General features: G+C 35.8%; 2 protein-coding genes and 1 pseudogene across 2 annotated transcripts; all 3 read left to right on the top strand.

Moving 5' to 3' along the window:
* The first annotated feature begins 40959 nt into the window (after positions 1-40959).
* LOC112029728 (germin-like protein subfamily 1 member 16) lies at positions 40960-42036 on the top strand. The gene is made up of 2 exons (XM_024062418.2): positions 40960-41163; positions 41359-42036. Exons 1-2 carry the CDS (start codon positions 40971-40973, stop codon positions 41898-41900), a joined length of 735 nt encoding a protein of 244 aa, XP_023918186.1. The 5' UTR covers positions 40960-40970; the 3' UTR covers positions 41901-42036.
* A 14049-nt stretch (positions 42037-56085) lies between these two features.
* Positions 56086-57177, top strand: LOC112029730 (germin-like protein subfamily 1 member 16). The gene is made up of 2 exons (XM_065768965.1): positions 56086-56299; positions 56512-57177. The coding sequence occupies exons 1-2, from the start codon at positions 56176-56178 to the stop codon at positions 57051-57053; spliced, it is 666 nt and encodes a 221-aa protein (XP_065625037.1). The 5' UTR covers positions 56086-56175; the 3' UTR covers positions 57054-57177.
* A 12011-nt stretch (positions 57178-69188) lies between these two features.
* Positions 69189-70045, top strand: LOC112029731 (germin-like protein subfamily 1 member 7; annotated as a pseudogene).
* The last annotated feature ends 2044 nt before the right edge of the window (positions 70046-72089 follow it).

Below are 72089 nucleotides of genomic sequence, written 5' to 3'. Positions count from 1 at the left end.
AATCCACAAGCACCCTTTGCCCATTAAAATAGTCATAGTTTTTTTTATCCAAGATGGCGATATATGGATATATATATATAAACCCACAAAGCAATATTTTCCCTTTCACACGATGACAAAGCAATTGATAAAGTCCAAGCCTATTAGATACAATATCAAAGCTCTTGACATGCAGCCATATTTGACCATCCCTTATCTAATATAATAACAATTCTAGGAGCCCTTTTTCTATTAGTGTAATCATAGAAACCGTACCTAAAATCTTTACTCACAGCCACAATGAAGAGAAGTGAAGTTCAGTAGTCTGATGCAGCTGAAGCAAAAAGAAAGTCTCATAAGTATATGCGAGGTAAAAGACTAGGGTTTTCAAGGCCCATATATTTACTTATGCCACTTCACTTGGGGTTCATATTCCAATTGTATTTATTTTATTTTTTAATATCCTAGGCCTAAACCAATTTAATCCATTTAATTGCAGGCCTCCTTTATAGTTTACATATAATAATTAAATAGGTGTTAAAATTTTGGGGTGTTACAATATCTGTGTATACATGTTTAGGCTTTCTTTTCTCACAATCCTAAACATATATAAGGATTATCTTAAGGGCCGTCATAGCTGATGAAAGTGGATGCAACTTAATGCAAAAGCTTTTCACAAGCATATTGTGATCGGAGACATATGCCCTAGTTCATCTTTCTTTTGAAGAAGCTGCTGCGTTTGTACGCCATAGGGTTTTGTAACCAAGGAGTTTCGTGATCTTCATCATGTTGATGAATTGAAAAACTTTGCAGCCAACACCCTTCTCAAGTTGGTGGTTAGTCACATACTTGGATCCGTGCATCGATTGGTTAGTCACGTACTAGGAGTTGTGCATTGAAAAGGAGAGATTGTCACTACAGAACAAGTCTGATTGGATATTGGGATAAGGGTTCAACTGTAAGTTGGTATAAGGTACTGGGATTCCTTTACTTGTAATCGCTTGTTATGATAATAGTAGATTCTCGAGAGTGGTGACCTTAAAATCACTCGATGGGATTTTGCCTTGAAAGTTTTCCTTATTCGTAATCAAATCATTGTGTCAACTTTATTTTCAGCTACATATTAACTTATTTGGTGATTTGTTTGTGCTACCATGCGTATTGCAAGTTAATTGAATTAATTAATTAACTTGGCTAATTAACTGGTTAATTTATCACAAGGGGTCAATACATTTTTGATCTATCAAGTGGTATCAAAGCAGACACACTTTAATTAGGGCTAATCTTTGTTGTGTAATCCATTGACCCCTTATTGTCATGGATAAAGGACAATCATTGATTATACCTCCTTTATTTGATGGCACTAACTATGCATACTAGAAAGTACACATGAGAGCTTTCTTGCAATCATTAGATGAAAAAGTGTGGCAAGCTGTGGAGATAGGCTAAGCCAAGCTAAAGGAAGCACCGGCCAATTGGGATGATGTTAAGATCGAGGCGGCTAACTTTAACAGCAGGGCATTGAATGCTTTATTTAGTGCAGTCATGAATAAGGTGTTTAAGAAGAAATCCTCTACCGAAACTGCCAAGGAAGCATAGACCATCCTCCAGAAAACCTACGAAGGAACCAAGGCTGTGAAGAATTCTAAGCCTTACTACAAGTTTTGAAGAGATCAAGATGGAGGAGGATGAGCCGTTCGATGAGTTACATGCTAAGCTCAAGGACATAGTGAACTCAACCTTTAATCTTAGGGAAACCATTCTTGAACCCAAGATTGTTAGAAACGTGCTTAGATCTCTACCCAAGAGATTTCATGCCAAGATCACTGCAATTGAGGAATCAAAGGATATTGACAAAATTCCTTTGACAGAGCTGGTTGGCAATTTGTAGACCTTTAAGTTAGGTTTGATAAGGATTGGGAAATCGATTAAGGGAAAAAGCATGGCACTGAAGGCCAAAAGCAGTGATACTGATGAGTCCTCAGATGATGAAGATTCTAAAATGAAATCCTACATCACAAGGCAGTTCAAAAAGTTTATGAAGAATGCCAATGCTAAAGGATTTGACAAAGACCGTAAGCAGTCCAGCTTGTCTCAGTTCAAAAGCCAAGACAAGGGAAGAAGGATGCTAGGGATGGTGGTCAGTACACTGTTCCCTCAGAACCTAAGTGTTTTAGATGTCAAGGCTTTGGACACATGAAACAAGAGTGCCCTACGTATCTTAAGATCATTGGGAAAAGTAAGGCACTTGCTACTACCCTAAGCAATACTGAACCTGAGAATGATTCAGACAATGAGGATGATGGAATCCTAAATGCCTTTACTACCACTATAAATCCTACTAAGGGGATTGTTGAAGATGTGGATGAAAAAGAGGACTTGGTGGAGTCCAAGTTTGAAAAGATGGATGAATAATATGACATCCATACAGCCTATGCAAAATTATACAAGGTCTCAAAAAAGCATGAGAAGTTGTATAGGCTGGCCACCAAGAAGCTCAATGATGTGGAGCTTGAACAAGAAGAAATCTCCACGAAGTTTGATGAAGCCAATCAGACCATTGGAGCTCTGAGATTTGAGAATAATTTCTTGGCTGAGAAGACCAAGAAGCTTGAGGCAAAGCCGTTCCAAGTCAGAGCTCAGTTGGAGAGGACTTCAAGTGCAAAGCTTGACGACATGCTCAGCTTTCAGAAATCTACTTCTAATCGAACCGGTTTAGGGTATGATTTCTCTTCTCCTAGTATTGCTTCTACTAGTACTACTATTTTTGTTTCACCTACTAATAATGTTGAATTTGAGAACAATGATGTTAAAACTATTTTAGTTAATGAGAACATAGATAAGGGTAAATCTATCTTAGGAGCACCCCCGAAGCTTGATAAGAAAGAGACTAAAAACCCTAGGGATAAGAAGGGCAATACTTAAAAGTCTAAACAAAAGAAGCAGCATCTCTACCATCATTGTGGAGCAACTGGACATACTCGACCAAATTGCTATAAGTGGTTAGCCACTCAACAGAGTAACAATATGATCTCATCGGGAAACCAGAATCAATTTTCATCCTTTTTTGCTCTTCTTGGAGATTTACTCAAAGCCCTCACATTCCTTTCAAACTTGAACAATTTTAATTCTTCCCCCTCACCGCCGGATCAAGGGTTCCTCAAACAGAAAGGTTCTTCCAAGGTGTGGAAGAAAAAAGGCTCTAAGTGATTTAGTCACTCTCTCTCTCTCTCTCTCTCTCTCTCTCTCTCTCTCTCCCCTCTTTCTTAGTTTTGAGTATGCATTACTTGTGTATTTTACTTTCTTGTTAGAGAGACCCTCAGAGACCCGTTTAAAATCACACACACAGAGAAGGAAAGGGTTGCAGAACACAGACAGGCCACGTAATCCCCCCCGACCAATGAGCAAGGCACCAAACGACGCCGTTCCCCGTAAAAAGGGAGACGAATCGTCGGAGGGTGGGGTCTGCTGATATGGTTGGTTGATTGGGAAAAGCGGTGACTCTGCGTCTGTGTGAGTATTTAGCAGCCCTAACATGCTCTGCATTTTGGACGTGTCATACGGCACTTCCTATCAATTTTATGGGAATTCTTCCTCATCGGGGGAATTTTCCTTCTATCAAAAACATCAAAACCCCAACCCTAACCCTAACCCTAATTGAGAAGGTGAACCAAACAAAATAAGAGGAGCAGACAGAGATAGAGATATGAATATGAAAAAGAATGAGTGCAGCTTTATAGCAAAGAGGCGTAAACCCTAATTCTAACAATACCGCCGCACGAAGGTTAATGAAATTAATTTATTTACCAACAATGCCCTCACACAGATCTCATAATGACAAAATTGCCTCTCTTTTGTTTTTTTAACCCTGCCCCCAATTTCATTTTAAGTGAAAATGGGCTTCGAAATATTGAACATAGCAGTTTACTTTGCTTTTTAACCCTTTTTTGTGGGCCATTTTTTCTGGATTAGCTCCTACGGCCCAAAATAAAAACAAGGGACTTTTGGGCGGAAGAGGTGATGGGCAAAACAAGGTGCCCATTAACCCGCTATTACCAAAAGAAACACAAGCCCATTTAACTGAGCAACTACAATTTTCCTTTTTCTAGAGCAACCGGGCAACTACAAGCACTTTTCTTTTTCTTTTTTTAAAGAAAGAGTTTTAACTTATGCGTCCGCTTCTAATTAAAGTTTTTTATTATCAGACTAAGATACTAATTAATTTTTGGTATAAGTGAAGATTGAACCCTAGATTTCTTATACAACCATCAGAGATTTTACTAGTTGAGCTAACTGAAAACTACAACTACAAGCACATTAGATCCGTTCCCTAACACTTTTTTTTTTTTTTAATAAGAAAGGGTTGGTTTGGTAAGTGATTTCAAACAACAGATTTCAATATTTAAACACTAAAAACTATGGGCCTAAAAAAAAAATGCGTGTTTAGTAAGGTTGTTTAACTAAGAGTGTTTAAGTCACAATTCTCAATTTATGGGGTTTAAACACTGTATTTTGATAACACATTTAGGAAAGTTTTTAGTTTTTGAGTAACATTGCTCAATGGCACTGTTATAGATATTTTAAAACTCATGAGACCCACTGACAAGACAACACACATTATTTTTTTCTCCTTCATGGCTTTTTTACTTTTCTTTTCTTTTCTTCTTCTCCCTCTTGCATGAACCCTATTGCTGGCTAGTCATCTTCTTCCTCTCCATTTTCTTGTATTCTACTATTTTCTATTTTGGTGTTTGCTATGGTGCTGTCGTGCTAGTCTTCTTCTTCCAAATCAAACAAATCCCATTTGAATTTTGATACTTCCCAAGAAATTCTGATAGATTTAAAGGAATTCTAAGGAGTCAGTGGGCTGGAATGTCTCCGGATGTTCTTGATCTAGTAAGATGAGTCCTGAGAAAACAAAGAAAGTCAGTAGAGAAGACCGGTTGTGGCCGGCCTTTGATTCTCCGATGGTAAAGTTAGAAAACTGGAGGATAGGAAAACTGTGTTTTTATGTTTCTCAAGTTCTTTCCGAAGAAAGAAAAGAAAAGAAGAAGATCCTCCTACCTTTGCAGAGACAGGCCTTTATATAGCAGTAGAAATCAGTTACCTTTACCAATCGTTGTAGAGTTTGGAGGATTCAGTGTATAACTTCCATAACTGCCACAAGGGTTACCTCTTCAGAAACTGTGTTGAGACTTAAGCGATGCAGCTTTTGGCTGAAAGGGTGCTTAGTCCGTCTGTGAATTGACCTCGTCCGTCATTAATGATGGACGAGGTCTAGCTCTCTATTACCCATCTCGTCCGTCATTACTGAAGGACGAGATATGCAGCCCGCTCTTTTTTTGAGGAAATTCTCTTTACGTTGTTATACAAATTATTTTCTTTCATTTCAATAGGTGAAGTGTTCAATTTTAGAAATAAAGTCTACTTTTTTTTCTACATATTATTTTAAATATTAAATTTATAATATGGTATAATCTCCTAAGAATTTTTAAGAAATATGCAATTCCATCTCATGTATCTATATTAGTAAACAAAACCCAATCAATAGTTCGAAGTTATTCCTACAGTATGAAAAATTATAAATATGATAATCTATTTTAAAAGAATGAAAATTTTGAATATTATATTTGAAATTTAAATAGTTTAGTTATACAGGAAAAAAAATTAAGAAATTATAATGCACAATAACATAATTTAGCAAAATATAGACTGCCTAAAAAATGAATAATATCAATAAAAAAATCCAAATAATAAAATGATGAAATTTTTTGGGATAGATAAATAAAAAATAATTTTAGAAATTTTTTAATTTTTAAAGAAAAAATTATTTCCCACAAAATTTAAAGAACAAATTATATATTATACCATAAATACAAAATAATTATCAATTCTCACACATTGTGCAAGTTTGCGACTAATAACTGATAATAACTGAAACAACCATCCCTAAAAGTCCCTCCTCTAAAATTCTAATATTTTGGCCCTCTCTATCTCTCAAACTCTCAAGTTATCTGCACTGATCAGTCTGTCCTTTATTTCCCAAACACTTTCTCCCTCTCAAAGGCTTTTGTAGGGATATATCAATGGCTAACAAAGATCAAGAAATCCTTGATCTTGACCTTGCTAGAGTTTCAGAATTGTGTCTTTCCACAGAAACATTGGACATAAAAGACTATAGTAAGAGGTTTAATGACTTGCTGAAGCTTTTCCTTCAAGAAGAAGATGATGTGAAGTATATCAGTGATATCAATCTTGGAGACTACGAAAATTTCAACCCAGGACCGAGCAGTGATGACAGTAACGAAACTGAAGAATTAACGAAAGATGAAGATGTGAGAAAGCGGTTCTCTGGGAAGGTGACGGAAGCCTTTGGAAACTCATCTGATGATGAAGGTGATGAATATACTGCAAATACTGAAGACATTTCTACCAATGTTGAAAGATTGGAACAAGATTTACGCGGAATGATAGCTGCAAGTATTGGTGAAGCATTCAAGAAGGAAGAAGCTGGTGCGGATTTTGAACAAAAGATGCAAACACTGATGCGTGAATGTAAAGAAAGATTCAAGAATGATAGAGATGATGGAAAGAAGAGTTTGATGGGGTACATAGAAGAGTGTGACATCGAAGTATCTGATAAAGAATTCAGGGTTCTGAGTGTGATAAAGGCTCATGCTTTTAAAGTTGGGATTAATCTGTCTCGACTGCTTGTTGATTTAGTGTTTATGATGTCAGGGAAAGAAGAATTTGAAGCAAAGATTGAAAGGTTCAACTCTGCACTCGAATGGATCTGTACTGAAGATGAGAATTCCATTGTGATTAAGAACATTGTCATTCTACTGGATCTGGCCAAAACGAATGTACCAATGAATGGAAAGTGGGCTGGTTTGGAACAAACAGAAATAGATGGGAGTGATCAGAAGGAAAGCTCAAACAAAAGAAGCCAAATTGATGACCTATTTGATCAACTCCTCAAGAAAGTTCTGCATCTGCTCCTTGATCAATTCCTAGAGCTAGCTCTGCATTTGGAATGTATTATGAGTCATCCACATCTTCCCAAAGAACTAAATGTGGCTCAGTCAGCCCTTGAATGTGGTCTCGAGCAATCTAAGAAGAAGCTGAATGATATATGGAAGGATATTAATAAATTGAAGGTAATTTTTTCATTCAAACTAGAGCATACAGATGTGAAGGAAACTCAGGATGTAATGGAGTATATGATAGTTGAACTATGGAATTAATCAGAATCTTCATACAAGCTCGAGTTAAAGGTTTGAGGCTCAATAACATTGCTCTTGTAGTGTCCAATGCTCTCATGCAAAGGTTAGGAAGGTGAAAAGGTTAAACATAGATTCATAGATTAGATATAAATTTCTGTTTTGTTTCCTGATTTGATACTACTTGGTTAGTTCTGTTGGTACTATTACAAACTGCTTGTTAGTTGTTTGGGGCAGAGATTTGAACTCCAAATTGTAGTTGTCAAAAATGAATTGAATTGTAAACTTTTGCCAAATAAACATGTATTTGATAATGGTAGATAGTTGATGATGAATTTGAATTCTGGTTTGCTCCCCCTTTATAATACTGTGTGCTTAAAAGTCCACAATTTAGTTGAAAGATTAAGGCTGCGTTTGAATCGGGTGAAAAGCATTTTCCGGAAATGCTTTTCAGTATTTTCGGGTGTTTGGTTGCGCACGGAAATGCCATTTTTCGGAAATTAATTTCCGTTGACCAATGGTCAAGGGTGAAAATCATTTCAGCTTCCATTTTCACTTCAAATACAATTTTCCGGAAAAGAGAAACAGAGCACGAAGAGAGAGAGAGAGAGAGAGAGAGAGAGAGAGAGAGAGAGAGAGAGGGAAGGAAGAAACGGAGAGCCCAGATCGAAACGGAGAGCCCAGCTCACCGGCGAACCCATCTTCACATCGCCACGACCCACCGATGTTCGAACTAGAGCCGGCGACCCACGAACCCAACCCAAACCGTTCGACCCAGACCCAGGCGTTCGACCAAGACGTTCGATCCATCGCCTTCGACCTTCGACCGACGACCCAGACCTTCGACCCAGACCTTCGACGACCCAGATGTCGTCGTCGACCCATCGCCGAGACCAGACCCAGACCCATCTCAGTTTTGTTTTTTAAACTCGCCGGAATCAATTTGTTACTGTTGTTGTTGTTGTTGTGTTGCCGGAATCAATTTTTTTTTTTTGTTGTTGTTGTTGCTGTGTTGTTGTTGTTGCTATTGTTGTTGTTGTTGTGTCGCCGGAATCTTTTTTTTTTTTTGTTGTTGTTGTTGCTGTGTTGTTGTGTTGCTGCTGTTGTTGTTGTTTGTTGCCGGAATCAATTTTTTTTTTTGTTGTTGTTGTTGTGTGTTGTTGTTGCTGTTGTTGTTGTTGTTTGTTGCCGGAATCAATTTTTTTTTTTTTTTGTTGTTGTGGTGGCCGGAATCAATTTTTTGTTGTTGTTGTTGTGTTGTTTTGCGGAAAATAGCATTTTCCTAACGGAACCAAACACATGAAATTATTTTCCATAACAATTTTCATAATACAACCAAACACTTAAAAATATTTTCCTTTTTCGGAAAATAGCATTTCCGGAAAATAGGTATTTTCCGGAAAATATTTTACGGGAACCAAAGGACCCTAAGTGAACTTTTGTAAAAGGTTCTTGGATTCTTTTTGAGGACTGAATTTAAATGGGAAGATTATGCCTAAATTTGGGGACTAAAGCTTATCAACAAATGTATACCACCTATGTCATTTTCAAAAATGTGAAAGAAGAAGAGAATTTGGATAATATTTTGTTAGTTCAATTGAAAAAATTATTGTGAAATGTCTTGGAGTTTGACAAAATATTTTACGTGCAAGGTCAATCTTGGAAAAAATTGGAATTCAAATTTTCTTCTCTTATGCTAAGTGGAACTCACTTTTTTTTTTAAATTTTGCTTCAAAAAGTGGAAATCACTATGAAGCTGTGTGCATGACCACAAAGTATCAAATTCAAAGTTGTGTCAGACTAAATTCTTGGTACAACTTGACCAAATGGTGTTAATAACCAGAAGGAAAAATTTATGCCACACCGTGAAACTACCCATTGAAAAGTAGCACTTCACATGGGCAATACAGTAAAACTTTTGCATCCAAATTCTTTGTAAGGAGCAGCATTGTACCTGATGAGTAAAATTATAGCACGCAAGGGCTCCGGATTCAGCCCGTTGGATTTGATCATAGAGTAGGTCCTATGGCTTAAGCTGACGGGGTAAATTATGAGGAAAGCCGAAGACCCAAAAGCTGACGGACAATGACTTGACAGGAAGGAAGCTTGTTCACCCAAGAGGTAACAATAACAAGAAGCTGACGCCATTATGGCTGAAGAGAATAAGGAAAGCTGACAGTCTTAGATGAAACCTTGGCTTGGTCACCACACATGAGTAAATAAGGAAATAGCTTGTATCCCACGCTTAATGCTAGTATCCTACAAGGAAAGGATTCTGCAATATACGCTCATTAGGATTCCACTTCTCNGTATCAAACAACGGGAGGATGAAACGCTAAGATCTTACATAGCCCGCTTTAAAAAGGAAGTGCTCTCAATTGACGAGGCTAACGACAAAATACTCGTAGCAACTTTTACGAATGGCCTGAAGAAGGGTAAATTCTTATTTTCACTATATAAGAATGACCCAAAAACTATGTTGGATGTGCTTTATGGGGCCACCAAGTACATGAATACCGAAGATGCTCTACTAGCTCGCAAAGAAAAACCCAAGGAGAGAAAGAGGCAGGAAAATACCTGGCAAGAAAGAGGACGGAAGATGGCAAGAACCGAAGAGCGAAGGGAGGATAGGGCGTTTAAACCCCCTACGGGGAGATTCACAAACTTCACCCCACTAACCACCCCAATCGACCAAGTCCTTATACAAATCAAGGACGATGGGGCATTAACTTTCCCTAGGAAGCTAAAGGGAGATCCCAACAAATGGTCTTAAGATAAATACTGTCGCTTCCACTGCGACCACGGACATGATACAGCTGACTGTTATGACTTGAAACAGCAAATTAAAGCCCTCATTAGGCAAGGGAAGTTCCAGAAGTTTGTTAGCAAGGAAAGGGCAAATCCGCTCTCTCAAGAGCAAGCCCCCCAACGAGACGAGCATCCGAGACAGCCCTTAGGAGACATAAGGATGATTGTAAGAGGCGTGGCTGCCAACAGCCTATCAAAAAGGGCTCGAAAGACTTCTCTTAGGATGGTCCAAAACGTTTAGCTCACTGGCGTTATTCCAAAGATGCCGCGAGTCAACAATTCCCTCATCAGCTTCTTGGAAGAAGATGCCCGACGCCTCCACCATCCGCATGACGATGCACTCATCATTAGCATCCAGGTAGGGGACTATAACATGTACCGGGTCTTAGTCGACAACAGGAGCTTTGCGAATATTCTCTACTACCCTGCATTCCAACAAATGTGAATCAGCAGAGAGCGACTAACCCGACCAACGCTCCACTCATCGGGTTCGGTGGAACTAAAGTGTACCCCTTAGGCGCGGTCATATTGCCAATTACTATTAGAGATTACCCCTAACAAATCACTAGGGACGTTACGTTCATGGTGGTTGATTGTTCCTCAACCTACAATGCCATTATAAGACGATCTACCCTTAACTCCTGGAAGACTGTAGTTTCGACCTATCACCTAATGATTAAATTCCCTACTGAGTACAAAGTAGGAGAATTGTGAGGGGACCAAATAACCGTGCGCAAGTGCTACATTGCAATGTTGGAAATGGACGACCAGTTGCAAACCATAAGCATAGAAGAACAACAAACATGGGCAGAACCCGTAGAGATACTCAAGGAGATACTCTTCGACAGCATCAAGATAGACAGGACCACCAGGCTCGGTACTCTTGTCAACCCAGCAATTCGCTCAGCACTCGTAACTTTCCTTATGGAAAATTAAAACATGTTTACTTGGAGCCATGAGGACATGCCAGGAATTGACCCTTCAGTCATGGGGCATAGGTTAAATGTGTCACCATCCTATCCACCTGTTTGGCAGAAGAAGCAGGTCATCGCCCAAGAGCGAGACCAAGCGATAGCAGAAGAAGTCGGTAAGCTACAAGAGGCAGGCTTCATTAGGGACGTATACTATCCCGACTGGTTAGCGAACGTTGTAATGGTCAAGAAAGCCAACGGGAAGTGGAGGATGTGCGTAGACTTTACCGACCTAAACAAAACTTACCCCAAAGACAGCTATCCCCTCCCACGGATCGACATTCTGGTAGACTCTACGGCCCAGCACAAACTGTTAAGCTTCATGGACGCTTTCTCTAGTTACAATCAAATTTGAATGCACGAAGCTGATCAGGAGAAAACTTTGTTCGTAACTAGTCAAGAACTCTTTTGTTATAAGGTGATGCCGTTCGACTTAAAAAATGCAAGTGCAACATAGCAAAGACTTATGAACAAGATGTTCGCACAGCAGATTGGGAGAAATGTCCAAGTCTACATTGACGATATACTGGTAAAAAGCCAAATGGGGGAGGATCACTTGGAAGACCTCAAGGAAATGTTCAATACTCTTCGCTCTTACAACATGAATCTTAATCCAGTAAAGTGCGCCTTCGAAGTGACAGCAGGAAAATTCCTAGGATTCATGGTGTCGCAGAGAGGCATCAAAGCCAACCCGAACAAGATCCGAGCCATAATGGAGATGGCACCACCAAATAATGTGAAAGAAGTACAAAGCCTTAATGGCAAAATAGCTGCGCTGAATAGATTTGTATAAAAGGCAATGGATAAATGCCTACCCTTCTTTCGCACACTAAAGAAATCTTTCGAGTGGACTGCCGAGTGTTAGCACACATTTAAGGAGCTGAAGGCTTATCTCTCTTCCCCGCCATTATTAAGTCCCTCGCAACCCGGTGATGAGCTTTTCCTCTATCTAGCTGTCTCCCCTGCTGCCGTCAGCACCGCCCTGGTCAGAGAAGAAGAAAGAGTGCAGAAGCTTGTTTATTACTCCAACTGGGCACTTTGCGATGCCGAAGAAAGATCCCTGTCCATGGAGAAAATCGCATTCGCACTAGTTACGACGGCATGCAAACTCAAGTTGTATTTTCAAGCCCACACGGTAATCATCCTAATCGACAAGCCCTTGCAACGGGCAATGAGCAACCCTGAAGCTGCTAGCAGATTGGCACTATGGGCCATAGAGTTGAGCAAGTTCGACATCCAGTGTCGCCCATGACCAGCCGTTAAAGGACAGATCGTCACAGATTTCATAGCGAAGTTCACAAATGGCAAGGATAAGGGGGCAGAAGAGTCTCCTCAGTGGAGCATACATGTTAATGGATCATCTAACAGACAGGTTGGGGGAGTCGGCATCGTGTTATTATCACCCGAGGGGGACACGGTTGAGTGTATGGTCCGCCTCGATTTCCCTACTACCAACAATGAAGCGAAGTACAAGGCTTCAATAGTAGGGCTTGATCTCACCAAGGCTATAGGAGCCTTAAATGTGGTCATTTATTGCGATTCTCAGGTCGTTGCCAACCAGATGAACGGGGACTACGAATGTAGGGGTGAAAGAATGAAGAGGAATCTGGACCAGGCAAAGAAGAGGGTAGACGAGCTGAAGGCCAAAATCATACAAATCCCCCGAGGAGAAAACGAGCAAGCAAACTGCTTGGCCAAAGCCGCCTTAGCCGAACATATGACCACTATGTATAATGCACTCTCCTTTGTTCAACTCTCTCCACTGATAGATTCCATCAATGTGCAGGAAATAGGCTTCGAAAGCAATTGGACCACGCCGTTAGTCTCTTACTTGAAAAATGGCGTACTGCCAAATGAGAAGGAAGCAGCTAGAAAGCTGAAGGCCCAAGCGGCGAGATTTGTCCTGATAAGAGACATCCTGTACAAAAGATGTTTCTCCCACCCGTACCTAAGATGCTTGGATCCTGAAGAAGCAGACTACGTCATGAGATAGGTACATAAGGGAATCTGCGAAAACCACTCAGGGTCGAGATCATTAGTGCACAAGCTATTGCGAACAAGGTACTTTTGGCCCACCATGAAGAAGGATGCCGAGACTTATATCAAGACCTGCAATAAGTGCCAGAGGTTCAGCAATATCATTAAGCAACCAACCGAGGAGTTAAGCCCAATAATAGCCCCATGGTTGTTTGCTCAATGGGGACTAGATATTATGGGACCATTCCCTACCGCGGTACGATAGCTGAAGTTCCTAGTAGTCGGCATCAACTACTTTACAAAATGGGTGAAAGCTGAAGCCTTGGCCACCATTATGGAGAAAAACGTATGGAGTTTTGTTTGGAAATGCATCATATGCAGGTTTGGCATCCCCAGGGTTTTGATCTCAGACAACGGGAAGCAATTTGACAACAACTCCTTCCACGACTTTTGTTCGCAGTTGGGGATACGAAACCACTACTCCTCCCCCGCCCACCCTCAGGCTAACAGATAGGTCAAAGTCACGAACTGATCCTTGCTCAAGATTCTCAAGACTCGGCTCAAGGGAGCAAAAGGTATATGGCCTGAAGAGCTGCCAAGCATACTTTAGGCGTACAGGATGACAACAAGGACACCCACAAGAGAGACACCATTCCGACTAACATATGGAAACGAAGCGGTCATCCCAGCCGAAGTCGGACTTATAAGCTACAAGGTGCATAACCATGACTAGAGCAGAAACGAAGAAGCTATACGTCTACAGCTCGATTTAATAGACGAAGTTAGGGCGACAGCGAAATAAAGGCTCGCACAATACCAGGACTGAATAACTAAGCACTACAATTCCTAGGCCAAACGCAGAGACTTCCAAGTTGGAGACCTCGTTTTAAGGAAAGTCAAGGGCGTAGCAAGAGACCCAACCCAAGGGAAGCTCGGCCCAAATTGGGAAGGGCCTTACCGAGTCACGTCGTGGCAGAGGAAAGGCACTTACCACCTAGAAACAATAGATGGACGGAAGCTGCCACATCCTTGGAATGCAAAACACTTACGAAAGTACTACCAGTAGAGATGACGACAACACCTCCTTTCATTCATAGTTTTACTCCTCAAACTTATCGTTTACTTTAGTTTTTGTTACAATAAGCCCAAAAGGCAAGTTTTTTTTTTTACTTTACTTTTTGCTACAATGAGCCCAAAGGGCAAGTTTTTTAAAGCTACTTTTTTATGAATGCATGACAATAAGAGGAGTTTATTCAGAAAGGCTAACATTTTCTATTTACAAGCTTGCAAAAAGCAAACAACACCAAATCCATAAAATTTAAAAAATTCTAAGTTAAAGAGTGGACAACCTTCAATCTACAAAAATGGGCGACTGTAAGCCCTTAAGACTGACGAGTCAATCCCAAGAGGATGGGCTAGAAACCAAGTCCAGATACAGATAAGCATCAATTTATCCCAAAGGGATGAAAAAATATCAACCACTTAGGCTAACGGTCTCATCAAGGTGACGAGATGGTAAAAAAGAATGGCTCCACTAAGTCCATAATATGGACAAGGCCATAAAATTAACGATCCTTGTGACGGACTCATCAAAAGAGATGGGTTCATGAAAGTGACGGTCTCAACAAAGTTGCTCCAATAAGTCCATAATGTGGACAAGGCCATAAGATTAACAGTCTGTGTGACGGACTCCTCAAAAGTGAAGGACTCAACAAAGTAAAGGTCTCAAAAAAGTGGGATTTTAATAAGGGATAAGTCCAGTGCAAGAAGCCGACGGACATAACATTCCCTTAAAACAAAACAAGCCCAACATTAACATGGACAACTTCAAGAATGAAGGAACGACTAAAAATCCCTTAAAGGGGACAATGGCTTTACTAAGCTAACGGCGTCATTAAAATGGACGGGTCCATAATCATTACCATTAAATTATAACCCAGAGCTAGGCTAACGACCTCAGCCTACGACTAGAAAATAAACTCAAAGTTTACAAAGTAAGAAAACAAAACACACGGACAAAATAGCCATACATAAATGATCAAAAGCAACGATTACTAGAGTATCACAAAAGTAGCTTACTTACAAATAAAAGCCCAGAAAACTGAGGGGCACTTAAAAAATATTGTTTGCAAATGGTACGAAATGTAACAACTACAAAAAGCAAAATTATGGCTGGGCAGAAGGAACATCACTCGAGGTCTTTTTGCTTTTTTGAGCAGAAGGGTCTTCTACGTCTAACTCCTCCACAGAAAGATTGGAGATAGTGACAGGAGGGTTTGTAGCAGGCTGGGCCAAAACAATGCCACTATCATTAGGAGAAGAGGCATCCTCGAAGTCGTCACCTTCAGTAATGACGGTGTCATTAGCAGGCTCGCTGGTGGGAGATCATCCATAATAATACCGAACAAATCCAACTCAGGAAAGGCTGATGCAACCTGCTTAAGGCAGTCATTAAACCCCGTGCCGTAGTATCCACCACAAGCATCAATAAAGGAATCTGATGCCTTAAATTTCAAGACCGCATCAGCACCAACCTGCTCCACCTGCTCACGAAAGGCCGTCAGTTCTTGCACTAACCCCTCCTTCCAACGACCCGCCTCCTCTAACTTCTGCTTCGTCTCTTTCAACTCGACGTTCAGAAGACGAATGGCCTCCTTGTACTAACCCTGCTTGTTCATCAAATTAACGTTGTGTTTCCTTACACGGTTGACGATGCCCTCCTTAGCCACACACCAGTCCTGAAGTGCTTTCAAACATACCAAGGCCTAAGAAGGGCAAAGCTGTCAGTCAATAAACACGAAAAAGATAAAAAAGAAAGGTAGCCAAGGAGAGACAGCTTACTCGTGTTAAGTAAAAAATCACTGACGCTCCCAGGTCCTCCGTCCCCAATTAAGCACAAGGATCCATATTCGTCGGTCTTATAAATGATTCCACCTTTTCGACAGCATAATCCTTGTGCATCAACAGGCAACGAGGCCCCTCAAGGACCAGACCAGAAGGAGTCATTACCCCCTTTACAGCCCCATGGACTGACTTAGGGGGTGACTTCTCTAGGGGCTCAACCCCAGGAGTGACGGCCACCTTCTTGAGTGGACAGACATCCTTCCCAACTATTTTCCTCTTTGACGAACCCTTAGTGACGGCCTTAGGGGCTGACGAAGATGTCAACTTTCCCTTGGCCCTTTTCTCCTCCTTCTAACGGGCAACAGCAGCCCTTATCCATTGCTTAGCGGCCTCCATTTCTGCAAACATAACAGACATGCATGAGAAATACTGGCGATAGGAACCAATGTGACAGAGTGGTAGAAAACTACTCATGACGGCGAGAAAATTCCTCTAGCTTGTGAGATTCAGGCATCAGTTCCTGATCCCCGTAGTATGCGTAAAGAGTGTCAAGAGTAATTAAATCTCGACACTTACGCTCCTCTAAGGGAATCTCTAGAACATGACGGATAAAATCCCTCTGTTCTTCAGTTCTAAGAGGGCGAGTGTTAGCTAAAAAGAAAAATAGGCTGACGTCGTTAAAACACCAAAAATAAATAAATAAATGTATGGAAAAGCTGACGGGGCTAAAAGTTGTCGGCTAAAACCTGAATCCCTAACGAAAGCCCAAGTATTATCAAAATAATCACGGGGCATCGTCTCCTATTCTTCCTGGCGACACACCCAGTCTGTTCCTTTAACAAAAAAGTACCTACTCTTCCAATCTCTATTTGAATCTAGCATCTCAGACACTAATCTCAAATCCCTCTCCCTAACGGCAAAATGATACATCCTCTTAGAAGAAGAAAGATGTTGGGGTTTATAGCAGTAGAAGAATTCATTTAAAGAAAGATGACGATGTCCTCCACTCAGACAACCCTACAAGACCTCAGCACTTATGAAAATCCTCCATGAATTTGGGGCAATCTGGCTAATGGATAAACCAAGAAAGTCAGCCAGCTGACGGTGCAAGGCCGTCAAGGGCAGTCTGAGCCCTGCAGCAAACATTGCATCATACATACCAACATCTGCAGTTCTCCCCGTATAGTATTTTTCATTTTCCTTGGGCAGACAGATAGGAATATGGTTTTGGGATTTGGAAACGGGTGTGCAACTCCTTAAAAACCTTATCACTCATTTTTGGTAAAAATTTATTGACAACCCATTCCTTAGGAAGGACAAAGGGACGACTACCTCTAGGACTTCCTGAAGTTCTCTCACACAACTCTTCATCACCTTCATCTCCGTCACTATCCCTCTCTCCTTCCACCTCAACTTCACCCTCCTCATCTACTACCTCCTCCTGACCTTCGTCTCCATGACTCCCTACCCCCTCGACAGGAGATTGAGCTGACGTCTCTCTCTCTGATGACCAGGAAAAGCTCCCGGACTCATGACTTGAACCAAATACCTCGTCATAGCCCGCTCCATCGCGAACCAACGACTAATCACTTGACGCGTCACTTGACATCTGACTACCTACAAGTGACGGATTTATTCTAAGCACCTAAAATGACAACCTCACTGTAAGAGAAATCAATTGAAATAAAGCATATAAAAAAAATAAAAATAATTAAAAAAATAATAATAATAATAACCTTACAAGTTTCTTAAAACGGGCAACGGTTCTAAGAGCGAAGACAGCAGCACAGGTGACGATGTAGGTGAATCGACAGAACAAGAGCAACAGATCTTCTCTCCAGGAACCAAAAAAAGTGAAATAGGAGAAATGAGGAAAAAAGGTGAGTTATATATAAAGGGGAAATGCACAGAAGACGAAACAACGCCCTCGTCTAGAAGCGGAGCCAAGCAGAATGTGCCACGTGTCCGAGCATTTAATACTGACTGCTTGAGGAATCGCCCTTAAATTATTTCCTCTCTCCTAGCCAAAGTGAAAGTTAGCAGTAAAAAATATAACTCCATAACCTATCAATTTAAACTAATGGAGATATGGAGTAGGGGCAACTAATGAGTAAAATTATAGCATGCAAGGCACTTCGGATTTAACCCGTCGGATTTAATCATAGAGTAGGTCCTACGGCTTAAGCTGACGAGGTAAATTATGAGGGAAGCCGAAGACCCAAAAAACTGATGGACAATGACTTGATAGGAAGGAAGCTTGTTCACCCAGGAGGTAACAACATCAAGAAGCTGACACCGTTATGGCTAAAGGGAATAAGGAAAGCTGACGATCCTGAAACTGACGGTCTTAGTGAAACCTTGGCTTGGTCACCACCCATGAGTAAATAAGGAAATAGCTTGTATCCCATGCTTAATGCTAGTATCCTACAAGGAAAGGATTCCGCAATATACACTCATTAGGATTCCTATAAGGAAAGGACTTCTAACCCAAGGAAGAGATGGTCAACCCTCTACTACTATAAAAGCCTCAATACCCTCATAAATCAAGGTACGCATAATTACACCCTTTCTAGCACTCTAGAGTTGTAAAAGGTTCTAACTTGACCTTTGGAGGGTATTTGGCCAGCACCACACCAGTGTTCTCTGTTTGCTCTCTTTGTACAGGTAGCGTTTTGAGTGTGCGAGTATTGTGTGACTCATTGGTGATATTTTCAGCATCATCAGTACCAAACCATGTTCTTCATTTAGCCTTAGTCAAAACACAATATTCACCAAATGTACACAGGAGAAATGAGAGAGAGGTTACTGGCTTAATGATGAATCATTACACTAATCACATTTATATTATTATATACCTCTCTTTCTTACATAACAAACTCTGATTATATAAATATATCTTTTATTTAATCTCTAACTAACAATAATATCTTGTAACTGATCTTGTAATCCTCTAAATGACCCACCGCTAGGAGCAAAACGTCACCGTTCTATCTTTGTGTAATCTTCTTTAATGTCTTTAACTATACGGCATCGTTTATGTAAGTGGCTTCACGTGCGTGTGGTTGCTAAACAGTAACAATGGCACGTGAGGTTTTTAGAGACCGCCCCAAGTTGAAAAAAAATCCAGCATCAATTTGAGTGTGAGACTAGAATGGCATTGGCAGGAAGTTTACAGAAGGCCCAAATCCCAGAGGTAAGATGGATCTGGGCTTGCTGGTGGATCTGTCAAGGCAGATGGGTGAAAAGATTTAATAGATCTAATGGTTGGGCTAATAGCTTAGCAGCTTAACTATGGGCAGTAAGGGATGGCCATGGCTTATGCATTCTACTCCAAATTCAATTTGTTGAAATTATAAATTGATGCCAGCTCCGTTGCTAGCTTGCTCACCACAAATGATTCCTTAAATACTGAATATGCACTTATTGTTGATGATTGCAAGACCCGGCTGAATCTAATCCCCCAATAGAATATCAACAACCACGGCTTTAGAGAAGCCTACTCTTGTCTTTGTGTTGATTCCCTTGCAAGGATAGTTGTCCACTTACAACGAAACTTTCTTATTTTAGATACTCCACCTGTGGAGTTAGCTTTTTTTTTTTATGTATGTCTTATTGATCTAGTGATGTCATAGAAGTAGCTTTTTTTTTTTATGTATGTCTTATTGATCTAGTGATGTCATAGAAGCTTAAAGAAAGCACACACGATACTTTTTTTTATGGACAAAAAATAAATTGTCAGCTCCTGGGCAGTAAATCTTGAATCCACGAGAGATTCCTTAGATCCACAAGGTGATAAACTAGAATTCACCAGAGAAAGAATTTGACAAAAAGTCTATATTTTTATTAATCTGAAAACTGAATTGCCTTTGGAGACTGCAATGCGTTTAAATAATAAAAAGAAAACCTAGGATGGCAAGAAACCCTAAGGCGGCTAGGAAACCCCTAAGGTGGCTACGTAAGTATATAAAACCCTAATTTGACTAAACAACATTAAAAGCACCTAAAACAAGGAAATAAATCACCTAAACCTAAAATAACAAAAAATTACATAATAATACTAAAATTAAATAATTATAAAATTTGAATTCTTGACTGTGTCCTACATCAAACCGCTTCACTTGAAACATACTCATCCTCGAGTTCATCTTCGAAATTTAAAATCTTTTGCTTCAAATAAACAAATACTTCGAATGCTTGAGCCTCTTGTTCTTCTTTCCATACTTGCAACTCATCAATGGAATAAACAAATCAACTTGAATTTCTTTTTCCTTAGTCTTCATGTGATTATAGAGATTTACCAAATAAGAACTAACAATTGAATCAAATCTATCAATCCCAATAAAATCAATAAATTTTGGTGCATCACTTACCACCAAAATAAAAGGATCCTGAGATTGACAATCATATAATTTGATTTTATTGAGATCCTTGAAACTTTCATCTTTAATTTCTTCTTCAATTGTCTCTACTATCTTGACTTCAAGATCTTTCTCTAAAATAGGTTCTTCAATAATCTCCTCCACAATCTTAACTTGAGATATTTCTTCTATAACCATATCTTCATTAAGTTCTTCAGAATTCTCTATAGTTTCTTCCTTGCCCTCTACATATTCTTCAAGAAAAGTATTTTTTTTTTTCAACATGCAATTCCTCCCTTATTAGTGGAATATATGGCTCTTCAAAATAATTCAAGTACAAACTTTTTGGCCAATAATAATCTTGTATAGTATACGACAAGATTTCTTCACAATCCAAAAGATAAAATTTGATAGCAAGCATCTTTTTCATCCTTGACCATGAATGAATTTTGTTTTTACCTTGTTGGATTCTATCAGATTGTACTCGTTCCCACCAACATAAGGCATACTTACTAAGTTTAAACAAAGCAAGTCCAACTTTTCTCTCATAACAAATATTCTTATAGTTAAATAAATCCTCCAAATCAAGTAACCAATCAAGAAAATCTTCTTTTAAAAAATAACCATTAAAACTTGCAATTCTCTTATAAGTCCTATATGAGATTTGCTTACCAATAGGTTGCCCATGAGTTACGTCTCCGCTACAATTATCCCTATAGTTTCCATTCTTCAACGGCGCCATCCTAGCATAGACATTTATGAGTGCTTGTTGTACGTCACATAATACTCGCTAAGTTATTCGTCATTGTTGTGGTGGTGGTTACTGTCTCGCCGGTTAGCAATCAGACCAAGGTAAGTTAAGGCTCTGACACCAATTGATGTGGGATGCAAAAACGTCAAGAAGTAGAACACGTCTACCTATAGAAAACAAGAAACAAAACATGTTTGCTTCTAAAAATAACCTCAAATCCACGAGGGTTCCTTGAATCCACAAGGGTCTTTGAATCCATAAGAAGAAAGGGTCTAGAATCTACCAGAGAATAGAAAGACAAAATTTTGAATTTTATTGATTGAATAATTGTTCAAAAAAGGTGTATAGACTTAGGGACCTATTTAAGGGCTCCATAAAATTTGATAGACAAAAAAATAGATTCTAAAATAACTTCTACTTAATACCTAAGCATAACAGAAACCAAATTTGACCTAAAAAGCACCTAAAAACAAGGAAATAATAACCCTAAACCTAAAATAATAAAAAATTACATAATAATACTAAAATTAAATAATTATAAAATTTGAATTCTTGACTGTGTCCTACATCATCTAGGATGTAACAGAATTTGTACCGATACTACCTCTATGGTAGGCTAATTTTCTTGTTTATATAATATCCCTATTACCAAATATATATATATATATATATATAGAGAGAGAGAGAGAGAGAGAGAGAGAGAGAGAGAGTGTGTTTTATCTACCTCAAATACATAAAGGATATACTATAGGTCATGCACTTGTTTCCCACTATTTTAGGAACTCGGTCAATTTCATTGTCCAATGTAAAAAATTTTACATGAAAATATTTTCTTATAATATTTTTAGGTGTTTGTTGTGACATGCAATTTCTTTTCAAGTACAAACCACCAAAATTGTTAGCTCAGCTACTGGAGTTGCAGAGGAGCAGATGACTAGACCACCTACATTAGTCACCAAAACAGTAGCTTACATGTTTTTATAAAATGATTTACCATTTTTTTTTTAAAATCGAAGGTTTCACTACAATTTACAGAGAAATTTATCAGTAATACAATTTACAAATGATTTTATGATTAACGGAAAACATTTTTAGATTTTATCAAATTTTACAATGAAATGAACAAATGTTTCCTTAAGACATTTTAGTTACACGAAACAATGATAGAGTCAATTATATTTAAGTGCTAAAGATTGGTGAGACCTTAGAGTACTACAAGCCTACTGGGCCTCCAGTCTAAGAATTATTTTTAAAGGGAAAAGTTAATGGATGTTCGAAGTGCATTAGTTTAAAAACTATTTTTAAAATTTTTTTTGTTGTTAAAATTAGAAGTACTATGAATGATTGAGATCAAAAGCAAAAGCACTTGTAATCCCAGTTTTTCCATTTGAATATGCCCTTAAAATGCATAGAAGTGTCAGCAACTACTCATATAGACACAATTCAACGAGATCAGCCCGGCGGAAAGGAAAGCGAACACTTCCAAGAATATTAGAAAAAAAAATTAATATCTTTTTTATAGAAAATATAAAAAGTTCTTTAAAAAATAAATTTTTTTCATAAAAAAAATTTCTAAAAATACTTTTTAAATCAATACCTTTAAAGTATCGGTTAACTTTTCTCATTATTTTTTTAACATTTTCTAGATTATTTTGTTGGAGTAGCACGGTTTAAGGGAGCCTGTCAATGAATATAGGATTATAGGAACTAGCTAGGGTCAACAATAATGCTTTGATTAACAAATCGATGCCAATTTATAGGTCATCACCATAACTTTATTCGAACTTCTTTATCAATGATTTTCATTATTGCATACATTGTGTTGTCGAGTCCAGATTGTACTACTTTCGTAACAAATAGAAACTTGTATATCTTATCTGGTCTCTACACGCAAATATGATATCATTTAATTCAATAATTATTGCAGTAGTTAAAAGTTTTAATAATCACAAAGCCTTTGTACTCTTGTACCGACGGCAAATTGTAAAATATTGGATTAATTAGTCTTAGATTCGGATCTTAATAAGTCACAAGAATCAATTTAAAAAAGAAAAGAAAAGAAAAGAGATTGGCCATTTGGTTATTGAAGAGGGAAGGAAGACTTAGCTGAATAGAGAAGAGAACCAAAGAATACGGAACTCACTTTTTTCAATTAAATTTGAGAGTGATATCTGGCTTATATTGTTTGTACTCTTGTACCAGCTTTATTGTTGAATGAGAGCTATCGGTATTTTTCAGTTATTTTAATGGAATATTGTAGGACTATCTGGCTTTTTGCCCTCAATTTTTTTTTTATTTAGCAATTTGCCCCTGTTTGCAAACTATATAGGAATATGCCCCTGTTTCGATACTCGATAATCTTAAAATCGAGTTTCTATGAAATACTCGATCCATAGAAAATCGAGTTATGCCTGATCAAACTTAAAAAAAAAAAAAAAAAAATCAGATTGTACTACTTTCGTAACAAATAGAAACTTGTATATCTTATCTGGTCTCTACACGCAAATATGATATCATTTAATTCAATAATTATTGCAGTAGTTAAAAGTTTTAATAATCACAAAGCCTTTGTACTCTTGTACCGACGGCAAATTGTAAAATATTGGATTAATTAGTCTTAGATTCGGATCTTAATAAGTCACAAGAATCAATTTAAAAAAGAAAAGAAAAGAAAAGAGATTGGCCATTTGGTTATTGAAGAGGGAAGGAAGACTTAGCTGAATAGAGAAGAGAACCAAAGAATACGGAACTCACTTTTTTCAATTAAATTTGAGAGTGATATCTGGCTTATATTGTTTGTACTCTTGTACCAGCTTTATTGTTGAATGAGAGCAATCGGTATTTTTCAGTTATTTTAATGGAATATTGTAATCCACCACCACCCATACAAAACCCACCAAGACACCACCACCTACACCACCACAACAACAACAAAATCAAAGATCAAAGAAAAAGAAAATCAGACTCAAAGGGCACTTGTGTGAAGGCACTAGATTGGTGGCATGCAATGTCTAATCCGACCTTAGTTGGTAGGAGGGAAAAAGAGAGAATGTAGATTAGCGAGTGGCGACGACAAGATCGAGTGGAGATGGGTTGGTCAAAGGTGGGTTTGAGAGACAAATTCTTGTATATTGGGTTCAGGTTTGGGTTTGAGAGAGACGAAGGAAAAGAGGTTGGAAATGGAAGAGAAGAGGAGATGAGGAAGAAGAGAGAAAAGAGAGGAAGCAAGGGAGAACTCACCGACACGTGGATGGAGATGGGCGACGTGATTTGGGTTTGGTCCGAAGCTTGAAGATGGGTCTCTTGGGTGTGTCTTTCTTCTAACGCTTTCTCTCTCTCCAAGTGTGTGAGTCCGAAAATAGAATGAAGGTAAAATGGATGTGTAAAATGTTTTACAAGTCAACTAGGGGTATTTTACGATTAAGGCTGCGTTTATTTTGGGTGTAAATGATTTCTAGAAAATATTTTACACCCAGTAGCGTGTTGGGTGCACATGTAAATAAAGTTTTCCGAAAAATCTTAAACTTTGACTGTAAAATAAGCCCTTTGACCCGAAAAATCATTTACAATTGTATTTTACCTTCAAATGATTTCCGGACTCAAACACCCAAAGAGAGAGAGAGAGAGAGAGAGAGAGAAAGAGCAAGAAGAGAGAGTAGAGAGAGTGAGCTAGATCGTACCAAATCACACCACCACCCCAACCCTAGATCGCACCGGTCTCGTCACACCCCAGCACCGCCGAGATCGCACCCTAGATCGCTGTTCTTGTTCAAACCCATCCTCGCCAGTGATGCCCAGAACCACCCCTCGACACATGGCCCCGCCGTTGCATGCAAGTCACTCTACCGACCCATCCCTTATCCTCGTCCTCCGCCGACCCATCCCTCATCCTCGTCCTTACCAATCCACCTCCATTGACCCATCCCTCGTTCGAACCAACCTATACCTTCAAATCAAGTTTTACAAATTGAAAAGTCACTGCCAATCATAGATCAGAGCCTTGTCACCTCGTTCTCACTACCACTGAAGCTCGTCGTCAACACCAAACACAGATCAGAGCCTGGACCCCGATTTCAACCTCTCTTGATCTACCATTCTCTTTCCCTTAATCTCTCACTCTTTCTTCCTCCTCCTCTCTATGTTGACCGACTTTGAAAGTTTAATGGTTTTATTTTGATTTTTTTTTTCTTGAAAAGTTTATATCTTGCAATTTTCTATTATAAATTTGTTTGGAAGCTGTGAAAATGTGAGAAACCAGTAGAAAATTTGTATTTTTCAAAATGTTACCAAACACTTAAAAATATTTTCTAATACAATTTTCAAAATGCAACCAAACACTAAAAAATATTTTATTTTCCCAAAAACATTTTCACCTGAAAAACATTTTACACTGAAACTAATGCAACCTAACTGAAAATTATTTTCAGTTTAACCAAATTTTCATGTGCACCCCCAAACATATCAAGGTGTAAAATAATTTTCTAATTCTATTTACACTCAAATGAAACACAGCCTTAGTTTCAAAATTATTTATTGAAAATTTTTCAAAACCTTTTTTTGGGACTCAAATACTTCAATTATCATTAAGTCTCCAAATTCCTTAGGCAACTCAAGGCTCCTTCCCCTATAACATCAAAAGAAAATAGAAAAAGCTTCTAGAGATAATGAGACTACTAAAATATACGCTCACACCCAAAAAAAAAAAATCATTCATAAAATCCCCTTTTCGGCAACTCAAGAACCCTAATTTTGTTGGAAAAAATCCCAAAATTTTAATTCCAAGAGAGGAAAAAAAAAAAGCCATTATAGGTAGCCATTTCATTTATACGGACCTTCCAAATCAAGACTAAAAAGAAAAACCCACCTCCTTTTTCTCATTGCAGGATATTATACTGCTGTCATTTTGCTAATTAATTCTACTTTAAAAAATAATAATAGTTTCCTAATTATGATTGTTTTAAAACTTAAAAAGTATTTGGAGATATAGTCATTCCCGCCACTAAAAACATAAGACTGTTTTTTTTTTTTTTTTTTTTTTTTTTAAGATAGGTAGATAGCAGAGGAGAAGAAGATGAGATTTGAATATAATTATGGAGTACTGCAAAAGATGTCATTATCACTAGACTATTACTTGAAGAAACACATTTCTTAAAGATTTTCACGTCTAATGAAAAAAATATATATATATTTCAAAAAAATCTATTAAAAATAATTATTTTCCAAATAAATTTTTTACAAAAAATATTATTAAATAAAAATGGCTAACACCCTGCACATAAATCTAAGAATATTCTTGTGTTTTCCATTGTTTTTGAAAATTAAAAAGATCTTACTATAAACAAAGTTTTTCTCTAGAAAGATTTTTATGAACAAAATTTTTCTCCAATCCGTTTTGGCATTTAGAATTCTCCGGTCATAAAATTATTAACATATTTTATTTAGATAAATTGCATGACTCATTAATTAGGTCATGCAATTAAAAAATTTCTTCATTTTTTACTTATAGTTCTCCATCAATTAGCTTCTAAAAAAATACTAAGCCAAATGAATTTTTGGGGTTAACAAACTAAAAAGAAAACAGTATCCTGTTTATAAAAATATAAAACCATGTTTAACTTTTGGGATTAACAAACTATTAAAAAAAAAGCAGTATTCTATCTATAAAAATATAAAACCATGTTTAATTTTATAAGAAAAATTATCCGGTGTCCTAATGATATTAGTTTAGAAAATATTTTGTAAACCTTTTTTGAGGAAAAAAAACTAAATTTTTTTATAGCTTTTTATATTTTTCATGAAAATTATGTCAAAATTTTCTTAAAATTATTTATTAACAATTGTTATAAAAACACCAATTTTAAATTTATTTAACTTATCTAAGACTATAAGTTTACAACAAATTTTTTATTCAGATTCATCCTATACGGTAGATTATAATTGATTCCCTAACACTTTTACCGTCAACCTATAAATAGCAATAGGTGTAAAATTGGTTTTACAGTTGTCAAAATTTTCAAATTGTATTCTTTTTTTCTAAAAAACTGCAACCAAACTACACTACCAATTACAGGTTGTTTAGCTATCAAAAAAAAAAAAAAAAAAATTACAGGTTGTTTTCGACCGTTGGGTGAATTGTCATCGATTTTAACGGACTTAGGAATAGTCAAAGAGTCACAAAGTTCAAATAAAAGAGTCTGCTACTCTCACTTTCGAGTGAGCCGCGTGGGCATCACTCACCAATAATTGTAACTGACAAATGCATTTAATCACACGAAAATTATTGCACTTTCGGTGAAAACCGCCCACTGTTTTTTCCCGAAAGAACCAAAATATCCTCATCGATCATCCTAAAACGTCAGATAAAAAGGGATATTTTAGTCATTCAAAAATAACAACCAATGAATGACACTAATGTCAAGAGGAAAAAAAAGAGGGTCAGTCCAAAAACTACTGTAGCAAATCACGAAGTTCATTCTTCTACTCTTAAATGATTATAGTTACTGTCCACTCTACTCTTGTTTTACCCAAGTTTGATGGTTTTGTTTGGCTTTGTTGTTGTTGTCTATTTCTCATGGATGGTCCATGGGTCATTGAGAGCTTAGACTCTCTTTGGTTCTTCACCAACATTTTTGCACCAAAGAACAAGTCTTTGGATTCAGCCAGTGATGGAATTGACACACAAGAACATGTCAATGATGAGTCTTCCAAAGAAGAATCATCCGAACCCATTTCACCAATTCTTCAACACCACCCAGATGAGTTGCCAAATGATGAGAATTTGGACCCAATGTGCACCAAATGTGGTGAATTTGCTGATGAAATTGAACCCCAGATGGCCAATCATGTTGAAGATGAAGTGATCGAGCTCAAAATGTCAGCTGAGAAGGAAGAGAGAAGGAAGACAAGGAGAAGAAGCAAGAGAGGGTTGAGTCATAGGAGAAAGATTCTTGGAGAGCTTGATTTGTGCCTTGATGTGGAGGAAGTTTCTATGTTTTCAATGTTTAAGGAAACATGTGGGTATCGGAATCAGAGTTTTGGAGATCAACATCGAAATAAGAATCTGATGCCATCATTCAATGATAATGTGGCCATGAAAGAGCATCTCAAGTATTGGGCTTATGCAGTTGCCTGTACTGTCAGATAAACCAATTTGAAGGTGGGGACTAGCTCTTAACTTAGCATAGGATTGTGTCTCATGGTCATGGACTTCCTCTCTAATTTAACCCTTTCTTCTCCCCTTTTCCTTTTGCTTTGTTTCAAATTAGACTAAATTAGGTAATATGGGATGCTCATGACAGTGTATTGATCGGTGTAAGAATTTGGCTTGTTCTAGTTAATCCAACAAAGTTACAAATTTCCTCTTCCTTTTATTTGTTTATTTGTTCATTTTTTTACTTTAATTATATAATTTGTGTGGACATTATACGGTGGTAGTGGCAACTTGGCATTTTAAGAGCAGCATAAAATGCAAGCAAATTTCAGTTATACAAGAAATGGCATGATTTTTGCATATGGAATTTATGATTCAATTAATGGAGACAGTAAAAAATTCCAAAATTCAATTTCAAGCGTATGGAGGAAAACACTAAATAAAGAAATAATTTCATTTTCTTGCTGAAGGGAAAGAAAAAAAAAAATCGAACCATTGATTTTATAGACTAATCAAAACGAATTGGGACCAAGAATTCTGAAAGTTGGCCCAAAATTTTGCCTTGTGGTCCTCCTTGTTACTGAAACCTGAAGATCTTAATATTCAATCTGCCATGTTAGATTTTTGAAGTTGGAATTATTCTACCTTTTAGTTCAATAAAAATGAATAATCCACCTATTGTGTACTTTCTTTTGTAACGAAAATTAGGATTCCAATCCCAGACTATCAAATCATATAAAATAAAAAAAGCCTAATTCTTGAATGCATATTAATCCACATATAATTGAATTAGCTCATACATGAATCATTTACCCTATTCATACTATGTGACATTGATTTCATTTTCACCCACCCATTTCTAGGAGAATCTATCTCTTATAGTATAAATTATATGAATTGTGGATTTATCTCTCACAATGTATTAGCTTCTCACAAGGTATGGCTCCCACACCACATACTATGGGTCCGTTTGGATAGAATTTATTTTGCTGAAACTGAAAACTAAAAACACTATAGTAAAATAATTTTTAAATTGTGAATAATACCATAAGACCCATTTTTAATGAAAAAAAAAAAACTAAAAACTAAAAAGTGAAGTTTGTAGGTCCCGTGAACAGTGCACGGGACCCACTGATTGACAGAAATGTCAATAAAACATGGCCAAACAGTACTCCACTATTGCACTTATCCCTCAAAATGCGTGTAGAAAAAAAAAAAAAAAAAAGGCAAAAGCAAAACTCAAACGTGGATCCAAACCCACATTATATATAATAAACTAAAAACACTATAGTAAAATAATTTTTAAATTGTGAATAATACCATAAGACCCATTTTTAATGAAAAAAAAAAAAAAAAAAACTAAAAACTAAAAACTAAAAAGTGAAGTTTGTAGGTCCCGTGAACAGTGCACGGGACCCACTGATTGACAAAAATGTCAATAAAACATGGCCAAACAGTACTCCACTATTGCACTTATCCCTCAAAATGCGTGTAGAAAAAAAAAAAAAAAGGCAAAAGCAAAACTCAAACGTGGATCCAAACCCACATTATATATGAGAGGAAATTATGCATATACCCAAATCATTGATTCCAAAAATGACATTCGAATTGTCCCAAAAAAAAAAATTCTCTACCTAGTGAAAGTCAAAATAATATACATGAGATAAAATATTGTTTTCCTCACGATGATTCTCTCCTTCAAGCTTTCTATTTCACTAGCATTTCCTTGCTAAATGTGAACACTACAAAACTAGTTCCTCATTTTAGTTCTTCTATTTGGATTTCAAGTTTTTAACCAAGTCTTACTCTAGTTCAGTTACACAAAGTCATAATTAGTTCCACCCCTATTGAATGCTAGGATTGCCTACCAAGAGTGAAGTTGTGAACTCTGTTTAAACAATTGTGTTAGGACATATGTGAATCATGTTAGGAACTTATGTCAATATAGAATTAGCTAATCCTTTCACAAAACTTATAATTATGTAGATTTAGGATGTGTTTAATGCTTCAAGGAATAAGGTTTCAAGATTAAGTGTTAAAGCCATGCAAATCTGTCCAAGAAACAAGTGAAAAAGTGCTGGATTTTAAAGTTAGTATCTATCAAGGTTTAAAAAACTGCTGAAGCCTGATGCTCAACAGTTATCTCGACAGATAAGCTATTTATCGAGGTTTATGAAAATTAGTTTTTCAGAACTGATTTTACTTCAATCTGTGAATACATATTTGGTCTTTCTTTTCTTACAACCCTAAACATATATAAGGGTTGTTTTAAAGGCCGCCAAAGGTTGCGCAAGTGTGAAGCAAAGTTGTGTTTATGCAAATTATGATCAGAGACAAAATTTGCCTTAGTTCATCTTTCTCTTGAAGAAGCTGCTATGTTTGTACACCGTAGGGTTCTATAACCAAGAAGTTTAGTGATCTTCATCGTGTGATGAACTAAAGAACTTTGCAGCCAACATCTTTTTCAAGTTAGTGAGTAAGCCGCGTACTAGGAGTCATGCATTACAAGGAGAGATTGTCACTATAGAACAAGTCCAATTAGGTATTGGGGTAAAGGTTCAACTGTAAGTTGGTATAAGGTACTGGAATTCTTTTACTTATAACCACTTGTTGTGATAATAGTGAATTCTCAAGAGTGATGACCTTAAAATTACCTAGTGAAGTTTTTGCCATGTAGGTTTTTTCTATTCATAAATAAATCATTGTGTTAATTTAATTTCAGCTGCATTTAGCTATTTGGTGATTTGTTTGTACTACCATGCGTATTGCATGCTAATTGAATTAATTAATTAACTTAGCTAATTAATTTGTTAATTCATCACAAAGAGTCAATACATTCTTAGCCTATCAAGTTATTAGGTTTTAATCTATGCTGTGTGATCCATAGACCCTTGTTTGTCATGGATAAAGGATACTCTCTTATTATACCTCCATTATTTGATGGTATCAATTATGCATACTGAAAAGTATGCATGAGAACTTTCTTGCAGTCTTTAGATGAGAAAGTGTGGCAAGCTATGGAGATAGGCTAAACCAAGCCTAAGGAAGCGCCGGTTGATTGGGATGATGTTAAGATCAAGGCGGCTAACTTCAACAGCAGGACATTGAATGCTTTATTCAATGCAGTCACAAATGAGGAGTTCAAGATATCCTTTATTGAAACTGCTAAGGAAGCATGAACTATTCTCCAAACAACCTATGAAGGAACCAAGGGTGTCAAGGATTCAAAACTTTAGAGGCTTACAATGAGCTTTGAAGAGATTAAGATGGAGGAGGATAAGTCATTTGATGAGTTCTATGCCAAGCTCAAGGACATAGTGAACTCAGCCTTTAATCTTGGGAAAACCATTTATAAACCCAAGATTGTTAGAAAGGTGCTTAAACCTCTACCCGAGAGATTTCATGCGAAGATCACCATGATTGAGGAATCGAAGGATGTTGACAAAATTCCTTTGACAGAGTTGGTTGGCAATCTACAGACCTATGAGTTGGGTTTGATAAGGATAGGGAAATCTGGTAAGGGAAAGAACATGGCATTGAAAGCCAAGAACAGTGACACTAATGAGTCTTCAGACGATGAAGATTTTAAAATGAAATCCTATATCACTCGGTAATTCAAAAAGTTTATGAAGAATGCCAATGCTAAAGGATTTGAAAAAGACTGCAAGGAGTCCAGCTCATCTCAGTTCAAGAATCAGGACAAAGGAAAGAAGGATGCTAGGGATGGCGATCAGTACACTATTCCCTCAGGACCAAAATGCTTTGGATATCAAGGTTTCGGACACATGAAACAAGAGTGCCCTACATATTTCAAAACCATTGGTAAGAACAAGGCACTTGCTGCTACATTGAGCAACACCAAGCTAAAATGATTCCAACAATGAGGTTGATGGAAACTTAAATGCCTTCACCACCACTATAAATCCTACTGAAAGGATTGTTGAAGATGTGGATGAAGAAGAGGACTTGGTTAAGTCTAAATTTGAGAAAATGGATGAACAAGATGACATCCACACAACCTAAGCAAAGTTATATAAGGTCTCGAAAAAGCATGAGAAGTTGTATAGGTTGGCCACCAAGAAGGTCATTGATGTGGAGCTTGAATGGGAAGAAATCTTCACGAAATTTGATGAAGCCAATTAGATTATTGGAGCATTGAGATTTGAGAATAATTTTTTGGCTGAGAAGACCAAGAAACTTGAGGCTGAACTATTCCAAGTCAAAGTTTAGTTGGAAAGGACTTCAAATGCAAAGCTTGGTGAGGTGCTCAGCTTTCAGAAATCTACTTCCGATCGAACCGGTTTAAGACATGATTTCTCTTTTCCTAGTATTGCTTCTATTAATACTACTATTTTTGTTCCTCCTAGTAATAATACTGCTACAAGTGGTTAGCCACTCAACAGAGCAACATTATGATCTCATTAAGAAACTAGAATTAGTTTCCATCATCCTTTGCTCCTCTTGGAGATTTTCTCAAAGCTCTCATGTTCCTTTCAAACTTGAACGGTTTTAATTCTTCCCCCTCAACACCATATCAAGATTTTGCTAAACGAAAAGGTTCTTCCAAAGTATGGAAGGAAAAATGCTCTAAGTGATTTAGTCACTTTTTGTCTCTCTCCTTTTCTTGTTTTTGTTTTTGCATTACTTGTATGTTTTGCTTTCATGTTTTGAGTCAGTCTAGTTTTATGCTTTACTTTGTTTAATATGTTTTTGTTTATTTATTTTTCAGTTTTGTTTTATTTTTTTCTTCATAGAAATAAAAAATAAAAAATAGGAAAAAAAATACAAAAACAATATGTGTTTGTGTACATTGGATGACCATTGAAATAAAGTTTTCTAAATTTTGTATCATTTGTAGCTTAGATGAGCATCTTTGTGGCTCATATTTGTAATGAATAAGATTAAGTAATCTCTTGTACTTAACACTCATATCACTCTTTTTGATGAAAAAGACTAGAAAAAACTAAGAGAAAGGCATAAATAATCATCTCACCACTATTGCCCGCCAATCATGAAATGACATTTGTATGCTTTGGCATAACAAAAGTGGAATGTCAAATGCTTAACATCATTGGGTATTTCTTCTTTATCTCTTCTATGCCTATGCACGGTTTGCTCAAAAGAAAAATACGCAAAGAAAAATAAAAATAAAAAAGAATTAAAATACTTTATATATGATTGCAAGCGCGTCTTTTAGGAGATGTGAGAGTTTTAGGATGTACCTTGAAGGTAATAGTCCCTATCAAAAAATTATGATTGTTTGTGAGTTAAAATAATTTTCTCATATCTAAAATCGTCATAACATGTAGACACTTATGCAATCTTGCGATATTTTTCACACACAACACACAACACGCAATATTCTTTACTACTTTTGATATATGTGCAGGTACAATGCGATTTGGCCATCACAAAGAATGCATGTGTTATACCCACTAAACTGTCTTAACTTGTTTTTGAAATATAAAACTGATTAGACTTGTTTAGTGTGTGTGTGTGTTTTGGATCAATGTGCTAGACATTTTTCTTGTTGAGAGATGATTTTGAGAGCTTAAAATGTTGTTTGGATCTTTGGTTGTATAGCATGCTTGATTGAAAAATTGTTTTTAAGAAATCTCGATAGCTGCTGGACACCTCTCGATAGCTAGGCTATCTATCAAGCCCTTTCAGTTTCTTTTTATCACATTTTCAATAGCTTCTCAACAGCTACTCGATCCACCGAGAATGTTTCTGGATGCTCGATAGCTACTCAATCCATCGAGCCCCTTTTGCTATGGACAACTTTCGACAAATCCTCGACAGCTCTTCAACGTCTATTTCACGCATTTTAAATATCGATACCTCTCAATCTGTCGAGATTTAAGATTTTCTATATATACGTTTCAGCGCAATTTTCTCTCATTCCTCCCCGATCTCTCTCAACAGATCTTTTCTCTTCACCTCCCAAAACCTTTTCTCTCTCACTCTAAACTTCATTTCCAAGTGATTTTTCGGCCTAGATCTTGTTCTTCTTCATTGGTAAGTGTCCTTAATCCTTCATTCTTCATGCATTTCATGCATTAGACTTAGGTTTTTGGGTTTTTGAAAAATTTTTGTTTTTTCAAAATTGATGAAGTTTTGGTGAAATTTTTGGGATGAGTTTTGTGTAAATGATCCTAAATGTTCATACATTGCATCACATTTACATTTTAACTATATGTTCATGCATTTTAGATGTGTGATTACTATGTTAAATTGTTATGTGCTGGTAGATTTGGATTGGGTTGAGCCCATGATGTTTTTAAGTTTGCATATCATATGTTTATGCATTTTCATGCATACATACCTTCATTTATCTTTATATTGATATTGATATTGTTGGTGCTTTTCTATTTGTTTCTTTCTCTCCCTTTTTCTTTTGTTAGTTGCGCTATGGCACCTAAACGAAAATCCACTTCGTCCTAAAACCCTTTTCATTCTAGGGCATCCACTTCTTCTGACTCCACTTCTTCTCATGTACGGTTCCATGATGATAAAGCCCATAAGGGCTTTTTGGAGAACTTTTCTCGATGAGGCATTCATTCGAAACACCAAGTCATTCTATCGGATTTTTCGAATACTGACCATCCTACTATCATCCATAGTCGGGGTTGGGAGTCACTATATGGCATCCTGGTCACCTGTCCTTTCGTGATCATACAGGAGTTTTACTCCAATATGCATGGATTTGATATTTCTGTATCTTATTTTGTCACTCGCATTCGAAGTGCGCACATTGTAGTTACTCCAGATATTGTATCCGAGATACTATATGTTCCTAGGGTAGTGCATTCTGACTACCCTGGCTGCAATCATCTGAGGACTATGTCCAAAGACAAACTCTTGTCTCTATTTTGTGAGACACCTTCATCTTGGGGTGACCGTCAAAACACCCCTTGCTTGGGCTTTGCAAAAGGTCCAAAATTTCTTAACATGGTAATAACATTCATTTTTCTTCCTTTGTTTCACTATAACTTCATCACAGAGCCTCGTGCTTGATTTTGTTATCCTTCTTAGAGGACATTTCTATTGACTTCCCTTCTTATTTTATTCTATCCCTTATAGATGTCTATAAGGATACAACGACTCGTAATAAGCTCATTTTTCCTTTCACTATTACAAGGCTTCTTCGCCATTTTTCTGTCTCCTTTCCCGAGTCTCCTCATTTTACAGTTATAAATGTTATAAACATTGCTACCGTTAGACAGAGCGAGGCACAGCTTAGACTAAGGCAGCATTGGACCAAGATTGCGACTCCTCCAACTTCTTCTGCTCCATGCACTTCCGCTCCTTCGTCTTCTATTGGTAGAGTGACTCTAGAGGCCATCATGGCATAGCTTGTGCACATGGATGCTCTCCTTGACGCACTTAGTGATGAGTTATGTTAGGTAAACACCCATGTTAGTCGTATTGAATGATAACAGGCTACCATGGGTGGCTTCACTACTTATACCTCTCCATCTCCACTGGCTTTAGAGGATGAGAGTGATGATGGCTCCGATAGTGATAATGTTAATGAGGACAAGGATGCTAGCTCGCCCAGTGATGATGAGATGTCTACTTGATGTACTTACCCTTTGTCACTTGTGACAAAAAGGAGAAGTAGTTTTGATATGAGAGTCATATACATAGGGGAGAGTTAGCATAGGAAATTTTTGTGATAGGGGGAGTGTTTATACTATGAGGGTGTAGTGAGGTTTATATGTATTTTCTTTTCTTTCTTTTACATTTACCTCATGTATATTGGTCTTTGACCATTTGACATACATTGTAATTATATTTGGATTTATATCTATTGTTGTATGTTATTCACCTATATTTGCATGTGTTGTTTCTTTTCTCTCTTTGTGCACATGATTCTTATATTTTGTATGCAATCTTTTATTTATGTTTCACACTAAGATGCCATGATGAGTTTTGTTTAAAGTGTTTCAGAAATTCAGGTGTTGCAACTTAAATAATGCTCCTAAGTGCAGGATTGTCACGAAGTAATAACTCAGAAAGTCCAAGGTTGAATCCACAGGGAAAAGGGAATTGATTAGCAAACCACAAGAGAATAAAATTAAAATAATAAAGTTTAACTGAAGAGATTTTTGATAGTTTAGTAAAGGTAATTTAAATTGAGAGAAAATAACAATATATTAAGACGCTAAAGTTTAGGGATCCACACACAACACATCTATTGGTAGTCTTAATAATATTTATTTTATAACTCAACTAAAATTCATATGAATGATGATCTTAGTCTGATGATTTAACAATAAAAACTCAAGAATTAATTGTCTAAGGTAGTTTCATGCAATTGATTGATTTTAGGCAAAATAAAACTAGTGAATTAGTTTGCAGGGAATACTAAGTATTTAATGTACCTGAAATCTATGATAAATGAAAAGATTATACAGAACTAAGCACTTTTCTAGATGAGTAAAACAATCAAAAACATAAAAACATAAGCATTAAAACCAATAAATAATTGTTAAGAACAAACTAATAAACGGTTGGGTTTCACCCCTTACCTTAGCAAGGCTTCTAACAAGCCATAACACAAATAAAACTCTAAAAACTATAAAAAAAAACAAATTTAAGAAAACCAAAATTATGTTCTATAGAAGCTCTCTTCTGAATTTTTCCCTAAAGAGCCTTTAAATAGGTCAAGGAATCATATTACAAATTGAATTACCGTTTGGAGAAAATCCCAAGTTTTGGGGCTTCACTTAACCAACGTTTTTAGCCCATTTAACTTCATAATTCAGACTTTTGTAAACTACAAAGTTGTATCCCTTTAAGTTAGCTTTTCAACCCAACTTGAATCATCTCGATTGGACATCTGAGCCAAAAGTTATGCTCCAAATACTAACTACTGTGCAAGCTGGAATCATAATCCGAATTGGACTTAGATTAGGTGCAAATTTCCTTTGATTTCTTACTCCAATCGGACTTGAATTTAATTAGGTTGGCCTTTTTTGACTTCATCATGGCCCTTGTAAAATTAAAGTCCATTAACTTTCTTCTTTGCACAAATCCACTTATTTAATTTCATTATCCTACAAAAGACAAATTTATGCATTAAAATTCAATTAAGCACAAAATTGATTATTTAGCATTATTCCAAAATCAACTATAAAATGCATGAATTAACTCAAAATAAGTATCATAATACTTTCTAATAATTATATAAATATGCAAAATTAAGCTATTATCAATAGGTTGTTAAAGCCTTCTTGCCATAAACTCTCTTCTTGCAAAATTTTTATAGAGTTTGTATTAGGATAGATTTTATTGTATTCAACAAGTGAGTATGAGTTGAGTGATTTATGACTTCTCTCATATGTTCATTTTTTTTTTGTGGTTTTGTCACGGATCACCAAAGGGGAGATTGTTAGGATATATGTGAATCATGTTAGGAACATTTGTCAATATTGAATTGGCTAACAAGATTCAAATGTTAGGAACATTTGAATCATGTGTTTAATGCTTCAAGGAACAAGGTTTCAAGATTAAGTGTTAAAATCATACAAGTCTGTCCAAGAAATTGGTGAAGAAGTGCTGATTTTAAAACTTGACGGCTAGTATTTATTAAGGTTTAAAAAACTGTTGAAGCCCGATGCTTGACAGCTATCTCGACAGATAAGTTATCTATCGAGGTTTATGAAAATCAGTTTTTCAAAGCTGATTTGACTTCAATCTGTGAATGCATATTTGGGTTTTCTTTTCTCACAACCCTAAACAAATATAAGGATTGTTTTAAGGGCTATCAAAGATTGTGCAAGTATGAAGCAAAGTTGTGTTCATGCAAATTGTGACCAGAGACAGAATTTGCCCTAATTCGTCTTTCTCTTGAATAAGCTGCTGTATTTGTACACCGTAGGGTTTTGTAACTAAGGAACTTCGTGATCTTCATTGTGTGATGAACCGAAGAACTTTGCAGCCAACATCTTTCTCAAGTTGGTGAGTAAGCCGCGTATTAGGATCCGCACATCGAATTGGTTGGTCACGTACTAGGAGCCGTGTATTACAAAGAGAGATTGTCACTACAGAACAAGTCCAGTTGAGTATTAGGATAAGGGTTCAACTATAGGTTGGTATAATGTACTGTGATTCCTTTATTGTAATCACTTGTTGTGATAATAGTGAATTCTTGAGAGTGGTGACTTTAAAATCACCTGGTATGATTTTTGCCATGTAGGTTTTCCCTATTCGTAAACAAATCACCGTGTCAATTTAATTTCCATTACATTTAGTTATTTGGCGATTTGTTTATGCTACCATGCGTATTACATGCTAATTGAATTAATTAATTAACTTGGCTAATTAATTTGTTAATTCATCATAAGGGGGTCAATACATTCTTGGCCTATCAATTTGAGTAATGGTGCTAAACTGCTAATACATTAATCAGCACAAACCCCACGCCAGCAATTATATATATAAACAACATCAAAGTTTATCATTTTTTTAATGTTACACCACTTAATAACAATTTATAAAATTAAGATTTTAAAAGTAGATTACTTATTCTCATTTTTCTTAATCTGAATATTAAGTTTTTTGTTAATTGGAAGTTGGACACTAGTATTCAATTGCCTTGAGTTAGCTCAACTAGTAAAGTCTCTGATGGTTGTACAAGAGATCTGGAGTTCAATCCCTGCCTACACTAAAAACTGATTGATGTCTTGGTCTGATGATAAAAAATTATCATTAGAAATAGACGTCATAGGTTGAAACTCTCTAAAAAAAAGGTTCATTTGGTTGGAGGGGTCGAAAAATGGGAGGATAAAAAATGGAGAAGGGATAGAAAAGTTGAATGATAAAAGAGATTTTGTTTTCTCTTTTATGTGTTTGGTTTGGAAAGTGAAAAAGTGGAGGGATTAAAAACTTATTTGTTTAGTTGAAAAAGGTGAGTGGATTGAAAATGAAGTTTGTATAAAATTACTCTTACACTCCAATTACATAATATAAAAAATAATTTCCTTACAATCATTAAAAAAAAAAATACTTATTATCAATTAAAATTAAAAGAATAACATCTTATATAAATTAACATGTCATTAATATTGTAATAATATTTTATTTTTCTTTGTTATTTTATTTATATATAACAATTCGAGGTGCCTTCTTAAAAAAAAAAAAAAAGAAAGAAAGAAAAAAAAAATGGTGATAAAAAAAAAACGACAACAACAACACAACGTAAACATAATAGACACAGTGGAGAGGGAGGGGCAAATTTGATTTTTGGCTGTCATAATGTTTTCTCTTCAATTTTGGGAGAAAACACTTAGACCCCACCGGTGAACTTTCCACAAATCCACTTAATTAAACACCAATTTTTTTTCCTTTCTATTTTCTTTCATTTTTTTCAATTCTTCCTAAAATCTACCCAACGAAATGGACCTTAATGCCAACAAAGTTATTTTTCTCAAGTCTAAGGTAACCAATTGAACCAAGGCCATGAGAAATGCTTCTCTAAAAGGGAATCCACTTTCCCAATTTGAGGATTTAGGACGAACAATATTAAATGTTGATTGAGTCCTTTATTTGGAGTAAGAAATAGTGTTGGGGTTGTGCGTTAATCCTACAAATTTTTTATTCTTCCATGAGCAATTGTGTATTGCATATTGCATCAAGTACAAGCTCAACCGTGTCAGAAGTACTCCAAGCTCTTTTGAGAGGTTTTTTCAATGTATCCAAGTCAAAGCAGATGCGGAATGACTCTCTTACCCTCCAATCCACCTATCCTACTTTTTCCCTTTGCTAGCTTCTTCACACATGGGCTTGGCCTAGAAAGAATTACCACAAGTATTCTGACTTTCGGCCCAGACATGGGCCTTAGGCTTACTAGGTTTAAATTTTTGGTGGGCCCAGTTCGGCCTATTTGGTAGGCGATTTAATGGGTTTTTTAGTTGGGTTTCATGGGCCCAGTCCGACATGTTGATTTTGCCAAATATAAGGGCCATATTTAAAGGTTGTGAGATTAAATTTCTGGTATATGATGCTTAAAGGGTTGGGGTATCAATGCATTGCATTATGGGCTTTGTGATTTGTCTCCTTATTATTATTATTATTTTTTTTTATACGACTTTATTATTATTATTATTAGGTAATTATTTTCATTTGCCCGAAAGATGTGCAAAAACTAACATCTTAACAGGTTTCATCTATAAGTAGTAATGAATCTTCAGCTCTAAACGAAATACATCATACCCTTTTTTTTTGGAGTTAAAAATACACCATAACATAGGATCAACATAAAGAGAGCAAAAAAGAGAAACAAATCTTTATGCAGATTATCAACAACAAAAAAGAGGGGGGATATACCAGACAGATACCATAGTAGTTGTTGGTTACTTGGTCCTAGACATTAATTTAAATCTAACTAAACATTAAGAAGTCTTTAGTACACCTAATAAGATAAGGTCAATGAGATACTCCTCAGTTACAAGCAATTTGAGTTAAAGAATTTATTCAAACATCATTGTTTTGTTGCGCATTGAAATCTGCATGCGCAACCTACGATGGTGGAAAATTTCACTAATGAGGACAGAGTCCAACATAAATAGGAGCTTCTCAGTAATTTCAATAAATAAATATAGCAATATTCATACTATCAACATCAGGTTTATCTTTCTCAAAAAAAAAAAAAAGTTTTTTCTTTTGGTTGGCAAAATTAACATTATTTTTGTCAAAGGAACCTTTAAACAGCACAATGCCATTGAAGAGGTCCCGTTTGATAGGTTTTAAAATATGTGACGACCAAGTAGTGGTCAAACCGGTAAAGACATTGGGTTCACCTAATTAAATAAAAAAATGTGACAGAGTTGAACAATTACAAAGTTTTTGCAAAAATATAGACCGCTTCTCCCATTCCCCTCTATAAATAGAAATTTCAATATTGCTATGTTTCTCATCCCTCACTCAACCAAGAATAGTATACCATATCAGATAGAGATAACCTCCTCAAATATAATGAAAGGTGTTTCTTTCCTTGCGACTGTGGCCATTTTGGCCTTGGCATCCTCCTTTGTTTCTGCCTATGATCCTAGCCCTTTGCAAGACTTCTGTGTCGCAATTAACGACATCAAATCTGGTGGTATGTATAAAACACACTCTTAGTATTATTAGTAGCAGTAGTATTATCAATCAAGTTCTTTTGAATTTATTATAAGTTCTTACATTAATAAAATTATGCCCCGAAGGTTTTTTTTCCCCTACATGACATGTTATAGTACATTGTTACACAAATGTCTTATTTGCAAAATTAACTAACTTTTCTTTCTTTGTGTAGTGTTCGTGAATGGAAAATTTTGCAAGGACCCTGCAATGGTCTCAGCGAATGATTTTTTCTTCTCTGGACTTAATATTCCCGGAAACACTGGAAACAAAGTCGGATCAAATGTCACTCTAGTGAACGTCGATAAATTAGCAGGTCTCAACACTCTAGGCATATCTTTGGCTCGCCTTGACTTTGCACAATATGGCCTAAATCCTCCTCACACTCACCCTCGTGGCACTGAGCTTTTTGTAGTCATTGAGGGTACTTTCTTAGTTGGATTTGTCACATCCAACCCAAACAAACTCTTCACCAAAGTTCTAAACAAGGGAGATGTCTTTGTATTCCCAATTGGTCTCATTCACTTCCAATTCAACATAGGGGAGACTATTGGTCTTGCCTTTGCTGGTCTCAGCAGCCAAAATCCTGGGGTGATCACCATAGCAAACGCGGTCTTTGGATCTGTTCCTCCCATCAATCCTGATGTTCTCATCAAGGCCTTCCAACTAGACAAGAATGTAGTTGAATATCTTCAAAAAGCATTCACGCCAAACTAGAATTCTAAAAAATCTATGAAATAGTGAGGGTGAACCACTATAAAATTTGAATAACATTTGTTTGGTTTTCCTTATTGTAATGTCATTTGAATAATTATTATCAAATAAAATGGTTTCTTATGATGACTTTTATGTATCATTGTGTCATTTACAAGGCAATGCAATTTGTGGAAGACTAAATATTGATTACACCTTGGATCCAAGACGTTTGAAACCACAAATGTCTGAACTATTATATATAAACTGAACAATATTGTATTAAGAATAGACCCAAAAAATAAAAGAAAATAATTTTTAAAAATGGCAAGCCATGTTGAGAGTTCGGTTGTACCTATTCTATGTCCAAAAACCATTCCTAAAGGTAACATTGAAGATATATATATATATATATTTTTTTTTTTGGGTTACAATGTGAAAGAGGAGTTTAAATCTTAAATGTGTTTGTTGGAAATACTAAGATATATTAGTTGAGATACAAGGTTCTTGACGTTGAAGAAATATTTTTTAGTACTCTTGAAATAGTATGAGTATGGACTTTTGTGTTGTATTCATACTAAGGAAATGTGGAAATGAATTATACACGGTAAAGAAACGTTATATTTAAGCAGTTAAATAAAATTATTTTTTTAAGCCCTATTTTTGATGCAGAAAATAATGGGAAAAATATACAAAACTCTTTGTGGTGGTCTACCTCTGCATAACTACGGTGATGTTAACGGATAAAGTTTTTCATATTGTGCATGCTGACTACCAAAATAATTGCTAATAAATTCAATTACCATTGAGTTTTCATATCAATTAATGATTTTTGATGTAAGAGGTGAGGTATACTTGAGTCATATCGAATATTAACTTACATGTTAAGGTATTAGTTGTAGACACTTCATTTTGTACCTGTTAAGAAATTTTGGTCTCTAGCCTCAATATTGAGCTTGACATATGTCAACCAAGGGTATTTAAAGAGTAAACAATAGTTTGAACGTAATCACAACTCAAAAGTACTTAAATTACGTTGAAAACGATTCTAAAAAATGATATTTTCTCACTGTTTTAACCATACCTTTTGATCCACAAATAATTTTTAAGTTAGGTTTATTTCATTGGAAAGTAGACATCCAGGGCTTCAATACGGACACAAATTTTGCCTAATTTGAATTTATATTCCATGAGTTAAGCTAGGCCTTCAAAGCTATCAAATCAAGGTTTCGAGGGAGCATGTGTACGCATGAATCATGCATGCACCAAAATTGTTTTCAAAGTTTGCTTTCAAAATTGTTTTCTAAAACCCTTTTCAAAACCTTTTGTTCTTGAGTTGTGATTACTAACAATTGTTGTGTTCTTTGATTATCTTTGTCTTCTTCATCTAACCATTGTGTTGTAAGCACAAAGGGGTTGGTTAAACAATCTCAAAACTATGATTCTAAAGCAAGGGGAGTCTCTTTTCTATGATTTCCCACTTTGCTACATAGGATTCACATGATTCTTTGTTTAATACTATATTAAGTGTTCTTACTTGCTTTAGTTGATTTTATGATCTTTTTTTGTTTATTATCTGATTGTGGTTTAGTATATTTTATTTTTGTTCTCTTTTGTTTCTTTAGTTCTCACATTATTCCACTTAAGTTTGACATGTTTATTGAGTTAATGTTAGTTTAGTATAATTGTTTGTTTTGTTTCATGTTTGTTTGTTTATATTGATATTTTATATATATATATATATATATTTTTTTTTAAATGTTAGTTTAGTGTTTAGGGTTCTACTTTGATTGTTTGATTTATATGTTTATATCTTTGAATGATTAAATTAGTAAAAATGTAATTTTTTGAATCTGTGCTAAAAAATGCATATGCATCATTGAGTATGCATACGCATGGTTCAACCATGCGTATGTATAGTTGAGTATGTGTGCGCACCCTAAATCCAGATTAGGGAAAAATTCTTATTTTTGTTTATTTAGTTGTTTTTCATATGATATTTGATTTTGTTTGACCATGTTTAGGTTAATTAATTGTGTTTAATTATTTTTCATGTTTGTTTAAATTTGTTTGCCATGTTTGTTTTATTATATAATCTTTCCTTATGTGTGTGATTTAATTGTTATCTTTTCCTTTTTCTAATATGTTTGATTGTGTTTTATTTGTTTCCTTTGATATTGTGATCTTTAATATGCTATGATGTTATTTCCTTAAGTGCATGACGTATATTCAAGTTAAGGATTAGAACTCTCTTAATAAACTCTTTAATTAAATATGGCCTAGTAATACATAATAGAGGCCAGCCCACAAGCTGGGTAGTCTTGGATGCCTAACAGCTTCTCAAGCCGTACCCAAACTTCAAACCCATAATTTGGTATGCAGACCCATGCATGTAAGTGATTGGCCCAAAAGGTCCAATATGGTTCATAGAGCTAATCTAGGTGATGACTTTACTTTTCTCCACCACAGTCCACTTGGCTGGGGCATACTCTCCATTGCGCCCACATTAGTAGAATCAAGATTTTGGTTCGGGAGCAAGATTAAGATAACATATATAAGATGAAATTAATTCAAAAAAATTAATATATAAAAAGTTAATTTATTAAACTAAATACTTGATTAGCATAGAAAATATAACGTAGATATAAATTCTAATTTAATTTATTCATTCTTGGTTCAATTTATTTATTTTTTAGTATGATCCTTGTTATGCCTAAACTACTTCATAATTTAAGTTGACTATAAATATATATATATTTCAAACAATTAATATATATATATATATATAGATATTGTAGGGACTCATTTTGTAAAGGTTCCCCCAACTATAGCTCCTCGGCACTCGTCCGAGGAGACCCCTCTCCCCCAAGCTCTCCCCCCCCCCCCTTTCTTATCTTGCTCTTCTTCCTTATATCCTTCCTTCTGCTGATCATCCATTGGCCTCCTCAGAGGGCTTATCCGTGCTCAAGTGGCTCACCCTGATCGATGCTGCCCTGTCAAGGGGTTACATCCCCATTAATGAGGCCAGGGGGGTTAGGTGAGCGCATTCAATGCAGAAGTGACAGTTCACCTCAGGCTTGCTCCTTCGCCGTTCTCCTGTCGCCGACATGTGGCACTGGGCCCTCTCGTCCTCGGATATTCAAAGCGTCCTCTGGTGGGATGGCCTTCGTGTTCCCCCAAGGTCTCGGATGCCTGGGGACAGGTGCTCCTCGGATATGATCCTCGGGAGTCGGTCTTCGCGCTTTCATCCTCGGACCACTCATGAATCCTCGTCGTGGGCCTTTTGGGCCTGGCTTTGAGTGGGCCGAGGCCGCCCAATATTCTAGCCCCACAGATATATATGTGTGTGTGTGTGTGTGTGTGTTTGTATGTATATATATATATATATAATGTTTTTTTGTATAATCTTGTAGACACCCCATTTTCCTATATGCATTTAATGCAATTAAGTGGACAAATGGTAATTTCAATCCTCAAGTGGTAATAATGCCACTTTAGTTCCAATTTCTTCACATAAGATAAATCTTGAAGTTATAATGATGAAAACAACAGGCCATGGGCCTCAATCAAATCACTAGAATAAAAGATATCATCAAATCAAGTTTTAACAGTTAATATACATCTATGTGGCTAAGTCTGATCATGTGTGATTATGAACAATTGATTTTAATTCATCTCATGTGGATTTAATTTAAAATATATAACATTTTGTGTTCCTATTGGTCAAGACTAAATATAATGGTGGAATTGCATGCACTTTATTAATCCGGATGTCAAAGTATTAATGATCCTTTAAATTTTGGTGAAATTAGTCTTTTTAAAGGGATTGATTCAATGATAATCTGGGCATATTAATTCTGAAATAGTGTTAATGTTAAAAGGGAGTTAATTTGGGTCTATGAATGATAATTATACTACAAAACACATTTCCAAGAAATGGCGATTGCTTACTATTTCATGACTATCTCTCACACTACTGTGAATTTATTATTGGGGTTTAAGTCATTGTAAAGTAGATGTAGGGTGGCAGAAAGGAAAGCCCATTCTCGGGTTGAGCCTGGCCCATCTGGGGCTAAACCCCAGCTAAAAGGAAGGTTCATCCTAAGGCTAGGTTTGGCCTATCCGGGGCAAAAACTAGCTAGAATAAAACCCACCTTCACTAGGTGAGACGTAATTAGAAATGCCCCTTCTCGGCATGACTAAACATGTAGGTGAGGATCTATCTCTATCAAGGATATAAAGTAGTGCCCTGGGAAATCTGCTAGCCAAGCATAAGATTCGGCAGTAGGTACAAGTTACTAGAAAATCTTCTCGATAGCAGAGTTTGGATCCCACTTTTGGCACACGACGAAACATGTTGAAAAAGTGATATAGACTCAGAGACCCACTCCAATCCTATAAGTGATGGGTCTCTAAGAGAGAGGTATAAAAAGGGATGGGAAAATTAGAGTAGGGGTTGGAACCAAAATTAGTGAGAGAAAAGCGTGAAAATAGAAGGCAATCTCAGAGGTAAGAAGGTCTAGTTTAGACCTAAAAAGGGTGAACTTAGCCACTTGGTAGCCTCCTCAGCTAGCCAAATTCCAAAATAGTTCATATCGAAACACCATTTAGTCACCGCCTTTTACCACAGGAATTTCTCCGGGACATCCCATTATAGGCTAAACCCAATCCAGAATACAAATTAATCAGCGGTTTGACCCCAACCAGCCTACGGTTGTTGGGAAAACACCACCATAGTAGACATTTGGAGTTTCAATTTGAGAACAAGAATGAATTAATTCTGATAAGAAACGTGTGGGATATGATTTATTAAATTTGTCCCTCCTAGCTATATTTGGGAAGAATCAGGATTTTTGACCCTCTGCTTTCACTCTACTCTCACCACCTAAGAAATTAATGCACCAAAGTCAACTCTCAATTAAATGCCCTTTCTCCCTCCTTTAGAATACTCTTCCCCACACTATAAAAAGAAGTGGAATGCTTGTTCCAAACAATCCACTTCCTTAGAGCTCTTTAGGAAGTAACAAAGAAAGGTAATTTGGTGCTTTGTTCCTCTTGGCCTTGTATAACTAGAAGGGTAAAAACTAGTCCTCCAAGTCTTGAGTTCTCAACTTGATACTTGACCTCACTCCTCCAAAGTTCTTATAGGAGTACCTTGATTCTCTTTTGGGATTTTAGAGGAAGTAACAAAGAAGCAAACTTTGTGGGTTGTCCTCCTAGTTTTGCCACAATAGGACAAACCCCTGGATGAATTCTGACCATCGATTGGCCCAGCTGGGTTAAGAGCCCTAATTTTGCTTCACCTTTACCCGATCTATCACTCTCTCCTTTCTACTCTCTTAGCTGCTCACTCTTGAAGTCTTGACTCTGCTCTGACCTTGTCGTCACAGACCCACGATGAGAGCTCTTCCTCCTTCTTGCTGTTGGTAAGTCTCTCTAACTTTCACTCTCTTTATCTCGCTTGCCCCTGTTCTGAATCGGAAACACTGAGCTGATTTTTTTTTTCTTTCCCTTTTCGCCTTCCTTTCTCTCTGTTTTTTCGTTTTTGGTTTTGGCGCCTTGTGCCCTTTGGCTCATGTTTGTATTGTTATGGCTTATTGTGTCTCTCTGACTTAGAGACCAGAGTACATATATATATATATATATATATATTTTTTTTTTTTATTTAGGGAAAGGAATTTGGCTTGTTCTTGTTAATCCAACAAAGTTAAATATTTCCTCTTCCTTTAATTTGTTTATTTGTTCATTTTTTACTTTAATTATATAATTTGTGTGGACATTATACGGTGGTAATGGCAATGTGGCATTTTAAGAGCAGCATACAATGCGAGCATATTTCAGTTGTGCAAGAAATGGCATGATTTTTGCATATAGAATTTATGATTCAATTAATGGAGACAGTAACAAATTCCAAAATTCAATTTCAAGCATATGGAGGAAAACATGAATATAAAGAAATAATTTCATTTTCAACCTGAAGGGAAAGGAAAAAAAAAAACAATCGAACCTGTTAGAGATATATATTAGTCATATTAGCCCAATGTAATAGGCCGAAACCCGTTCCTACTTGTACTAGTAGTCTAGGGTTTAGTCGCCTATATGTACTCATGTTAAGGTTCATTGTAACACAGGTTATTGTACTACACTCTTATACAATAAAGATGTAGCCCTTAAGGGATTCCTCCATGGATGTAGGCCGATAAGGCTGAACCACGTAACCTTCGTGTTCATGGTGTTCCTATTCTATGCTTTCCCTTCCGTATTCACTCCAGCATACATAACATGGTATAACACATCGTGTTGCTAATAATAATAATATTATCTATTTAACATGGTATCAGATCTAATGTTTAACATGGTATTAGAGCCAAACTTTGTTCTTGGCATCAAACAAACATCTCTACACAGTAAAGAAGATTAATACATGCGTAGCACAGATCCACAACGGTGTCCATACTTGCTTTCAGATCAGGACCCGCTGCATCACACAGCTCCCATTAAATCATTGTTGTTGTGTAACTGATGTGTCCATGATCCACAAACTTAAGCAAAACAGTAGCTTCAATACCAGATCTGTGCAAATCGAGGCTTCAATTGATGAAACCAACCATACAAACGTGCTCCACGGCTTCTCGTGATCAAAACCCAGGAAGCTGGTCTCCCCAAAACAGCTCACGTGCTACTGCAGTTTCAGCGTAGTTATCCACGCGCTGCCTCGGATTCCTAAGGAGTAGATCCTGCTCCGGCAACACGCGTCGCCATGACGGCCTCATAGCTCGCCGATCTGCCAAACCTCTAAAGTCCGAGAATCAATCTCCCTTGCATGTGCATTCCAGAGTTCCATACGCACTGGTGGAATACTTGCACGCGCCACACGTGCCTGAAGACTGCTGCTGACATCATCTGATGACGTCATCTTGACATGTCAGCACCACGCAAGCCATTGCCACGTCAGCCTTAATCCAGGTCATCACCACGTCATCAGCCACGTCGCTAGACACGTCAGCCGTGTCGCCTCGTCAGCACCATGTCACCTAGCTGACCGTTGACCTGGACTGACCCGACCCAAACCACTCGGATTTGACCCGTGAAGCACTGACCGTTGACTTTGACCCTAGACAGTTGACTTTGACTTTTGCGTTGAGTTTTGACCAAAGTCAAAATTTTTCGAGAAGGCCTATCTTGCTCAATTTTTTGTGTAGATTCCAATTTTGGACCCCGTTTCTTCATTTGAAACTCCAAAATTGGTCAATTGGCATATTCTTCATTGTGGTTTCTTCAAAGGCATTTTTTAAGGCATCTCCAAGTGATCTTCTCATACTTATCCAACCTCAAACCTTCATCAAACTTCTGCCTTGAGTGTGAGGGAGGGTGTTAGAGATATATATTAGTCATATTAGCCCAATGTAATAGGCCGAAGTCCATTCCTACTTGTACTAGTAGTCTAGGGTTTAGTCGCCTATATATACTCATGTTAGGGTTCATTATAACACAGGTTACTGTACTACACTCTTATACAATAAAGATGTAGCCTTTAAAGGATTCCTCCGTGGATGTAGGCCGATAAGGCTGAACCACGTAACCTTCGTGTTCACGGTGTTCCTATTCTATGCTTTCCCTTCCGCATTAACTCCAGCATACACAACATGGTATAACGTTGCTAATAATAATAATATTTTCTATTTAACAGAACCATTGATTTTATAGACTAATCAAAATGAATTGGGACTAAGAATTCTGAAATTTGGACAAAAATTTTTCCTTGTGGTCCTCCTTTTTACTGAAACCTGAAGATCATAATATTCAATCTGTCATGTAAGATTTTTGAAGTTGGAATTATTCTACCTTTTAGCTCAATAAAAATGAATAATCCACCTATTGTATACCTTCTTTTGTAACAAAAATTAGAATTCCAATCCTAGACTATCAAATCATATAAAATAAAAAAGCCTAATTCTTGAATGCATATTAATCCACATATAATTGAATTAGCTCATACATGAATCATTTACCCTATTCATACTATGTGACATTGATTTCATTTTCACCCACCCATTTCTAGGAGAATCTATCTCTTATAGTATAATTATATGAATTGTGGATTTATCTCTCACAATGTATTAGCTTCTCACAAGGTATGGCTCCCACACCACATACTATATATGAGAGGAAATTATGCATATATCCAAATCATTGAATTGAATCCTATGAATCAAAAACGACATTCGAACTGTCCCAAAAAAAAAATCATCTACCTAGTGAAAGTCAAAATAATATACATGAGATAAATATTGCTTTCCTCACGATGATTCTCTCCTTCAGGCTTTCTATTTCACTAGCATTTCCTTGCCAAATGTGAACACTACAAAACTAGTGCCTCAAATTTAGTTCTTTTATTTGGATTTCAAGTTTTCAACCAAGTCTTACTCTAATTCAGTTACAGAGTCATAATTAGTTCCACCCCCTGTTGAATGCTAGGATTGCCTACCAAGAGTTAAGCCGTGAACTTTGTTTAAAGAATTGAGAAATGGTGCTAAACTACTAATACATTAATCAACACAAACCCCACACCAGCAGTTATATATATAAATGACATCAAGTTTACCATTTTGTTAATGTTACACCACTTAATAACATTTTATAAAATTAAGATTTTAAAAATAGATTACTTATTCTCATTTTTCTTAATATGAATATTAAGTTTCTTGTTAATTGGAAGTTGGACACTAGTATTCACTTGCCTTGAGTAATGAACACTTAGGTTCATTTGGTTGGAGGGGTGGAAAATGGGAGGATAGAAAATGGAGAAGGGATAGAAAAATTGGATGATAAAAGAGATTTTGTTTTCTCTCTTATTTGTTTAGTTTGGAAGGTGAAAAAGTGGAGGGGTGAAAAACATATTTGTTTAGTTGGAAAGAAATATGATTGGATTGAAAATGAAGTTTGTATAAAATTACTCTCATGCTCCAATTACATAATATAAAAAATAATTTCCTTACAATCATTAAAAAAAAATACTTATTATCAATAAAAATTAAAAGAATAACATTCTAAATAAATTAACATGTCATTAATATTGTAATAATATTTTATTTTTCTTTGTTATTTTATTTATATCTAACAATTCGAGGTGCATTCTTTAAAATAAAAATAAATAAAAAAAGTGAAAGCCACCATTTGTTATAAATTAAAGAACCCACCGTTGATAAAAATAAATAAATAAAATGGCCAAAAAATGCAAAGGCAATTGTTTGGCTAAAAAGAAAAAACATTGAAAAAAAAAAAGAAAAGAAAAGAAAAAAAAGACAACAACAACAACACAACCTGAACATAATAGACATAGTGGAGAGGGAGGGGCAAATTTGATCTTTGGCTGTCATAATGATTTCTCTCTAGTTTTCTCTTCAATTTTGGGAAAAACACTTAGACCCACCAATGATCTTTCCACAAATCCACTTAACTAAACATGTGGGATATGATTTATTAAATTTGTCCCTACTAGCTATATTTGGGAAGAATTGGGATTTTTAACCCTTTGTTTGCACTCTGCTCTCACCACCCAAGAAATTAATGCACCAACGTCAACTCTAAATTAAATGCCCTTTCTCCCTGCTCTAGAATACTCTTCCCCACACTATAAAAAGAGATGGAAGGCTTGTTCCAAAGCATTCCACTTCCTTAGAGCTCTTTCGGAAGTAACAATGAAAATGTAATTTGGTGCTTTGTTCCTCTTAGTCTTGTATAACTAGAAGGATAAAAACTTGTCCTCCAAGTCTCGAGTTCTCAACTTGATACTTGACCTCACTCCTCCAAAGTTCTTATAGGAGTACCTTGATTCTCTTTTTGGATTCTAGAGGAAGTAACAAAGAAACGAACCTTGTGGTTTGTCACCGGTCCACTTGGTCTTGGGTTTGTAGCTAAGTAACTTGTTGCCTCACTCCTAGACAACCTCTAAATGAATCTTTCCCCTCTGGAGTGCTTTGCATGCATATATGTCTTTCTAACCTTTTTTTTTTTCTTCAATAATATGCTAGAAACTAGAGTCTATGTAAACATTTGTTTGAATATGATTTGAATGAATTATGATATGTTCTGCGTATATGCTATTCTAGATCCTAGGATTCTACTAATTTTGATGCTAAACATGTTTCTAGCTTCATCACATGGCACACACATAATCACTATATCTTTTATTCAAATAATATGATCACATGCTTAGATTATGGTTTATACTAATCACACACAATCATCATGTTCTTAACTTCCAATCCAAATGATGTGATCATATAATAAAATTAGGATCTTTCACCATGCATAAATGAGCACTTATTTCAATCTTGAATAACATGCTCTTGGATGTCTATAACATGTTGTTTGCTTGGATGTTGTCACATGACTACTAGTCACCATAATCTAGAAGATTGGAATTCACCAGGCAAGGTAGGTGCCTAAACCATTCCCACATTACACCGACCTTTCAACTTAGCCTTCAAAATTAAATCAATACTTTTCTATATACTTTTCAATTTCTAGATTGTAACCAGAACCAAAGCCATTTAATTTTTCTTAGATTGTATTTTGGACAAAGGCAATGTGAAACCCTAGTTATTTACAAATTAATGTGCAAATTTCAATCAATAAAAAGAGGTATTATGTACTTAAAAAAAAAAAAAAAGTGGTGATGAATCCATGTAAAACCATGATTTAGGGGGGAGGGTATCATTAGTCGAACTACCATTTTGAAAGGCACTAACACAACTCTACCCATTTATGCATGTTTGGCCTAACTTAATCAAGTAGGTTGGGGGTGCAATTTGTCACAAATTTGATGTTCTTAACATGTAGACATGCATGTGAATAAAATACTATGGGTCATATAGACACATATCTTTGGTGGAACGGATCACCAGATTTCTGGATCTTGTTCTTTGCTTGCTTTACTAACTCCTCAAAATCGCTTCTCTTTTGTGGAACAACTTGCTTGCTCACTCCCAAGTGCAGGAGATCGTAGCAATTTAATTCTCGGAGTACCGAGGTCGAACCACAAGGAGCAGGATAGATTCAAAGACAATATAATTAAACAACAATTTGGGTGTAGAAGAACAGTGCTTTTGCTTGGTGATTGTTAACAAGAATAATAATAATAAAAGCAGATTTAAATCAATAACGTAAATACCAAGGCATTGGGGTATTTTCCTATATCGATATGAAATTCTTTGTGATCTAAGAAACTATATATTTCATAATTGATTGTTCCTTTACAATTAAATACTTATGATTCGATTGAACTAAGACAATTTAAGAACGCATGATAACCTAGATTAATAATGTGGTTAGAAAAGTTTTCAAAAAAACCCATTTACTTTAAAACCTGATTTCTATTTGAAACTATTAGAAATTTGTCTAAACAATAAGAAAAACATGATTGAACTTATTGAAAGCATGGAAGAACTAATACATCAAAAGAAATCTAATTGAACAATCAAATATGTTGTTGATAAAATCCTAGAAAGAATCACATTGAATATTCATATCATATAGAAGAAACATAACTCCTAGCCCTAAAAAAGAGTTAAAGTGGCCGTTAGAGAAAGGAAAATACAAGGTTTTCTCTCCAAATTTTTTTCTACACAACCTCCCTTCAAAACCCTAACATCCAAAGTGTCCAAAGAAAATAAAACTTTTAGTATTTGAATTTCTGTCTAGGTTTACAGCAGTAACTTGTGAGTTAATTTCGGCTTTCAAAATTTGAGAATTTTGAAAAACCCAAAAATGGAAAATTGTAGATATTTAAGTCACGGTTCCAACCCATTTGGCCTTGTGTTAATTGGATTTTTGAGGAGAGAGATACGCCCAATCATGCTAGATGATCCAAGCACTCCAGCTGCATCTCCTTAAACATTTAAGCATGGTCCTTTATCTCCACTATAATTCTAGTTTGGCCTCCATTCTCTCACAAATTCCTATAAACTCATCTTTCTCACATGATTTCCTAAAAGTAAAAAATTACACACAATGAATAGCATCTTATTCAAGGAATTATGTAAAGATAAATAATAGGGACTAATGCAAATCATGGCTTAATTATACAAATTAAGCATAGTAATAAGGAGATAACGCTCACATAAATATATAACAAGTATATATTTTAAGGGGTTATCACACCTCCAAGTTGACGGAGAGGCTATTAGAGTCTCTCTTAATTTTCACACTCCAGAGATGGCTTATTTTGAGAGAGCACTAAAAAACAATATTACCCATTATTTGACTACTATAAGAGTACCTTGAAAACTAGTAAAGATTCACCCACTATCTAATAAGTGATCCCTAAAAATACTCAACTACTAAGTTTAAATTACTCCACTACTGATATTGACAACTCATATTAATATCAATTAGTTTAAATTTAAACTTAGTTATCAGATAACCCATGTAGACAATCCATGGGCCATGGTTTATGGGTTGTATCAAACTCGTCCCAATTTCTAACAAATACAAATGTTAATTTTCTAATACTATAGTAAGTCCAATTATTACATACAAATTATTAACACTTCATATTTTTGATCTACAAGAGGTAAATGAGTTTTTACCTTGTTGGTCTCTCTTTCTCTCTCTTTCTCTCTGTGGAAATAAAATGGTAATCAATATGAGTGAATTAAACAATGTATTTTGTGTGTAATATTTTACAAGTATAATACTATAATAGTTAGGGATGACAACACCTCCCTCCCTTCCCCCCAAAGGGGACAAGTTGGAGATAAGATGCTCATATCCAATCTTAAAAATTTTGAAGAATTCATTTAGTTTTAGTTTTTTGTTTATTTAAAATTTTCAATAAATATTTTCATATCTCTTGTATAACATTTATTGAATAAAATATTGGTGCAATTCCTTAAGTAAAGTACATTAGATTATTCAATTATATTCAAATACATAATTGCATTGATTTTTCTTATCTTCAATTACATGTTTGGAACCAAACTTTATTCAGTCCCAAAAACATCCAAATACCCTTTCTCACAAATACAAAGGTTAGATGTTGCACCTTGCACGATACCCTTAAAGAGATTTCTCTCTAACCAAACCAAGGAACCAAAGATTCACGGGATCAGCAATGCTTCAGACACAAAAAATTTCACAACTGTTGAGTTCACAAGCTTTAATGGTTCTTATCTAGACTAATCACATATGTTACATTTTTATCTATCAAAAACAATTTGCTGCATTAGTCAGATATGAAAATTTTTGTCAAATTTTTGTGTGTTTAACTATCTTTTCAAGGGATTATTAATCTCACATGTGGTGGCCCAAACTCATTTGAGAGTTTTTTAAGTGGGCCTAAGAAATACAGGTTGACTCTTTTGTCCTCCAATCCACCCTGGCTAATTTTTCCCTTTTTTTTTTTTTTTTTTTTTTTTTTTTTTTTTGGCCAGGGCTAATTTTGCCCTTTTGATGACTTCTTCACACGAGGCTTGAATCTTGATCCACAAAATTAGAAAGAAGTACTTAAGGTGTTAGGGCTAAGCCCAGCCACGGGCCCTTGGCGGCCTAGTAGGCCAGCTTAGTTGGTTGACTCCATTCTTTTGTGGGCTATATTAATTGGTATTCGGGTTGGATTTCGTGGACCCAAATTTAGACAATTCCAGGTGATAATTTTCCCATAGGCACAGGGCTATATTTATGGGCGTATATTCCAGGTGATAATTCCAGGTGTACATCAACAGGCTTCATTTTTTTTTTTTTTTTTTTTTTGGGAGTACAAATTCACCGTCAACATTAAGAAAAAAAAAGGTGAAAAGCAAGAATATGCCTGGCAGTTGTTGGCCACTTGGTTTTAGAAAACCATTAAATCTAACTAATACTTAAGATTAAGAATCTTTAGTACCCACCAATTAAGATTATGTCAAGAAGATAAGGTCAAAGAAGAAGAAAAGCAAGAACATTAGAGTAATGTTATTCCGCAGATAGCAACTTGCAGCCTATGAGGCTGAAACATTTCAATAACAATTATTGCTTTGTTGATTGATTTTGGCCAAAGTAACATTAAAACAACAAAATTCCATTTGATTATGTTTTAAGATTGTACGACCACTAGTGGTTAAAGAAATTTGGTTCACCTAATTAAATAGAAAAATGTTATAAAGGGTTGAACAATTACCAAGTTTTTTCAAAAACATACACCGTTTCTCTCACTCTCCCCTCTATAAATAGACATTTCGATATTGCTATGTTTATCATCCCTCACTCAACCAAGAATAGTATACCATTTAAGATAGAGATAACCTCCTAAAATATAATGAAAGGTGTTTCTTTCCTTGCGACTATGGCCATTTTGGCCTTGGCATCCTCCATTGCTTCTGCCTATGATCCTAGTCCTTTGCAAGACTTCTGTGTCGCAATTAACGACATCAAGTCTGGTGGTATGTATAAAACACACTCTCATTATTATTAGTACAAGTAGTATTATCAATCAAGTTCTTTCGAATTTATTATAAGTCCTTACATTAATGAAATTATGCCCGAAGGCTTCCCGCCCAACCCCCCCCCCCCCCTCCAAATGACATTGTTGCTGTCTATTGTTATGGAAACTGTATTATTTGTGACAATAACAAACTATTTTTTCTTTGTGTAGTATTTGTGAATGGAAAATTTTGCAAAGACCCTGCAATGGTCTCAGCGAATGATTTTTTCTTCTCTGGACTTAATATTCCCGGAAACACTGGAAACAAAGTCGGATCAAATGTCACTCTTGTGAACGTCGATAAATTAGCAGGTCTCAACACTCTAGGAATATCTTTGGCTCGTCTTGACTTTGCATCATATGGCCTAAATCCTCCTCACACTCACCCTCGCGGTACTGAGCTTTTGGTAGTCATTGAGGGTACTCTTTTAGTTGGATTTGTTACATCCAACCCCAACAAACTTTTCACTAAAGTTCTAAACAAGGGAGATGTCTTTGTATTCCCAATTGGTCTCATTCACTTCCAATTCAACATGGGAAAGACTGATGCTCTTGCCTTTGCTGGTCTCAGCAGCCAAAATCCTGGGGTGATCACCATTGCAAACGCAGTCTTTGGATCTGTTCCTCCTATCAATCCTGATGTTCTCATCAAGGCCTTCCAACTAGACAAGGGTGTAGTTGAATATCTTCAAAAAGCATTTGCACCAAAGTAGAATTCTGACATTGGGATGGTGAATCACTATGTAGTTTGAATAAAGTTTGTTATTTTTCCTTAATGTAATGTATTTAAAATAATTATTATAAAATAAAATGGTTTCTTGTGATGGCTTTTATGTATCATGGTGTCATTTGCAAGGCAGTGCAATTAATGCATGACTAAATATTGATTACACCTTGGATCCAAGATATTTGAAACCACAAGTAACTTTACTATTAAATATAAATTGAACAGTATTGTATTAAGAATAGTCAAAATTTTTATTTTCATTTTTGAAAATGGCAAGCCAAGTTGAGGGTTTGGTAGCAAAGTTTTCAGACCCAAACCGTTCATTAAACTGTAAAAGGGAGAAGTTCAAGGTTTTTGAGGTTGAACTGAAATGACGCCATAATTGATTTAATAATTAATTAAAGCCTAAATATAGATATTAAATTTATAAAACTAGCAAAATTGACTAATATATCTATATATGTGAGGAAAATTTAATGATTTTCAAGCATATATTTAATAATTAAATAAGAAAGTTAATAAAATAAAATAGTAACCATAAAAACATTAAAATTTATGATTAATTTTTGAAGTAAAGTTGAATATTTTTGAAAGATTTTAATTATAATTTTTTTATTCCTTGTAAGAGATGGATAATTTAATTAAGTAGAATAAAATTGTGTTAAGTTGTTTTTATAAAAATTTAAAAAAAATTAAAAAAATTGCTAAGAGGTTGGACCGCACGGTTCTTGCCACCGATTCGTGTGGTCCAACCCCGGTTTTAAGGGTTCACAAAATTGCCACATATACCCGGTTCTTTATGCTTAAAAAATCGATTTTTATCCCGATTTTCGATTTTCACGTTCCAACCTCTCGGTCTAGTCCAGTTCTGAGAGCTCTGTTCGGTAGCACCTAATCTATGTCGAAAACCCACTCCTAAAGGTGACAATGAAGGCCTTTATAGTTACAATGTGAAAGAGGGGTTTGAATCTTAGACATTTCCATAGGAAATATTATGATACGCTAGTTAAGATACAAGACTTTTAGGGTTGAAATTTTTTTAAGTACTCTTGAAGTAGTACAATTATGGACGTTTGTGTTGAATTCATAATTAGGAATTTTGGAAAATATTTATACATGATAAAGAAACGTCATACTTGAGTTCTTAAATAGAAAAAAATAAATAAAAATTAACGCCTTATTTTTTTATGATGAAAATAATGGGAAAAATATACAAAATCCTCTGTGGTGATCTACCAATCCACGAGTATGGTGATGTTAACGGAAAAAACTTTTCATATTGCACATGCTGGCTACCAAAATAATTGCTATTAAATTAAATTTCCATTGAGTTTTCATATCAATTAATGATTGTTGATGTAAGAGGTACACTTGAGTTATATTGAATATTAACTTACATGTTAAGGTGGTGGTAGAATTGGGATTTTGGTTCAGGGCAAGATTAAGATAAGCATATATAAGACAAAATTAATTCAAAAAAATAATTAATATATAAAAAGTTAATTTATTAAAATAAATATTTGATTAACATAGAAAATATAATGTAGAAATAAGTTCTAATTTGTTTTATTTGTTCTTGGTTCAGTTTATTTTTTCAAGCTTAACATGTTAGTATGATCATTGTTATGCCTAAACTACTTCATAATTTAAGTTGACTATAAATATATATCTCAAACAAGTAATTTATATATATGTGTGTGTAAGGGCTAAAATCAAATGGGCCCAAAAAGGTTTTGGGCTGGACAAAAGTCCACAACGATTAATTTATAGAAGTGAGTTTTTGAACCAACAATTGAACTTTTTTTTTCGTTAAACAACAATTGAACTTGAAATAGTAATTTCTCACGAAAAATTGATAACAAACAGTGTATGGGGTAAATTTTGATAATAAGAAAAGTTTTGTTTTATTTCTTCTTCCTTGGAATTGACGAGGTGCCTTTACCCTTAGTAAGATACAAGATCAGATTCTTGCTTACTGGTATTCTCTTTTTTCAAGAACCGATCCTTTTACATTGGGGATTTTTCCCTTCTTATAATCTTAGTGTTTCAATCCTGGCCCCCCACCTGGATGGCATGTGATTCTTCTCTTAAATACTTGTCTCTTCCCCTTTATACTCTTTTTTGAGGTTGTGGTAAGCAGGTAGCAGGCTATGCAGACATTGTTTAGTTATCATTCAACAATTAATATGGCATGCCTAGTTGGTACAAAGCATTTAATGCGGAGGTGGAAGTGTCTTTGTTAGAAAGTTTCCTTCGACACTTATTTAGGTCAACTAATGTTGCCTCCTTGGTCGGGCATATTTAGCTTTGCCTAAGAGCTTTGTGGCTTCCTTGGCTTGTCCGCTTCCTTGCTCTTTCTTCAAACTTACTACTTCCTTGGACGAGGGATTTCCTTCTATTCTTTAGGTTGTGTCCTGGCCAATTCTCCCCAAATCTTTTAATAGTCAATAGCATAGCCAGTATAAACGAAAAAAATGAACGTTAGCCTTACTCACCACAATGTCAACCTTATAAACGAAAAAAATGAATGTCCACATTTATAAAAGGCTTTGGGATTTGTATATTTCATAGGTAAGTATTTTCATTGGTTTAAACTTTAAATGTAAATCAACAGACTTCATCGGTAAACAGTAAAAATAATCTTCGACTCTAAACCAAATACACCATAATTATTATTATTATTATTTTTTAATTTTTTTAGTTCAAATACACCATCAACATAAAGAGAGAACGAAGATGGGGAAAAGAAATAATATACCTGGTAGTTGTTGGTCACTTGGTTCTAGAAAACCATTAAATCTAACAAACACTTAAGCTTAAGAAGTCTTTAGTACCCACCAAATACCAATTAAGATTAGGCAAAGAAGAAAAAGTCAAAAAGGAGGAAAAGCAAGAACATAACATTAAAATTTAAAACTATATAGATAGGCCAAAAATGTATTAACCCCTTGTAATAAATTAATTAATTAATTAGCCAAATTTATTAATTAATCAAATTAACATGCAAAGCACATGGTAGCACAAACAAATCACCAAATAACTAAGCATACAACGGAAAATAAATTGACACGGTAATTTGTTTACGAATTGGGAAAACTTACCCGGCAAAAACCCCACCGAATGATTTTGAGGTCACCACTCTCAAGAATCCATTATTATCACAACAAGCAGTTACAAATAAAGAAATCCTAGTACCTTATACCAACCTATAGTTGAACCCTTACCCCAATACCCAATTGGATTTGTTCTGTAATGACAATCTCTCTTTGTAATGCACGGCTCCCAGTACGTGACTAACCAATTGCGCAGATCCCAGTACGTGACTTCAATCACCAACTAGAAAAGGTTGTTGGCTGTGAAGTTCTTCAGTTCATCACACGAAAAAGATTGAGAAACTCCTTAGTTAGAAAACCCTACGATGCACAAAACAAAGCAGCTTCTTCACAAGAAAGATGAACTATGGCAAATTCTGTCTCTGGTCACAATTTGCTTGAACAAAATTTTGCTCAACACTTGTGCAACTTGTGTCACTTTCGAAAACCCTTAAAATAATCCTTATATATGTCTAGGGTTGTGAAAAAAGAAAACTCAAACATATAATCACATATTAGATGAAAAACAGACAAAAAATTATGAGTTTCATAAACCTCAACAGATACCCTATTTGTTGAGTTGCTATTAAGCCACGGGTTGGAATAGCTCTTCAAGGCTTGATAGATACGAGTTGTTGAGCTTTAATGAACAATACTTTCTGACTTGATTCTTGAACAAATTTGCATGGCTTTAACACTTGAACTTGAAACAAGGTTTTTTGAAGTATCAAACACATCCTAGATCTACCCAATTACAAGTAAAGTGCGTTTTGTCAAAGGATTAGCCAATTACATAAAATGATAACATATGTTCCTAACATGTGAACCACATATGTCCTAACAACAAACTAATGAATATATGAGAGAAGTCATAAATCACTCAACTCATATTCATTTGTTGAATACAATAAAATCTATCCTAATACAAACTTTTGAAAAACTTTGCAAGAAGAGAGTTCGCCAGCAAGAAGACTTTGACAACCTATATTTCTGAAACAATTTAAACAAAGCTCATCAAGACATCTTAGTGTGAAACAAAAATAATAGATTGCATACAAATAATAAGAACCATGTGTATAAAGAGAAAAAAGAAACAACACATGTAAGGGTAGGTGAAAAACATACATTAATATATAAAGAATATAAGTACAATGTATGTCAAAATGGTCACAATACCCAAGTACAATAACAATGTATCTAAAAATGAGAGAAACGAAAAAGATACATAAAATCTCTTATACTAACTATACTAACTCTCTCCCTAACTATGACTACTCTCATAACCAAAATTACTTCCCCTTTTTGTCACGAGTGACAAAAGATAAGAGTGTCAAGTAGACATCTTATGAATACTGGAAGAGCTAGCATCATCATCATCCTTATCCTTAGAAGCCTCTGGAGTAGGTGGAGAAGAAGAAATGAAGCCACCCATGACCGTCTAGCGTCATGCAATACGACCAACACGGGTGTTCACCTGACACAACTCATCACTAAGAGTGTCAAGGTGAGCATCTATGCACTGAAATTGGGCTATGATGTCCTTGAGAGTCACACCGCTCGTAGAAGAAAAGCGAGTAGATGTAGATGGAGCCGAAGGAGTGGGAGGAGCTGTTAACCAGGACCACTTCGACTAAAACTATGCCTCGCTCCATTTAACAATAGTGGCATCTAAAGCACCCATATAAGAGAAGTGGTTAGACACGTGAAAGGGAACAGAAAAATGGTGTAAAATCCTCGTGATAGGTGAAGGGAAGATGAGCTTATCATGGGTCGCCAAACCCCTATACACATTTATGATAAAAAGAATGAAATGAGAGGGAAAATCTATACTAAGATGCTCTAAAAGGAAAAGCAAAAACCGAGCACGGGGCTTTATGATAGAGTTATAGTGAGATAAGGGATAAAGAACAAAAGTCATAACCATGTTCAAAAACCAAGGGCCTTTAGCAAAGCCCAAACAGTGAGTAAATTGATGCTTACCCCAATCAAAAAGGCGCTCACAGAAAGTAGAAATAAGCTTGTCTTTAGACACAATCCTAAGACAATCACAGTCAGGGTAGTCAAGATGCTCTACCCTAGGGACATGGAGCACATCGGAGACAATCTCTGGTGTAACAACTATGCGAGTAATGAAGAGAGGTACTGAAAGATCAAATCCATGCATGTTGGAGTAAAACTCTTAGATCAACACAGATGGACATGTGACTGGGATGTCACACAGTGACTTTCATTCCCTGCTGTGAATGACAGTGAGAAGGTCAGTGTCAGAGAAGTCCGACAAGATGACTTGGCGTTCAGAATGAATGCCTCGTTGAGAAAAGTTCTCAAAGAAGTCCGATTTGGCCTTCTCATCCCGGAATCGGACATGTGAGGGAGTAGGATCAACATAAATGGATGCCTCGGAATGAAGAGGTTTTCAAAACAAAGTAGATTTGCGTTTGGGTGCCATAGAAGCAGACTAACGCAAACAGAAGAGAGAGAGGGAGGGAGAAAGAGACAATCAGAAAAGTCCCAAGTAGTTCAAATATATCAAAATATATTGAAAAGAAAGAACATACGCACGGGAATGCATGAACATGTGACATGCAAAAAAAAAAAAAAACATAATGGGCTTAGCCCAATCCAAACCTACCAGCACACAAGTAAAGAACATATATAACACACATCTAAATGCATGAAAATATATTTGTAATGCTCATGAGATGCAATGCATGAAGTTTTTAAGATCAAATCTTCAAAAACCCATCCCAAAAATTTTGCAAAAACCTCTTTGATTTTGAGAAACCCCAAAATTTTCAAAAATCCCAAAAACTTAGGTTAAAAATCATGAAATGCATGAATATGAGGGATTTAGACACTTACCAAGTGAAGAAAACATGATTAAGGTCAAAGAATCCTTGAGGAAAAGGTTTAAGGTAAAAGAGAGAGGTTTTGGGAGGTGAAAAGGCTAGAGAGATCGAGAGATATCGAGCAAAATGAGTTTGAGATTACGAGCACCCCTTATATAGCATCTCATTAATTCTCGACAAATCGAGAGGTGTCGAGGATCTATCGAGCTTTAAAAAGTTCGATAGAAGTAGCTATTGAGCAGGTGTCTAAGGCAAAAGAAGCTCGATAGATCGAGGTAGTTGTCGAGGAGCTATTGAGGGGACAAAAAGTTTCTCGATCGATCCACCTAGCTGTCGAGAGGTGTCGAGATTGTGATAAAAAGCAACTGAAGAGCTCGATGGATAAGCCAAGTATCGAGAGGTGTCGAGGAGCTGTCAAGATTGCTTAAAAACAGTTTTCCAAGAAGAGAAAAACATAGATATGAATGCAATTAAACATGCAACTCAACCAAGGATCCAAACAACATTTTGAACTCTCAAAATCATCTCTCAACAAAAATATGTTAAGCATATAGATCCCAAAACACACACACACACTAAACAAGTCTAACCAATTTTATATTTCAAAAACAAGTCATGACAGTTTAGTGAGCATACATTAACACATGTAAACCTTGTGATGATCAAATCATATTGTAATTGCACATGTATCAAGAGTAGCAAAGAATATTGCGTGTTGTGTGTGAAAAACATCGCAATATTGCATAAATGTATACATGTTATGACGATTTGAGATATGAGAAAATCACTTTAACTCACACACAATCATAATTGTTTGATGGGGATATCACTTTTGAGGTACATCCTATAACTTCCACATCTCTAAAATACATGCTTGCAATCATATAAAGCATTTTTATTTTTATTTATTTTTATTTTTATTTTCTCTGAATATTTTTCTTTTAAGCAAACCATGCATGGACATATAAGAGATAGAAAAGAAATACCCAATAATGTTAAGCATTTACATTGTACTTTTACTATGCTGAAGCATACAGATGTCATTTTATGATTGGCGAGCAACAATGCTAAGATGGTTATTTATGTCTTTCTCTTAGGATTTTCTAGTCTTTCTCGTCAAAAAGATAGATACGAGTGTTAAGTACAAGAAATCACTTAATCTTACTTATCACAAACACGAGCCACAAAGCTCACTTGCTTAGTTGTGCATAGAGATGTTCATCTAAGCTACAAAAGATATAAAATTTAGAAAATTTGTTTCAATGGCCATCCAAAGAACACAAGTACCAATATATACAAACACACACTGTTTTTGTATTTTTCAATTTTTTTTATATGAAAAACAAAACAAAGCAAAACTAAAAACAAAACCAAACAAAAACATGTTAAACAAAACAAAGCAATGTATAAAACTAGATACAAATACGTGAGGAAGGAGGAAGAGAATAGGAGATCAATCCATGGAGATGACACTAATGTTTTGGTGAAGGAATTCAAACTGTTTGTTGTCAAGAGGTTTGGTTAACAAATCGCTCTTCTAATCATTAGTGTGAATAAACTCAAGAGTGAGAGTACCATCTTCGACAAGCTCCCTAATGAAATGATGTCAAATCTCTATGTGTTTAGTTTGAGAATGTTGAACTGGATTCTTAGAGATGTTGATGGCACTGGTATTGTCACAATAGATGGTAAGATGCTCTTGACAGATACCGTAATCATGGAGGAGTTTTTGCTTCCATAGAAGTTGGGTGCAACAACTACCAGCAGCGATGTACTCAACTTCTGCAATGGATAATGAGATGGAATTCTGCTTTTTGCTCATCAAGGAAACAAGATTATTACCCATATCGAAACAACGCCTCGATGTACTCTTTCTATCATCAACATTCCTAGCCCAATCAGCGTCAGAATACCCAGTTAAGACATCATTTGTGTCCTTACTGTACCACACACCAAAGTCAGTAGTGGTTTTGACATACTTTATGATTCTTTTCAAAGCAATCATATGTGACATTTTGGGATTAGCCTGATATCTAGCACACATTCCTATGCTGTAACTAATGTCAGGTCTACTAGTAGTAAGGTAAAGAAGACTACCTATCATGCTTTTATAGAGAGATGAATCTACACTTTTACCTAACAAGTCAACAGTGAATTTAACATTTGGGCTCATAGGGGTTCTAACAAAACTAGCAGATTTCAAACCAAATTTCATCACAAAATTTTTAGACTATTTAGATTAAGATAGGAATATATCTGAATCTTGTTGACGAATTTGCAATCTAAGGAAGTGAGTTAGCTCTCCAATCATGCTCGTTTCAAACTTAGCTTGAATGAGTTTTAAGAAGCTGTGAGCAAGTTCATCCTTAGTTGACCCAAAGATGATATCATCAACATATACTTGAGCAACTATCAACTCGCTGTCTTCCCTTTTGATAAAGAGAGTCTGATCAGCTTTTCCTCTTGTGAACCCATGTGACACCAAGTATTGTGTGAGCCGATCATACCAAGCTCTAGGGGCTTACTTTAAACCATAAAGTGCTTTCTTAAGGTACAACACATGATTTGGAAAGTGTGGATCAATGAATCCTTTTGGTTGAGCCACATAGACATCTTCTTTAAGCAGCCTATTCAAGAATATAGTCTTCACATCCATTTGATGGAGCTTGAACCTCAAGTGACATGCCAAGGCTAAGAGAATTCTGATGGACTCCATACAGGCTACTGGAGCAAATGTCTCATTATAGTCTACTCCTTCCATTTGTGAGTATCCTTGAGCTACAAGACGAGCCTTGTTACAGATCATATTACCCTCCTCGTTAGTTTTATTGCGAAATATCCACTTTGTGCCAATGATGTGCTCACCCTCCGGTCTAGGTACCAAAGTCCAAACATCATTCCTCTGAAATTGAAGCAGTTCATCGTGCATAGCTTCAACCCAGCTTTCATCCTGAAGAGCTTCCTCAACTTTAGTGGCTTCAACCTACGACAAGTAATAAGAATAAGACACTAGCAACACATTTATCAATTGTACGCTTCCTTAGTGTAAGTTCATTCATGTTTCCTACAATAACTTTAGAAGGATGATTCAATTTGATCTTGGAAGAAGGTCCTTTTTCCTCATGGGTTTTAGAATCAGGTAAAGTAGATACATCTGCTGAATCTTCTACATCACTTAGAGTATCTAGAGTACTAGGAGATGCAGGTTCTTGTTCAACAATTTCTAGAACTTCCCTGGGCTCGAGAGGAAGAATTTCTTTGGGAATTTCCTCACTAAATTTCTCAGAACCAGAATTTAAAGATTCATCAATGACAACATTTATTGTTTCCATTGCCTTTATGGTTCTTTTGTTGTATACCCGATAAGCCTTGCTTGTAAAGGAGTATCCCAAAAATATTCCTTCATCACTTTGGGAATTAAATTTTTCCACATTATCTCTATCCTTGAGAATGAAACAAGTACTTCTAAAGATTCTAATATATTTAACATTTGGCTTCTTTCCCTTCCATAACTTATATGGAGTCTGCTTGATATCGGGTCTAAAGTACACCCTATTAAACATATGACATGCAGTGTTAATGGCTTCTCTCCATAAGTTTCTAGCCATATTCTTATTATGCAACATGACTCTAGCCATCTCCTGAATAACCCTGTCTTTCTTTCTACTACACTATTCTGCTGAGGAGTAATAGGAGTAGAGAATTCTTGAAATATACCTGATTTTATGCAAAAGGACTCCATATATGAGTTCTCGAATTATTTACCATGGTCATTTCGAATTCAATCAATCTTCAGGCTCTTTTCATTCTGCAATCTTGTGCACAAGGCTTCAATGTGCTCAGGAGTATCAAACTTGGATCTTAGGAGGATAACCCAAGTGTACCTAGTGAAGTCGTCTACCACAACCATGACGTATCTCTTTCTACCAAGAGACTCGGTTTTAGTTGGACCCATAAGATCTAGATGCAGTAGCTCCAATAGTTTGGATGTAGCAGATGTCTGAGTGCCTAGATGTTTAGCTTACGTCTGTTTCCCAAGCTAACATAGTCCACATACCATATTGCTCGCTCTATTGAGTTTTGGTACCCCTAAAATGGATTCATGCTTAGATACAATTGAAAGATGTTTGTAACTAGCATGTCCCATCCTTTCGTGCCATAGATCTTCATTTGGTAAACGAATACTATTGCACACAATATCAGCATTAGGAACCAATCTATAACAATTGTCTAGAGTGTAAACACCACTCATGAGTTTCTTTCTGGACTCGTCCATGACAAGGCACTTTCCTTTAGAGAATAGTACTATGAAGTCTTGATCATATATCTTACTTATGCTCAACAGGTTCACCCTTAAACCTTCTACATATAGAACATTTGCAATGTCCGGCAATCTAGGTAGAGAGATGATTCCATTTCCCTTAATCTATGATTTGCTCCCATCACCAAAAGTGACATTGCCACCTTTCTTGGACTCAAAAACCTTAAAGAGAGATCGGTCTCTAGTCATGTGTCTTGTGTAGCTGCTGTCAAGGTACCACAAACATGTGTCCATAACTTTAAATACAGAATTCATCATGAAGTACACTATGTGCTTAGATGACAGATCAGTGGGAATGGTGTTTTCTCTCATCTGCCTTTTATGAGCTAAACATTTAACCTTCACTCTTTTCAGACAAACTCCTTTGCACATTTTCATTAAGAGACAGTTTAGTTTCTTCTTTGTCAAACTAAGATCTTTTCCAATAGTCATCATAGTAGAATTTAAATAACTTTTAGACTTGCATTTTTTGATACACTCAAACAAGTAGAGATTAGAAAAACAATATGTATTTGAAAACACAAATCTTTTCAAGCCGATTGCTGCAGCCGTGACAACAGGGGTCAATGGATCACAAAGTAAAGATTAAAACCTAATCAGAGTGTGCCTGCTATGATACCACTTAATAGGCCAAAAATGTATTGACCCTTTATGATGAATTAATTGATTAATTAGCCAAGTTTATTAATTAATCAAATTAACTTGCAAAGTGTGTGGTAGCACAAACAAATCATCAAATAACTAAACATATAGCGGAAAATAAATTTACATGGTGATTTGTTTAAGAATGAGGAAAACTTACAATACAAAAAACCCATCGGGTGATTTTAAGGTCACCACTTCCAAGAATCCATTATTATCACAATAAGCGGTTACAAGTAAAGGAATCCCAGTACTTTATACCATCCTACAGTTAAACCTTTACCCCAATACTTAATTGGACTTATTTTATAGTGACAATCTCTCCTTGTAATGCATAGCTCCCAGTACATGATTAACCAATTGCGCAAATCCTAGTACGTGACTTCAATCACCAACTAGAGAAGGTTGTTGGCTGCAAAGTTCTTCAGTTCATCGCGTGATGAAAATTGAGAAGCTCCTTGGTCACAAAACCCTACGGTGCACAAAACACAGCAACTTCTTCACAAGAAAGATGAACTAGGGGGCAAATTCTATCTCCGGTCACAATTTGCTTTAATAAAAATTTGCTCAACACTTGTGCAACTTGTGTCACCTTTGACGGCTCTTAAAATAATCCTTATATATGTCTAGGCTTAATAGATACGAGTTATCGAGGTAGCTGTCGAGTTTTAATGAACAACACTTTTTGACTTGATTCTTGGACAGACTTGCATGGCTTTAACACTTAAACATGAAATAAGGTTTTTTGAAGTATCAAACACATCCTAGATCTACCCAATTACAAGTAAAATGCGTTTTGTCAAAATATTAGCTAATTACACAAAATAATAACATATGTTCCTAACATATGAACCACATATGTCCTAACATATATAATGCCATTTTAGTAATGATTATTGTTGGTCACTTAGGTTATGTTGCAATTGCAAGTCGAAGAGGTCCCACTTGGTTAGAACATTTCAGTAACGATTATTGTTTTATTGATTGATTTTGGCCAAAGTAAAAAAAGTAGCATTAAATCTACACAATGCCATTGAAGGGTCCAATTTCATTGGGTTTTAAAACTTTCCGACAAATAGTGGTTAAAGAAAATTGATTTACCTAATTAAATAAAATAAATGTGACAAAGGGTTAAACAATTACCAAGTTTTTGCAAAAAACATAGACAGCTTCTCTCACTGCTTTCTATAGATAGACATTTCCATATTGTTAGATAACCTCCTCAAATATGATGAAAGGTGTTTCTTTCCATGTGACTGTGGCCATTTTGGCCTTGGCATCCTCCATTGCTTCTGCCTATAACCCTAGCCCTTTGCAAGACTTCTGTGTCGCAATTAATGACATCAAGTCTGGTGGTATGTATAAATCACACTCTCATTATTATTAGCACAAGTAGTAAGTTCTTTCAAATTTATTATAACTTTTTACATTAATGAAATTATGCCCGAAGCCCCCCCCCCCTACATGACATTGTTGCTGTCCATTGTTATGGAAACTGTCTTATTTGCGACAATAAAAAACTTTTCTTTCTTTGTGTAGTATTTGTGAATGGAAAATTTTGCAAGGACCCTACAATGGTCTCAGCGAATAATTTTTCTTCTCTAGACTTAATATTCCCGGAAACACTGAAAACAAAGTCGGATCAAATGTCACTCTTGTGAACGTCGATAAATTAGCAAGTCTCAACACTCTAGGTATATCTTTGGCTCGGCTTGACTTTGCACCATATGGCCTGAATCCTCCTCACACTCATGACACTGAGCTTTTGATAGTCATTGAGGGTACACTCTTAGTTGGATTTATCACATCAAACCCAAACAACCTCTTCACCAAAGTTCTAAACAAGGGAGATGTCTTTGTATTCCCAATTGGTCTCATTCACTTCCAATTCAACATAGAGGAGACTGTTGCTCTTGCCTTTACTGGTCTCAATATCCAAAATCCTAGGGTGACCACCAAAGCAAATGTGGTCTTTGGATTTGTTCCTCCCATCAATCCTAATGTTCTCATCAAGGCCTTCCAACTAGACAAGAATGTAGTTGAATATCATCAAAAAGCATTCGCACCAAACTAGAATTCTGGAAAATCTATGAAATAGTGATGGTGAACCACTATAAAGTTTGAATAAAATTCGTTTGGTTTTCCTTATTGTAATGTCATTTGAATAATTATTATCAAATAAAGTGGTTTCTTATGATGGCTTTTATGTATCATTGTGTTGCAAGGTAGTGCAATTTGTGCATGACTAGATCTAGATTACACCTTGGATCCAAGACGCTTGAAACCACAAGTATTTGTACTATTAAATATAAACTGAACAATATTTTATTAAGAGTAGAAAAAAATTTTATTTTCATTTTAAAAATTGGCAAGCCAAGTTGAGAGCTCTGTAATACCGATTCTATGTCCAAAAACCATTCCTAAAGGTAATGTTGAAGGTATTTTTTTTTTTAGTTACAATGCAAAAGATGAGTTTAAATTTGAGATGTTTTTGTTGAAAATACTATGATGTGCTAGTTGAGATACCAAGTTCTTGGCGTTGAGAAATATTTTTGAATACTCTTGAAATAGTATGACTATGGACATTTGTGTAGTATTCATACTAAGGAAATATGGGGAAAACAATTATACGTGGTAAAGAAATGTCATACTTAAAGGGTAAATATAATTTTTTTTTTTTTTTTATTCCTATAAAGCAAAGAATAATTTTTTTTTTTTTTTTATATAGAAACTAATGGAAAAAATATACAAAATTCTCTGTGGTGGTCTACCTATGCATGACTACCGTGATGTTAACGGTAAAGCTTACATATTGTGTATGATGGCAACCAAAACAGTTGCTGCTAAATTCAATTTCCATTGAGGTTTTTTTTTTTATCAATTGATGATTGGTGATGTAAGAGGTACATTTGAGTTATATCAAATATTAACTTACATGTTAAGGTAGTGATTAAATAGAGATTTTGGTTTGGTAGGCAAGATTAAGATAAAATATGTTAGGACATATGTGTTTTCACTTGTTAAGAACATATGTCACTTATTTATGTAAATTGGCTAATCCTTTTGACAAAATGCACTCTACTTGTAATTAGGTAGTTCTAGATATTTTTAATACTTCAAAAAACAAGGTTTCAAGATCAAGTGTTGAAGTCATCAAGTCTGTCCAAGAAAAATCAAGCTGAAGTGCAAATTCATTAAAACTCGACACCTGCTCGATAGCTACCTTAACACCCGCTATCTGTCGAGATTTATAAAATCAGATTTTCTGATCTGATTTTCTTGAGATCAGTGAATATGCTTTTGGGCATTCTTTTCTCCAAACCTTAAATATATAAAATGATTGTTTTAAGAGCCGTCAAGTTGTATACAAGTTGCAAAAGTATTGAGCAATCTCTGTTCAAGCAAATTATGATCAAAGACGAAGTTCTTGACCTAGTTTATCTTATCTAAAGAAGTTACTATGTATTTGCACCAAAGGGTTTTGTGACCAAGCATCTTCCTGGTCTTCATAGTGTAGGATGAACTGAAGAACTTTGCAGCCAACCTCTCTTCCTTAGTTGGTGTTTTGAAGTCGCATACTGGAATCTGCGCATTGGTTAGTCACGTACTTAGGAGCCGTGCATCAAAGGTGGAAATTGTCACTACAGATCAAGTCCAATTAGGTATTGGGGTAAGGGTTCAATTGTAGGTTGGTAAGATACTTGGGGTTCCTTTACTTGTAACTGCTTGATTTGATAATAGTGGAGTTTCGGGAGTGGTGACTTGAAAATCACCCGGTGGGATTTTTGCCGCAATGTTTTTCCCCATTCGTAAACAAATCACTGTGTCATTTAATTTTCGCTACATATTTAGCTTTTGGTGATTTGTTTGTGCTTCCACGCAATTGCATGATAAATTGATTAATTAATAACTTGGCTAAGTAATTAATTGGTTTAATCACAAGGGGTTATTCAGATTGTGGCCTATCAAGTGGTATCAGAGCAGGCACGCTCTGATTAGGTTTAATGTTTGCTGTGTTGATCCATTGACCCCTGTTGTCATGGCTATAATCGGCTTAAAGAGATCCTTGTTTTCAAATACATCTTGTTTTTCTAATCACTATTTGTTTGAGTGTCTTA

Source organism: Quercus suber, unplaced genomic scaffold (genome assembly GCF_002906115.3).
Source record: "Quercus suber isolate HL8 unplaced genomic scaffold, Cork oak 2.0 scaffold_1029, whole genome shotgun sequence".
Classification (NCBI taxonomy): domain Eukaryota; kingdom Viridiplantae; phylum Streptophyta; class Magnoliopsida; order Fagales; family Fagaceae; genus Quercus; species Quercus suber.
Note: the sequence above shows the minus strand (reverse complement) of the source record. Positions and strands in the feature narration are given on the sequence as shown.

Excerpts from the sequence above, each read along its gene's own strand:
- LOC112029728 (XM_024062418.2), top strand. The coding sequence starts at position 40,971 with ATGTTTCTCATCCCTCACTCAACCAAGAATAGTATACCATATCAGATA. Across the intron at positions 41,164-41,358 it reads TAACGACATCAAATCTGGTG|TGTTCGTGAATGGAAAATTT; the intron begins GTATGTATAAAA and ends TTCTTTGTGTAG.
- LOC112029730 (XM_065768965.1), top strand. The coding sequence starts at position 56,176 with ATGAAAGGTGTTTCTTTCCTTGCGACTATGGCCATTTTGGCCTTGGCA. Across the intron at positions 56,300-56,511 it reads TAACGACATCAAGTCTGGTG|TATTTGTGAATGGAAAATTT; the intron begins GTATGTATAAAA and ends TTCTTTGTGTAG.